Raw genomic sequence first — 70,103 nt, 5'->3', positions numbered from 1 at the left:
TTTGTTTTCTCTCTCCCTGTTATTCCAGATTATTTCTTTGTGGAATCCAAGATTATCTCTAGCATGTGACATTTTAAGAAACTGCTATGAAGCCTTTGCCTTGTATTCTTTTGGCAGATACCTGATTGCTGCTCTTGGTAAGTTACTGGCACCAACCTCAACGTCTTGAGAATATGGCAGTGGATGTTTTAGCATCAGGCATATCTAGTCTTCTTCTCATCTAAACTTGGCTATTTTAGAAATGCAGGAAGTAAAGTAAAATAGAAGTTACATATGTTATATCTGCAACTGAAAGCTGTTCATGAAGGATGTAGTCTTAGGGAACTGGAATAAAAAAGAGAAAAGGGTTTCGGAAACACTTCAGCTCCCCAAGATTTGATGTTATACTCACTTCTTTGAATTCCTGTTTTAGAGAAGACCGCATATCATGATGCTAAATGTCATAACTGAAAATATTTCGCTTAACTCTATTCTTCAAATGCAATGTGCTAGGTGGTGAAGGAAAGGTTGTGGAATTACTTGAAGATGAATATGCAGAGCACCTTGGTAAATCCTTGTTAGATGGCCTAGATGAGAATCATGACATGGATGATAGATCATTTTGCAACTTCTTTTGGCATCCAGGCAAGCTAGGAAAAGATCTTCTCACAATAGAAAAATTTGGTCTTGTTCAATATGTAAGTCGCTGAAGTTTTCCTTAATATTTCAGTTCCAAAACGACTCTAATATCACTAAGATATAGTGCAGATGATCCTGAAGACTGTTTGTGCATTGTTAGCATTTATATTAGAACAGTTTGGTGTTTATGGTGATGGGGAATTCAAGTGGTACTACGGGTGAGTATTCTCTACCAAGATGGAATTCAATATCTGATTTATCATGGTCTCTGACATCATAAACTGATATATCTCGCATGTTTTGTCCATTTTTTTTTCTCTATTAATTGTGTGCACTGGTTAATACTAGGCAAAGTCATCTTCAATTTTTTTCAATAATAATGGTTTTCCACATTTTGCAGGTATCCATACATAGCAGTAGTAATGAACTTCAGCCAGATGTGGGCATTATACTGCCTTGTTCAGTTCTATAATGTTACTCATGAGAGACTTCAACCAATACAGCCACTTGCAAAGTTCATCAGCTTCAAGGCTATTGTGTTTGCTACTTGGTGGCAAGGTGTAGGTATTGCGGTACTGTGTACATTTGAGGTGCTACCCAATGAGGGAAAATTCCAAACTGGTTTACAAGATTTCTTAATTTGCGTAGAGGTAATTAATTCCTCTGTATCTCTTTAGTCTTGTGGTATTTCTCATAACCACCATCAAGATATAAAATAAACATTTTTTAAGAAGCTAGGTTAGACAGATATTTTTGTTTTATTAGCAGAAGGGATAGTGATCCATTTTGTCATCCTATTTGAACTTTGCAAGGTTTATCTTCATCTTCTGCTAGCAACCCTTGGGAAATGGGTCAAGAAACAATAAAAAATATAGGTTGATTCTTTTCAATATAATTATTTTTGGGTAGATGAGCGAATCACACTATTTTTGTTGAGAAAGATCAATTTTTAGTCTCAAAATTTAGGTGCTAATTGTGTACATATCATCATTATGTGCTTCACTGTTTCTAAACAAAAGGCTTTTTGATAGATGATCTTATTTTCTCCTACCTGGAGGCAAATGAATTGAAAGAATTTTATATGCATAGACTTCACTTGGGCGTCTAAGAAATGCTGGTAGAACACTCTTCACACAGCTTTAATGCATTCTCTACGATGAAGCATTCACGAGGAGCCCACTGAACGATATGAGTTCTCTGTTCAATGAATCTCATTTACTAGTGAGCCCTCCTTTTTTCTGGATGTAATAGGTCAACAAATAATGATAATTTCAGAGGCCTCGAAACACAAAGTTATTGTTCCTTGCATGTCAAGGTTTTAAGCCTACGTACACAGAAGTGATAATTGGGTTTCTGAATTCTGAAAACCACCATAGCCAAAATTCTATTATTTTTTAGAAATTAATCCTAAATGAAGACAGTAAAAATGATTTTCAATTCCCTTACATCCCAAACTACTTTCATGTACATGGTAATGCAGATGGCCGTTGCAGCTGTTGCTCATGTGTTTGTATTTTCTGCAAAACCATATCAATTTCTTCCTTCTGCTGCATATGGAAAAGTCAGAAAAGAAACAAAGGAGGCAGCCCTGGAGATAGATGAGGAGAACAGGCAGAAAGCTGCTTTGCTAAAAGAGACATCGACTCGAGTTGGGTCTCCAAGAACAAGTGTGACGGAGAGCGTCCAGGATATTGTTGTTGAAGGTGGTCAGAGAGTAAGTTCATTGCATAAGAATCACATAATCTGCCTTAATTATCACTGTTAACCCATCTTATCTATCCATCAGGTTGTCGAGGATGTTGTACTGGCAATAAATCAAGCAATAGGGCCTGTGGAAAAGGGAGTGACGAGAATTCAGCAAACCTTCCATCACAGAACGGTGGTTTCATCAAATGAGGATGAGGAAAAAGAATCAGATATACAAGTAGAGAGAGATGTCACAGAATCTTAGAGGTAAAGGTAAAAAAATTGCAACTACGAAAATTATTAGGATGGAAAACAGACTACACAATACATGGGCAGTTCCTGCCTGCTTTACGTGTTAATGTGTATATACCTTGATGCAACTTTAGAAGACAGCTTACTAGTGCTAGCTAGGAGTTGCTAGAATAGACAGTATAACCATCACTTCTCTGGTACTTAGCCAGAGGATAAAATTACAATAGATTTCTGTTGTTTATTTTAAAAAGTAAAAATCCTTTGAGATATGTGTCTAATAAGCTAAAAGGGAGTAAAGCTGTATTTGACAAAACTCTTTTCTTTTTTAACAGTATAAGCATTGAAAATTGACTTTCTATAGCAAATTAAACATGCCGGACAAGATACCCTTGGAAAATTTAAATTACCCAATGTTGGCAAGAAAAATGAACTATAAAACGAAACCGATGACATAAGCATATACATTCCCAAAGCAACAACCCCAATAAACAGTAATTTCTATGTAGTGTATAGCAACCATACAACATATTTTGAGGTTTCAGCTTTCATTTCCAGAACAGCATATATCTGCACAACAGTCAAGGCAGCTGAGGCATCCCAAACCAACGCAGAGTTGAGTAATTGCATTTGCGCATTGGGTGTTTATCCGGGTACACGCATGAATGCAGGACATGCAACAGCAGGAATTGCAGAAGGAGCTACAACAATTCGTGGCCCGCTTAACAAAGATTTCAGCCGCATCAGGCCCTTTTGGTTCATGACGTCCCGGCTGAATGTTTTCAGCAGTTGCAGCCAAGTTGCCAAATCCTATACCTAAGTGAGGGAGCAAAAACATTCGGTTCCCTTGTTCTTTTGCACCAGTCTTCTTATGATGGCTCTTTTTTGACACCTTTTTGCCATAATTTAGAAGAACGGTCAGAAAGGGAAGTAATATTTTATTTATTGAAAAAGAAAAACTAACAACGACTATATAAAATTGAAATATAAGAGTTCTATTAAAACAGGAAAACCAACAGACAAAACTCTAGTTTTCTATTGCATGTTACCATAAATCTAATACAAAAAGGAATATATTTGAAAGTGTGAAATGACAAAAAATTTGTTTACATAAGATTATATCCATTTTATTAGGAAAAAGAACCTCAACTTTTGATACATACTTCTTTCTTTCTATCTGATTCCTTGACATTCTTTCGAAGATCATTCTCAAGATTTGCCATAAGCGTGTACTCCGATATAAAGCCCGTTTGTAAGCTTAGTTTTGCAACCTGGCAATTTAAATGAGGTAGCTCAAGAAAAAAAAAATTAGAGAAAAATAAAATGGCCGAATATCAAATTGAAGAACCGTTACAGCCTAGATGAAATTTTAACCCAAGCACGTGAATACGTGGAGTGATAGAACAGAAACTAATAACAAACCCGCTGTTCTAATTTTTCATCGTTTGAGAGCCAAGCTTGAGCAGTAAGATACTCTATTTGGTCCCTTGCACAAATCTGTTAAAGAAAAAGCAGTGCAGGAGAATAATAATTAACAGAAAAGGAAATGAAATGAAATAACAAACTTGTGCATCTTTATTACAAGGAAGGTAAACTACAATATGCACGAGTATAGATGAAGCAAACCACTATTTTTTGTATATGCACACATTAGAAGGATAAAGAAAGCCATGGTTCTTTATGTACCCCCAGAAAATCATAAGGATGGAATGTAAAAAAAAGAGGAATTAGGACTAAATGTGACTGGTATACCACTCTATGCTTCATGAGATGACGGATCCTTCAAAGTTCAAAGAGGATGACAGAGTACCAAATAGATTTCTAGCACCCATAAACAAATTTGAGCATCCTCTCCAGAAATTTTAGATATAGTTTAAGGAAAAAGATAGACAAATAAACTTGAATTGCGAATAAGCAAGGTAGTGCGAAGTGCATTACCCTTTGTACAGGTATCTCCTTAGCCTCTTCAATCTTCATATCTATTACAAAATTACTGAAATCAGCCAAGACCCCTTTAATTTCAAGATCTTTGGGAAAACTGCCATTGTATCTTCCAGAAAAAATCAATGGACCATCTGAGGAAAGATCTGGAATATGGAAGGGGAACACCTATGACAAGATATATTGCAAATAATGCTATTAGAGTGAACCACAAGTTCAGGGGAAATTAGATAAAAGAATGAAACTTATAATAACATATGCTACAGAAAAGTAATATGAATCCCATCATGGCATCATTTTAGTCTTAAATCGCTAATATTTTTCTAAAGAAGATATAAACGGGAAAAAAGAAACATAAAGATAAATAAGTATCCCCCAAAGGCATGAGGGAACTGCAGAATTCAGTAGGAAGAGCATAGAAACTAAAAAAGAAGCCACTGGGATTTTTTTGCAAGCAGGACCTCTCCTAACTCAAATTACTCCATCAAAAACAGTGGAGACTAGGAAACTGATTCCCAGTTTAGAAAATCAATACCGAGAGAAATAAGAATGGGTCAACGCCAAAGGAATCACGTGGACCAGACCCTGTTAGTTAAAGGCAAGTTTTGTCAGTAAAGCCATTAGAGTTAGTTAATTAGTTAGCCTGATATATATAGTGGTGGCAGAGAATGTAATGGAGTATAAAAGTTGGTCCAGTTAGTTTAGGGTGGGAGAGTCTAGGCTCTTGAAATACTGGGGAAGCCTCCTTTGTATCTTCTTAACTCTAGGCATCCATTGATCCAGAGTTAGATATTACTCAATAAACTTCTAAGTATCATTTTCTTTGATCACCCTGATTGTAATCCAGTTCTATCAGACAAATATCAATATTTTGAGCTGGGTTAAGGTAGAAAAACTAAAGCAAATGTATAAAAGTCAAGGACGGAAATTAGTGAGAAGAAAAAAAAAAGCAAACATGCTGACACATTTATTTCCCTTTATCTAACCAGGTGTCAATAAGATGTTTACCTCAACATCATTCAGACCATTGAATATGTCTGCTGTGATATTTGCAAGAACAATAGATGAAGCTTTGTGGAAGAATTGCAGCATTTGAGACTCGATCAAATCTGCAATAAATTCAAATAGGTCATAACTTAAATTGTTGAACACCCGAATATTTTTTATAAGGTTGAACACTCGATCAAATCAGAAATTTTACTCTACTTCTGTTTTTAATGTTTATGCACCCCTTGCAATTAAACAAGAGAAAGAGGACCTTTCTATAAACAATTGTGAAACCAGTGTCCAAAACCATTATAGGACCACTTGTTTGAATGTTTAAGGCTAGTCAACACAATCAGGTAATCCAACTATAATACATAAAGTTACAACCTACCTTAGATAATATAATTGTTTGTCAGGTATGTGTTCATTGACATGGTTTGAAGATCAAAATGTCTCTAAAATCCAAAATTGCCACTAAGCTCACAATAACAAGAAACAACAACGATGACATTTACTTTTTGAAGTTAAAAGTTTAGAACTTGCCTGCATCCAATGCTGCAAGATGTTGGCCCCGACTTATCGTAGCAAGCATCCGCAAGAAATAATTATTGCAGAATGGACCTGGGATTGAATGTGATTCTAGTAACATTAGAAAGTAAACTCAAAAGATTTCACAATACAAAAAAAAAATACTAGAATCGATGAATTTTAATTGGGTAAGAACGTAACAATGAATCCAGACTCCAAATACTGGAAAGAAGAAATCATACCTATGCCAAAAGTATAAATTCGTGGGGTCATTGACTCTCCATTGGTCACATGATTCTTTATCACATCACAAATTTGTCTCTCATCTTCAACAGTTCCATCTGTAACTAGGAAAATAATTGGAACTGAACTTTGAGCATCAGATAGCATCTCTATTGCCTGAAAGAAAAGACAAAGTAAAAATATACAAATATACAATGCAACGCTACCCAATGACAGTGAACAGAAAGAACTGTGGTGACCATTAACAATCACAAAAGCTAATTTGAGGGTCACAAAGACAGTAAAACTATTTGCATCAAGTTGAGCACATATTGATTCATTCATTTGTTCAGTCGACAGTACATTGCACTTTAATTCAGAAGTTTTCTTGTTAAACAATGAATGATCATAACCAAAACATGACAAACTAACTAGAGTGTTGATACACGGAAGAAACTCAAACAGTATAAAATACCGAGAAAACACCTAATCACGTGACTTTTAATATTATTTTATTTTTTAATATTGAAAAAAAAAATCAGCAAAGAAAAATATTTCTTAAAGGATGTTGGATGAATGTTCATGTGTGTTTATGTATATAATTAACAACAAATATGTCAAATAGAAACATAAAATTCACAGTCCACCCCTCCTCCCCCCGGAAAAAAGAAAATTTGTATGAATATTTAAGTTACCGTGTTTAAAGGATGCAAAATATTCGTATCACCCCCTGCAACAAAGTTTATGTTAATCCACTCTATGGCCCTTTCAACAGCATCCTTTGAAGCTAATTCCATTGATTTTGAAAATTGGTATATATCTCCATTAAATGCTATAATACTAAATGAATCGTCAGGATCGAGCTTAGAGAGAGCAACCGATAGTGCATTTTTCGTTTCATCAATTAGCTTTCCGCGCATGCTTCCACTGACGTCAATTAAAAATACGATGTCCTTTCTGAATATCTAGACATTGAGCAGGACCAGCAATGTAAACAAAATGACAATCAGAAAACTATATGTAAAATGCACACCTACAAAGTTTATAGATACTCTACAAACCTTCTTACTCTGAAGATTTCCTGGATGAAGGTACATGCAGAACATATCTCTTTGATCAAAATCATCCACAGGTGCAGATTCCAAGAGAACCCCACCACTTATATGACTTGAAGAATCCTGAATTTATACAACATGCCAAAGTGCAGCTTTCAACAGCTGAAGCTACAAATAAAAATGACAACAAAAGTGGCATTGAGTCTTACAGGCACCACATATGAAAAGCTAAAATCAGTTTTTGACCACGAGAGAACATCTGCCTCATACAAGAAACCCGTACTCCCAGCATTGTTCCTCACTGTCTGTAAAGTCAGGGAATACAACCACATCACATGGCTAATTGGTTCTACATAAAATACGAACTATAATACCACCAATAATTGAACCAAATATGAACCTTCATGGGATGACTCGCTTTATGGTACAGAAGCTCACTTCCAGCTATACCATTCACAGTTATTTCTATCTTCTCTTTTTTTGACATTTTCCCAACAGGGTTGACAAAATCAGGAAAGGTAAACGGCACATTCAAGAAGAACTCATCATTGCTGTATAGTATCTTCTCGTACCAACTAAATTTAACAGATAATTTGGAACCTCCGTCTATCTGTTACAAACATAAGAAGCATATGAACAAGATAACCAAACCATTTCGACCTAGAAATCAATAACCTTCAGAATACACAACATAATATCTACCTGAGGTATATGCAATGTAAACAAATTAGGCCCGATAAAGCCTCCATCTTGACATTGGATCATATTCTCCTTACCATTTTTGTCTTTCATATCAACCAGCAGAGTAGAATAAGACTTCCTATGAACACTGACTTCCACACCTAGAATTGAACCCTGTTAGCCAAATGGTATCAGAACACAAAATCTGCAACTTCTTTGAAGCATTATTCAAACGCATCATGATTGGGAGCGATTATGGAAACCTTACATATAGGCAAGTTTACAAAACATATATTCGGGACTCATTCCACATTAAATAGTAGAAAACAAATTATTAAGTTTTGACAAAGAAAACAACATATAATGGATTTGGAACGCCAGAAATCTAGCCTAGACTTCTTATTCAAGTCCTGCAACTATAAAGCATGGGTGTGAGGGTTTGTTTGTAAACTTGATCTTGGGTAATATCGATTAAGTTTGAAAAGTAGTGATTTATGCTTGAAGTCTTTTTTATTTTAAAAGCAAGCTCATAAAAAGGAGTAGAAATTATCAATTAATGCAAATTTTCTGATTCCTTTAACTCAAAAGAAGTTTTAGGTACATGATCACGCTTGGTTGAAAAAGCAAACACAATTTATTTTTGGTTCAACACATATTTAGGATTGTTAATTAGGTCCCAAAATTAACAAAAATCATAATTAGAACATTAATATTATATCATTTTCATAAATTTATTCCTATACTTATCTGCGCTTTACCCCTTCATAAAAAGAAAGTTTTAAATTAGTCCTTCAAAGAGTAAAATTAATTCGTAAATTAGTGTGTTTAAAAAATATAAATTTTTAATAAGTCAAATTTCATCTCACTTTTTTTTTCTTATTTTTATTTATCTAGTGTGAATTTTTCAAAACAAGCATTAGTTTTTTTTTTTGTTATAGTCCTTATCATATTTTATTTAGCACCTCCCTTAACATATGATCCTTCAGCTAGTTCTTTGAAAGAAAATAGTAACGACTAGGAAAGGGAAAAAAGAAGTAAGTTACAAATATCAGCGTGAAATAAAAAATAGGTAATTCCAAATAAAAATAAACTTGCAGAGGAAGGAACCGAAAGATGGAATTTGTTTCTCGCACCTGATGTGGGACGGGGACGGCAACGATGCAATCGCAGAAGCGGCTGCCGGATACGCAGTGGAGTCGGAACGTGGCGGAGAGGGTGAGGAAGGCGGCGGCGTCGAGATAGCATTGCGCTTGAAGGTGAACGGCGGTCATGTGAAGAGGAATGAGCGCGGGCGGGTCGCACTTTCCATGGACATAAGGCTGATAGCTTGGAACGTCGGGGTTGTCGACGATAGCAGGATTGTGAATGACGGCGTAGAGCATGGGAGCGGTGGGGAGGTAGGAGGTGTTGGACTTGGACATGGTTGGAGGAGGCTTGGGCGGCGAGACGGCGCGGTCTTTGCCGAAGTATATTCTCTTGGAGAGGCGGAGCCCCTCCTCCACCGATTTGGAGAATTCCTCTACCATGGCTTCTTCAATAGAGAAGGTAAGGAGACATCGACATGGAGTTCCTTCCTTCTCAAACCAACCTCCTTTCGTTTTCCGTTTCCTACGACTTTCAATATTTGTGACGCCCGCATAAAAATAGACGCTCCCTCTCATACAATAACGGACACCACCCACGTTCTCCTTTTCTGACGTGGCTTCTCTTTCCAACTAATTCTTTTTTTCCCCTAATAAAATAAAGACCTTCTAAATAATTATATGTTCAAATACTTCCAAATTTTATTTTATTCAGTATTTAAATATTTCTTAATTTTTTTTTAAGTATTTGTTTATTGTTTTTGTGGTTTATAAGAATGAGACCACACTTTCAAAATAACTTGCACTCCCCATATGGGTTTTCTGAATAACGATTTAAGTTGTTCATTTTTTTTTCTCACGTCCACCACAAAACCTATTTTTTCTTTTAGTTTTGATATGGTCTTAGAGCAATAATAGGTAAAATAATATTGCAAGAATACTTTGTGGTACATATCGATTTCAAAATTCAGGTTCTTAAAAAAATTCAGTTATTGATTGCTCACCTTGCTTTATTGAAGAAGAGTTACAATTCTAAAATAAGAACAAAATCTTTGTGAATATATCTGTTTTGAGATCTTTCTAGTTCAGTAGCTTTGTCCATCTAAAAATTTTGGTTGAATGAATTATTGCACCGTACAGAATACATTCTATCAAATTCCGAAGGTTGCGAAGTAGTTTGGTCAAGAAATACTACCTTGTTCTTTGAACTAAAAGGAGTAATCATAGATGTACTTCAAAAATTATATTTGGTGGAATCAATAAAAAGAAAAACAAGAAACATAACCAAATTCTTACTTGGATGAAGATGCAAAATAATGAACACTAGATTTTTGTTACCATGTTCTATTGAAAAACTCTGTTATGAAAAAACATAAAAGAAAGCATGTTTTGTTGTAGACACAGGAAAAAGATCAACTGCTTGAATTATGAATTATTATTCAGAAAAGATGGAGTATGCTGAGAAAGACAACAAAATTAACTGAAAACAAACATTAAGGAAAATAACGTTTCAAGTAATGTATTACAAAAGTATCTGGTTAGTTAAGAGTGGGCATAAATAAAATCTATTAAAACAAAAATACAATAGCAAAAAATTTCATTAAAAGTCACATGTTATTAAATTAAATTTAATCTTTCTTTTCGTTGTTCTCATTTTATATTACATAAGGAAATCATGATATGACATAAGCTACATCACTTGGTTATTAATTTTCGTTAATAATTTGACAGTAAAACGACAAAGAGACTTAATTCATTTTATCAGAGGATTAAAAATACAGTTAAACTTAAGAGAATATTTCACAGTTGTGACTAAATTTCTCCCTCGTAATGAAGAGGATATATGTTATATTGAACTTGTAATGTTTATTCTTTGAGAAGATCCAGTAAGTATACTAAATCTAAAAGTACATTGGAACTCTTTATCTCAAGCTCCCAAGAAGACGAAAAATGGTATCTCCATTTCCCAATGTCTGGAATTGCAGTTGAAGAGCCGAGCATAACTCAGTTCCAGTTACTATCGTTAAATGTTCCAATACTTTAGCTATGTACCAACCTTCTCTGTGAGGAAGCAACTGGCCACTTAAGAAGTAAAATTATATGCTTAACCAATATTGTACAAAAGAAAATCCCGTACTTCAAAGTATCAGGAAAGTCATACTCATGTATCAAAGATCAGGTCGTAGTTCCAACCCTGCTAAGGGCATCTTGTATTGCATTGCATGCCCACAACTGCATCTTCTGAAGAGTAAGGTACAAGATAGGAAGTATGACGACATGATTGGGCAAATAAAAGTATGTAAAATCATGTGCAGACTAGATTTGTGTAAAGAGTATTTCATTCCACGTATCAGGAATGCCAGGCAAACACCAGTGTAAGCAATCCTGCACACCTGGCTTGGCCGAAATGCTAAAATGTGATATATGACCTTCATCCCTAAGCTGAGAAAGAGCTGTTATGTCCAAGATCTTGACCCTTGTTCCCTTCACTGCATTGGCTACAACTTTATCTGTAGACTCTTCACCCAATATTTCCTTTCCCACTGACATTGGTGTAGTGCTGTTACAGCTGCCTCCAGTGTTCCAGTCCCCACCAACAAAATGCCTTGGGGAAATGGTCCGAAAGAATACCTTTAAACTAGGATACTCTAAAAGCTGCGAGCTCACCCACCTAACCACATTGTGAACAGTGAGATTCTTGGCACCCGCAACCACTGCTATCTTCTTGTCAGTATTTGGCACACCTCCAACATGCATTATCCACCGATTAGCATTGATCTTTCCTCGATTCCAATGGTGACCTGTATTGAGAACCAGAACGTTAAACTTGTGAAGGAATTGGCGCAAGAACAGCGGAGGCCGGTCAAGATGTATTGCATATTCTGTCGCTGGATCATCGACATTGATAGGTTCAATATCACAGAGAATTGCAGACCAGTAGTAGAGAATTGTAGTATTGGTGCTCAAAAACCGGTAAGCCCATCCATCAGGGCGAGCGGCACCCTCAGATAGAATCAGCCCATACTCCTTCCCCACATCTTCCACATCAAGCGTTTCCTTCCCAGCAGTGATCATGCACATTAGAGACTGAAACTGCTGCCGACCCAATGAGTCTCCAACAAAGGCTAGAGTTTTGTGTTGCATCCTGAACACAGCCAATGGTTATCAATTTGTAAAAATTGATCCCAAAAATTTATACTAATTTAAACTATGAAGAGCGCAAGTGTATTGCAATCCGTTGTGTAGTGAAATACAAGGTAACTTCCAAACCAGAGGAAATTGATCAAGTACAAAACCATCTTACAAAGCAACCAGAAATAGTAATCACTAAAATTACATGATTAGCCTGTTAGCACAAGCCTCTACCAAACTGATTATTCAAAGTATATCAAGCAGCAGCCAATGATTCAATTTGCGATCTCAAGTATCAAATCATTGAACTGAAAGCTAAATCAATTAGACAAGAGTGCGATCTATAAACATTACTTTAGAACACAGAATACCTTCTCAAAAATTTAGACCCTTCAAATTCCTCCATTTGACAATCTTTTGGCTGCCATCGAAGCCTTTCATATGCAAAATCTGTGCGTTGTGTCAAGCGGCAAGCCCACATCTCTGACAGCCATTGCTTGCATTCAAAACCTGAATATAGTTGGCGGTTGTCTGGAACCCATTTTCCTTTTGCAAGGTTACATACTGGAAAAGGATCCACAAGAAAGCAGTCCTTACTTAATAGTACTAGCAATATATGGTTCATCAATCTAACAAATTTGCATGAAATTTTCCCTGCATCAGAAGAAGGACTTTGATCCTCTAAAGCATGAATGCATGAAGAGACCAAACAAGAGAAAATATATTGAACACTCAAAAGTTTAATCCAGTTTGTCTAACATGAGAGCTTCTTCATCCCTGAATCAGTCCACAGAAATATGTTTTTGTTTGTTGACTACTACTGCTCAAAATAGTGCTAAATTGCAACTTGCTTAGATATGTCACCTCTCGATAAGAGAAGGGAACAAACAATGAGATTATTTTCTCAACTTCGACATTATAACAGCTATAACGTTTTGAGTTTTCTTTAGCAATAAAACTGGTTTCTTAAAAAAATTTAGAGGTAACCTTTAAAAACAAGCTTGTTATCAGATAATAAGCTGAAGAGCATGCATCAATTTTCCTCTAACCATAAGGGTTAAAGGTTTTTGCAAAATTAAATGAAAAGTTGGTTTGTCATAAAAAAAGAGAAACACTTTAAAAAAAACCCAAGGTCAACAAAACAAGTTACATGTATCAATTTCCCTTCAAATCAGCAGAAGGAGTTAGCTTCAAATAATATTCTACGGATACTTGGATCAGCTTGAACATTCCATGAAATTGGGAATTAGAGCGACATATTACATATTCATTTGCCAAAAATTTCCAATACCTTCGTTTTCTGTGGCATTATTCAAACTGATGCCAACTTCTCCGCTGCTATCATACTCATCTAACACACTGGAAAGCATTTCTACAACATCAAACGAAAGACCAAGTTTAAGTCCCAAGTTAACACGAGCTTAACAAAGATAGAAGGGGAAGGGAACAGCAAGAACACATGACAAGGGTTGTAATGGTTAAAGGATGATAATAGTATAATCTAATCTCTTTTTATGAGAGAATAGAACATAAAACAGCGGACACGATTCATCATAACAGTATAATTAACCCAATCAACTTGATGAAGAACAACATAAGCACGTAGATAAATGAGAAATGCAACCATATAATTTGAAAGAAATATATTACGTTTTGTATATGGAGAAGTTCCAGCATTCCTTTAATCCCTTGCAAAGCATTGGGCAGAAACTGCCTGAGACACAACATTAATATTTAGTTTCTTTATCCTATTGGTTGTTTTATTATTTACACGTATACATGGCTTTGGCACGAGTATGTGGACCACAGAGCTATTGGCCAAATTATCTTCAAATAAGCTAAACAACCAAAAATAAACTACTGATAGTAAATACAAGTCGACTGTTCCGCATGAAGTTTCAAAGCTTCGTTACAAAATAATAAGACGGTATTTGGCGCCAATGGATACTAAATAAATGGAATCCTCAATCCTCATCTCAAAAGGATGAGATTATCCTTATCAAGAAACTAGGGATCTACATCTAGCTTCATCACTCATCAAGACAACATGTTCTTTAATTCAGACTTTAAACACTACCTCCAAAGTCCAAATTACTAAGTAACCTTTGCAACATAAATGAGGCCTTCATAAATGAAAAATAAAATAATATTCCCATATTAGGGAATAACACACAAGTTTTATTCAAAGAAAAAACTAATGCAAACCTGAAGAAAAATGCATCAATGTTTGAGAGGAAACAAATGAAGCACGACCGGGTGCTCTCTCCCATGACCATATAATGAACGTTGTGGACACCAGGATAATGGAAATAAGGGAAATTTCTTTACCCTTCAAGCCATAGAAGCCCACCTTCATCCTAAACAGACAAAAGAAAGTTAAAAACATAGGAAAGTAAAGAAAAGGGAAGGGAAGGGAAGACACCTTCTTTCCTTTACAAATGTGTTGAATCCTAAGCTCCAGTTGAGTTATAGTAGAAACCAATCAATAATCTTCCAACAAGAAAGGAAACAAACAAAAATAAATAAAAGGTTTCAGTTTGAGCCAACAATGATTTCGAGCTATAGAGGACAACCAAACGTCGCTTTCTCAAAAAAGCAAGTGATCAATCAAACTCTAAGCAGCATTGAAACAGCAAGACCTTCTTCCACAAAAAATTCCAATAAAAGTTATCAATTTCAATTAAAATGCCTTCATTGCTAAAACATTTCCACCAAGTCCGTTTTGGAAGCAACCGCGACAAATGCACAAGAAACCAAAAAAATGGAAGGTGGATGGCATGAGCTAGCAAGCTAGTATGACAAACGGAGAGAAATCGAGTGATTGCGATCATGGTATGAAAATTAACAACGGATGATTGATTTCACACCAGAACTCACCTCAATAGGAAAAGGGGACTTGGAACCCTAAGAAAGTGTAAAAATGTGTATCGAAAATGAAGTGACTAGAAACAGAAAAAGGGTAGCGTAGATCGGAAGTGATTCATAGATCAGAAGGTGGTGAGTTTGTAGAAGAACCGTTCTGGGAAGTTACTTTCTTTCTTTTCCTGTTTTAACCTTCTTTTCTTTCTCTTTGTTCACGGCTTCTATTGGGAATGGTTAAAAAATACGAATAATGCACGTAAGAAATTTAATATTTTCTTTTATTTTCATTCTTCTCGAAGATTCAAAGACTTAAAATATAAAGTATTAAACACTTATCATTATTACTTTCAATTTTTTTACTAATTTGAGAATAAAAAGTTCTTTTCAAGTGGAACTTTATTTGAATCAATGTTACCACTAGAGTTTCAACTTCAATAATAACATAATTTATTTTCTAAATTTGTTAAAACTATTTTTATAATTTGGTTGGGTTCTCATATATGTTGTTGACTCCAACATCTAAATGTCCACTAAGCAATATAAGTGTGACTGTCATCTGATCTCCGACAACGATTTTTCAAAGTTCGCGTCAAATTGATAACCATTAAATTCTTTAGAAGTCCTCCACTTGTGCGTGTTATTGGGTTAGAATTGATAAATTCGCATCCATGTGACGAAGGAGGCTTATAAGATAATTATCAATGTAACACGTTTCTACATTTATTTCCCATACAATACAAAAATAAATATTATAAAAAATTAAATTTTTATATTTTTTAAGAAAAAATAATATTAAATAAATATAAAAATTATACGTCTCAAAATATATTTTTTTATCAATTCTATTGTCTTTTATAATTGTTTAAATTCTTACATATCTTTCTAATACTTAAATAAAAATATAAAATGAAATTTTGTTTTTTGACTCAAGTTTTAAAATATTTTAAAAGTTATTCATCTTGAATTTTAAAAATGTGAATGAATATAATTTTCGTTTTCAAACAATGTTATGAATATGTTGTCGTGATTTATGACATTGACACGTGTATGTTTAAATATGTGTTGATATCTCATAAGAGCCTCATTTATCATGTAAATAAATTCTTAATTTTTAAAGTTTGGAGAAAATACATCATTGGAATTTAGGATTGAGATATAGGTTAGGCAAGTAAGTTGTCTCAATAAAAATGAATGTTTTTTCTTCTTAAAAGTTGTTTCTAACAATTTTTAAAATTTCCTTATCTTCAATCATAACATAGTGGGCATTTTTAAAACGTTGGTTTAAGAATCAGGATTGTTTGGGTGGTGGTGGAGGATGCCAAGGAATCTTTGTTGCTGAAGTAAAAGAGTGAAAAAGCACGATCGCGGAATCTTTGTTCGCAGTGAAAGATATAGAGAAAAGAAACAACATCGTATTCCTTTGTTTATGCAGTAGAAGAGAGAAAAACGCAGGATTGCGAATTTCTGAAACTCGGTAAAGTAGCAAACACACACTAACCTTCTTCGGGAACCGAACCCTAAAACCCTGAATCTGTTTGGGAAACTGAAGCCATGGCACGTGAGTTCAACGATGTTGCAGCAACGCTCCAATCCATACGCTACAACCGCGGTTCCCTCCACCTTCTCGACCAGGTCCTCTCTTCTCTTTATATTCCTCTTCCCTTCGCCGATTTCGTATGCAAAGATTTTCGCACGTACACACGTTTCACGTTTCCGACAATGTTCTAATATTATATTTTAAATTTGAAAGTCCGGCTTAATAATTTGGATGTGTAGTGGCAACCACTAATCTTGGTTTTGTTTTAATCTTTACATTTCGCCACTGATTCTGCTTTTCAGAGAAAGCTCCCTCTGGAGACCACTTACTTGGAAATTCGGGATTCAACAGATGGCTGGTAAGATGTTTTAGTTGAATTTGAATGAGTTTCGCTACATCAGTAGATAACTTTTTAAGTGGACAATTTTCATCTAGAATTTGGATTATAATCTTAATATTTTCAGTCGGTGGGTTCAAACTATTTGAATGTTCATAACTTTCTCAGGAATGCCATTCAGGATATGGTGGTCCGAGGAGCACCTGCTATTGCGATTGCAGCGGCACTCTCTTTGGCTGTGGAGGTGTTCAATTTAGACGGTTTCAATGGATCAGCTGGTGAAGCTGTTTCCTTCCTGCAGAATAAATTAGAATATCTTGTCTCAAGGTGTGTACAAATTTTCTGCATTTCTTAGGCAGCAATCTGGGTATTTTGGTTGATTTAAGCATGCTTTTGCCAGCGATTAGCATTCGGCATATTGAAGTTCCTTGTGAAGAAGTTAATGTGATTGTCATTAAGTTCCTTTCAAACATGAGTTTTAGCTTATTTCTTTCTTCATGATGCAGTCGGCCAACTGCAGTGAATCTATCGGATGCTGCGGGAAAACTCAAAGAAGTCGTATCAAATGCTGCTGCTACCACTTCAGAGGGCAGGAGTGTTTTCCAGGTATTACTAGAATTTACACTAAAGGAATTCTTGCTTATGAAGAAATTTACATTTTTTTTACCCCTTTTACTCATTTGAACCTGAATATACTGGATTAATCCGTAGGCATTTATAGAAGCTGCTGAAGTTATGCTTGGGGATGATGTTGCCTCAAATCGAGCTATTGGCTCTTACGGAGCTAGCTGTATTCAGCAACAAACTGGGAAACAAAAGCTTTCTGTTTTGACGCATTGCAATACTGGAAGGTGCCTTTTACAGTACCATTCCTTATTTAGTGTAGTACTTCATATAATATAGTTATCTGTTGTTTTCCATTTGTTTGATACATTAATGATTCAGTGTTTGGACGCACTAATAACTTGGTCTTTCATTAATACTCAGTCTAGCCACAGCTGGATATGGTACTGCTTTGGGTGTGATCCGTGCACTTCACAGTGCAGGAGTTCTAGAAAGGGCTTATTGCACTGAAACACGCCCGTTTAATCAAGTGAGTGCACTTTCCGTATTATATTCAAAATGAAGTGAGTGATCTTTCCGTTTTGAGAGAAGATACATCCCGTGTTACATTTAAATTGGATGATCAGTAAAAGTTATTTTATGTTTTTTTTTAACAACTTGATTAATAGCATTAATTGAGAACAGTTTTTAACTACAATGATGTATATTCGTTTCTGGTTTATACCCATGTCCAATATAAAGTTTTAATATGTAGCATCAATTTCTGAACAAGAACACTCAAATAACAGATATTTTTCGATCTGTATCTTGGTGATAATTGTAGTTAATCTAATTAGTTATATTCAGCTTAAGTTTTCTGCGTAGTCATTCATTTGAATAAGGAAAAGAAGAGAGTAAAAATTCTGGGGCCCATTAAACTTAAAATACTATAATTTCATTCAGAGTCAGGATATTAGAGGTGATGATCACGCCGACTACAGAGATCCAGAACATATGGGTGTATATTATTTGAACTGTAGATTGATGACATATAAGAACAAGTTAGCTTAAGTTTGTAGTAGCTTTGAGAACCCATACTATGAAATCAAACTTAAAACGATTTGGAGGTTGTGAGTACCAATCAATCGCAATGTTTAATTGCAGGGATCTAGACTTACTGCCTATGAGTTGGTGCATGAAAAAATACCAGCAACTCTTATTGCTGATTCTGCTACAGCTGCACTAATGAAAGCAGGAAGTGTGGATGCTGTTGTTGTTGGGGCTGATCGTGTTGCATCAAATGGTACTTTGAGTTACAATGAAAATAAGCTATAGTTTGCGTGAGCATGAAAGGTATCATCAGATTCATCTTCCTCTAAATGACATTTCAGGTGACACAGCCAACAAAATTGGAACCTACAGTGTTGCCTTGTCCGCAAAGTTTCATAATATACCTTTTTATGTGGCTGCCCCCCTCACCTCCGTTGATCTATCACTTTCTTCCGGACAAGAAATTGTAATTGAGGAGAGGTCTCCCAAGGAATTGTTGAACGCACGTGGAGGACTTGGAGAGCAGGTTGCTGCATCGGGAATTTCTGTGTGGAACCCAGCTTTTGATGTTACTCCTGCTAGTCTAATATCTGGGATCATCACGGAGAAGGTCTTTCTTTACTCCTTATCTCTCTTTACTTGCATAATTTGTATGGGTTTCAGTTGCATTTTCTCTTCTAAACCATTTCATGTTCTCCGAGCAGGGTGTCATTACGAAGACTTCTGCTGATGATGCATTCGACATTAAAGCTTTCGTACAGAAAACTGGTTAAGGTAGAGTGGATTTTCGCACACAACATATGTAGATTTGAAAAGTATTCAGGTTTGGAGAGAGTGTTGTGACAGGAGGATCAACTATGTCTTAAAAAAAACTGATCTGGACATAGTTATGATTAGTAAACAAGTCAATAAAAAATTCATGGAAACGGTGCCTTGTGTGATTAAAATGGAGTTGTAGGGTTTTTAAGAGCCTTTTGGTACGTTAGTTTGATAAGACTTGATAGCAAAACCTAATTGTATAACATGGTTATATTTTAACATTATGCAATGTTTGGTATAACATTTTAGCATTTTAATATTGCACGAGATAATAGTCAAATGTTTCTTTGTGTAACATTAGACCAGATATAATAAAAATTTTCACTACTAAAATACCTTTTTAAATGGGCATTAACTATTTCTTTACCAGTTAAATGGTTTAATATAAAATATTAAAATAATTCAATTTTAAGAAACAAGTATAAGTTGAGCATAAATGACACTTGTTGTCTTGAAATTTGCAGTGTTAACCACCTAAAATAGCAAAAGTCATTGTTCAACTTGAAACAAATTAGTTAATTGACTTGGTTCATATCAAAATTATTAATTCTTTAATGAAGTTACTCGCTTTTTTAAATTATTCATTTTTTAAATGTATTTATAAAAAAATCTAACCATTTAGGAAAATGGAGTCAATGAATTTAAAAGTAAATTATGTCTTATTTTTTTAAAATAATTGGAAGACGAGTGGGAATAAATTTGAAAATGAAGTTTTTAAAAGTTTATACTTAAGATTGAAACTATAAAATAATTCTTGAGGGCTTAATTGATCCCTCTCACAATCTTCTATTTATAAAATAGGATAAATATCCTAACACTCTCCCTCAAGCTGGAGCATACAAATTGTATGTACCAAGCTTGGAACAAATAAACTCAATCTGAGGACCCCTTAATGACTTGGTCAATACATCTGCGAGTTGATCGTTTGACCCAATAAACTCAGTACATATTTCTTTGGTCAACAACTTTTCACGAACAAAATGACAATCAATTTCTATATGTTTAGTCCTCTCGTGAAACATTGGATTTGATGCAATGTGGAGAGCAGCTTGATTGTCGCAATACCTCTTTATAGTATGGATGTCACAAAATTTAACCTCTTGAAGAAATTGTTTCACCCATATAAGTTCACATGTTAGTGATGTCATTGCCCTATACTCGGCTTCCGCGGTTGATCGAGCTACTACATTCTGTTTCTTACTTTTCCATGAAATAATGTTTCCTCCCAGAAAAACACAATATCCTGTAGTAGACCGTCTATCAATAGGTGAACCTGCCCAATCTACATCACAATACCCAGAGACCTGAATGCTTCCTTTATCTTCATATAACAATCCTTGCCCGGGAGCCTTCTTTACATACCTTAGAATGCGAATGAGAGCATTCCAATGGTCAAACACATGGAGCCTGCATGAACTGACTAACTACTCCAACTGCAAAGGATAGATTTGGCCTTGTAATAGTGAGATAAATCAGTTTTCCAACCAGCCTCCTATACCTCTCTGGATCGGAGAATAATTCACCTTCTTCTATCCTTAATTTCTGGTTTGGGTCCATGGGACTGTCTACCGGTCTACAATCAATCATGACTGTTTCTTGTAATATATCAAGAGCATACTTCCTTTGGGAGATTACAACTCCATCTTTTGATTGCGCTACTTCAATGCCTAAGAAGTATTTGAGACTTCCAAGATCCTTGGTTTGAAAATGTCTACACAAGTACTCTTTTAGTTGAGATATTCCAACAGCATCATTTCCTATAATGACAATATCATCAACATATATTATTAAGTAAACACATTTCCCGAGAGAAGAATGACAATAAAAAACTGAATGGTCTGCTTCACTGCGTTTTAGCCCAAATTTTTGAACAATGGAACTAAACTTTCCAAACCAAGCATGTGGGGATTGCTTGAGGCCATATAGAGATCGATGCAATTTGCATACCATACTAGACTCCCACTGAGCAACAAACCCAGGAGGTTGCTCCATATAAACGTCTTCCTCAAGATCACCATGTAGGAAGGCATTCTTGATATCCAATTGATGAAGTGGCCAGTGACGAATGGCTGCCATGGCAAAGAAGAGACGAATAGTAGTCATCTTGGCTACATGAGAGAAAGTGTCACAATAATCAAGACCATAAACCTGAGTGTAACCTTTTGCAACAAGCCGAGCTTTGAGCCGATCAATTTCACCATCAAGGCCAACTTTAACTGCATACACCCATCGACAACCAACCGCCTTTTTTCCGGGGGGAAGGGGCACCAACTCCCAAGTATTATTGTGGTCAAGAGCCTGCATTTCTACAATCATAGCTTGTCGCCATCCAGGATGATCAAGTGCTTCTTTCACATTCTTGGGTATAACAACAGAGGACACTGAGGATAAAAGAGAAAAATAGGAGGGCGACAATCGATGATAGCTTAGAAAATTATAAATGGGATGATGGTTTCGAGTGGAACGAGTACCTTTTCTGAGGGTAATAGGCCATGCTGAATCATTTGCTCCAGGAGGCGTGGGAGGAAGTGACGAGGGAGAAGAATCTGAAGTAGGAGATTCACCATTGTCTTGGGGAGGTGGACTATCCATTGGGGCCCTGTTATCTCAATATGTGAAGAAACAGGTGTAGAAGGATTGTGATCAAGACTTGGAATGATAGAGACAGTGGAGCTATTTGACTCAACCATTGGAATAGGAAGGACCTGTTGGAGGATAGAAACATCCTGAAGAGATGGAGAGAAGTAAGGAGTCTGTTCAAAGAATGTGACATTGACATACATGTAATACTTCTTAGTTTCAGGAGAGTAACACCGATATCCTTTTTGAAGTCGAGAATAGCCTAAGAAGACACATTTGAGAGCGCGAGCGGAGAGTTTGTCTAGACCTGGAGACATGTCATGAACAAAACATACACAGCCAAACACTCGGGGAGATGTATGAAAGAGAGGATCATTAGGAAACAAAATGGAGAAAGGGACTTTATTATCAAGAGAGGAGGAGTGCATCCTATTAATAAGATAACATGCAGTTAAGATGGCATCTCCAATGATGGACAAGAATATGGGCACCAAGCAAAAGGGTACGAGTAGTTTCAACCAAGTGTCTATTTTTTTGTTTTGCTATACCATTTTGCTGTGGTGTATGAGGACAAGTAGACTGATGTAAGATACCATGGGAACTCAAGATGGCAGAAAAGGAAGATGAGAAATACTCTTTTGCATTATCACTTCTTAATATTTTGATTACTTGACCAAATTGATTCTTGATTTCATTCAAAAAGGATGTAAAGATAGCTACCAATTCAGAACGATTTTTCATAACATAAACCCAAGTACATCTTGAATATTCATCAATAAAGGTAACAAAATATCTAAAACCAAAGGAGGAGATACGACTAGGTCCCCATATATCAGAATGGATGATGGAAAAACTAGAATTACATATTGATTGAGACCTTTTAGGAAAGGAAGATCTAACATGTTTTCCTAATTGACATGACTCACATTCTATGGTTTGGAGACCACTAAGTTCAGGACACATCTTTTTTAATTTGGACAAATGAGGATGGCCAAGTCGATCATGTAGCACTTTAGGATTAGGAGCAGCAACACAGGACACCCTTGGACGAGATCCAAAATGGTATAATCAGCCAGCTTCATATCCTTCTCCAATCTGTTTCTCCGAACCACGCTCCTGTATAACAAAAGATTTATGATCAAAGGTTATTGAACAATTTAACATTTTAGTCAACTGGCTTAAGGAAATTAAATTAAAAGGACAATTAGGGACAAAAAGGACCGAGTTGAGATTGAGGGAGGGAGACAAAGAAACATGACCGACTCCTTTGGAAGAAGTTTTAGATCCATTTGCAAGGGTTATGAAATAAGGTTTTTCTCGAAAGGAAATAGATGAGAACAAAGAGGTATTACCAGAAATGTGATCAGAAGCACCTGAGTCAATTACCCATGAATTTTGACCTTCCATAGATTGAGAAGCGCAGGCTGTTGATGTATTGGGAGATTGAGATGGTTGTGCCAAGCTGTTAGACTTTAACCTTAAATACTCTTGATATTCATCCTCAGAAAACATAGAAGTGGAGGTTTCAGTCTTCGAAGTGGAAGTTTTAGTCTTCGAAATATTGACTATTTTGGAAGGGAAACCATGTAAGGAGTAGCAATTCTCTTGAGTATGACCCATCCTTTTACAGTATGTGCATTGAGGACGTCCCCAACCTCCTCGTCCTCCTCCTCTATTGCCACGTCCTCCTCTTCCTCGTGTGGCAACCATGACAGATGGTTCTACTAGTTCATGCGCTTCTTGAGTTTGAGATATCGTGGCATGCAAAAGGCGAGTGGTCAATGTTTCCATAGAAGGAACCTCATGACTAGTTAGAAGTTGATCTCTAAGATGATCAAAATCAGGATGTAGGGCACGAAGGATCAACACCATGTAAAATTTGTCTAGTTTCTTTTTTATATCCTCTAATGGATCTACTTCCAAAAACATCCTAAGTTCTTCGACAGCAGATTGGACTTCATCCATGAAGGACACCATATCATGGTCTGCCATTTTAAGAAATGCAAGCTTGTTCGTAGTGTCATAGAGATGTTGAATATCGTTGGCATAAATGCTTTGGGCTTTCTTCCAAAAGGAGTGACAAGTTTTGAAAGCCCTGAAAGATACAAGAAGTTTGGGTTCCACTGATTGCCATAACAGGACACACAACTGGAAATCTGCTTGTTTCCACTGATCAGCTTTTTCAGTAGGCACATGGCTTCCATCTCGCTCAAGGTGGTCATAATTCCCTTGGCCAAGGAACCACATTTCAACAGCAGCAGACCATGATAGATAATTTTTTCCATTTAGCTTCTCGGAGGTAATTGATGGACTTCCAGAGAAGGAAAGAGTACTGCCAGACGCCATTTCTGAAGAAGACGAATAGTACTAGCGAGGAACAAGAAAACCCTAAGGGTTTAGACAAAGGAAACTGTGACAGTGATGGACGACGGTGGCCAGCGGCGACGGTGGACGGTGGCCGGCGGCGAGCAGCGGCGGACGGTGGCGGGCGACGAAGAATTGTGGCGCCGGACAAATATATATTACGAGACAGAAACAAGAGCGGGATCGACCCGCTTTGATACCAACTTAAGATTGAAACTGTAAAATAATTCTAGAGGGCTTAATTGATCCCTCTCACAATCTTCTATTTATAAGAATAAATTGATACACAATCTTTTATTTATAAGAATAAATTGATACACAATCTTCTATTTATAAGAATAAATTGATACACAAGTAAATGATAAATAGGGTAACCCTAGACACAATATAATCATGATAAATAGGGTAATCCTAGACACAATATAATCATGATAAATAGGGTAACCCTTAACACACTATAATGATGATAAAATAGGATAAATATCCTAACATTTATATTGAATTTGACTAATGTAATAGATAAAAGAATTTATTTTAATAGATTGAAAATAAAAATTATTAAATTGTTTCTAATAGTAATAGTAATATAAAATTATATTTATGAATAATATATTTTTTGTAAAAATTATTTTGAATAATATAATAAAAAATTTAATAAAATGATTAAAATATTTTTTTTACGAAATTCCATTTTTATATGAATATTACTTTTTTAATAATATAATTTAATTATAAGTGGTATAATTTATTTTTTATGGTAAAATTGAAAAATTCCTCTACCTTCATGAATTATGAGTTATTAGTATTCAATTCATTTAAACTATTTAATAATAATTTTTTCCCTAAATATTAAATAAAAAATGTAAGGGGTGCATTAAACCTTCCAAAAGTTTTGTCGTTTTACATTGAAATATAAAACTGAAAAATTAATTAAAAGTTGGAATGAAAGGTGAATATTTGTTTATAAATTGTAAAATATGTACGGTAACAAATATGTGAAAAAATTAGTGACTTCAAATCGGATACAATCTAGTTAGAATTGATTCATCCTACAACAAGCTCTTTTCACCTACAATTTCGATTTTCAACGTCTCCACTTCTAATATCTTCATTTTTTTAATCTTGTTCACAACTGAATCAAGTAGTGAAATGATTTATAAGTGGAATAGGTTACATGTTTATGTATTATGTTTGGTTCCTTTTCTATCTCGAACCTCGTTTTGATGTCCACTTTCTATTGTAAAATGTTAATTGTATTTAGATAAAACTGATATTTCATCCAAAAATTACTTTAAATCTGACTAAACCATGGAGGATTGAAAATCTCATCACTTCTTTAAATTATCATTTTAAATATTTCAAAACGAACATAATTTAACTCCTAAATTTGTCTCCAAATATATTATTTATCAGTTAATTCTATTCAAACAAACACAGTGTGAAATATGTGAATGTTGTAACGAAATTATTTAAGTTTAGAATATTATAAAGTAAAGTTATACTTTCTTAATTATAGTTACATTTAGGTTTTTAAAATTTCTTTTTCGATAAGTGAGTTCATATAACATGTTATTATTAACATTGTATAATGAATTATTGTTTACTAGACATAATCGTGCTTTGTAATTATTAAATTGTTTTTATTATTTATCCCTTAGCAAAATTAGTGGCAAAAAGTTATCAAAGGAGGAACATGAAATTACACAATGTTCTTAACTTAAGTAATAAGATATGTCAACTATTAACGAAAAATTTTGTTATCAGAATACTTAATGAAAAGCTAGACATAACTTACAAATTATTTAAAACAAAATTAATTTGTAAACGAAAAGAAAACTTTGTAGAAACTTAAATTTCACTATTTTTTCTAAAATCGATTAAACAATGTTTATATTTAACAGGATGCTGAAAATAATTCACAATCTTTTTTCACTAGTGCAAAAAAGGTTTTTTATACCTCTTAAAAAAGGCTTTTTATACCTATTTTTGAGTAGGTATAGAAGTAAGGGGTATAGAAAGTTTTCCATTTTTTATACCTGCTATAGAATTGGTGTAGAAAGTTTTACTTTTATGCCTGTTCTATTTATAATAGGTATAAAAATATGATATTTACACTAGAGAAAAAAACTTTTTTTATACCTGGTGCTAGAATAGGTATAAAAATCTCACTTTTATACCTGCTGGTACTATAACCGGTGTAAAAAATGATGCTTTTTTTTAAAATATTTGATTTGTATGTACTACTATCGATATTCATACCTACATAAAATTCAATCCCAGAATACAATTTAAATAATCAATAACAAGTAAAATAATCAATATTATTTCAATTAATAACACATCAAAATATAATATTTACCTAACAAAGTTCCTAAATATATTTACCTAACATAGTTACTTAATATAGTTACACATAAAATAGTTCCTAAATTCAAAATGTAATATTGAAATATCTAATCATTTACAAATGATTAAAAAAAAATGCAGTCAACTGCTCCGAACATCCTTTATGACATGTTGCTCCATTGGAAATGTGTCATCAAATATCTACACAACAAATACGTTGAGTCAAGTTATAAAATTAATGGCTTAATATCTTAATTATAATATTAATGGCTTAATAATAAGTTACCAATTTGTTTTTTTTAAACCTGTAGGTGCATTCAAATAATCATGTTAGGAACCTATTTACTACTCTTTGGATGGTACAAAAATCAAGTCGGTCAAATTCAGGGACATAAATTTATAATAATGTGATTTTAATAGAAAATAATTGTCAAAATATGATATCACATTCAACAGGACATAATATGGCCTTCACTAGGATAGGTAATATTAATTCACATAAAAAAAAATTAAACTGTCCTTCACTAGGATAGGTAATATTAGTTCACATAAACAGATTGGAAGTACCAAAACAACAAGCCTACAAAGGAAGAGATTGGCGCAACCAGATATTACAAATCTGCACTTCCAAAACCAAAACAACAAGCCTACAAAGGAAGAGATTGGCGCAACCAGATATTACAAATCTGCACTTCCAAAACAGGCCCTGCACAACTAAACACATCATCCAAGCAAAAGGAAACATGCCACAAAGTAAAACAAACCATACATGATAGCTTGGGCAAAGAATGCTTCTTTGTGTCAAGAATCCTTACAGTTTAAAAATGTCTTAAAAAAGAAGAAAAAAAATTAGAAAATACAAATTAACCCTTTTGTGGTTCTTATTCTAATAATTGGCATGAAAAATTATACCTACTTGAGTGACAGAATAAAAATACATGAAAAATTATACATATCTTAGCAGGGGATGCAATTAATAAAGTTCATGGACCATTTTTTCCAGTTTCTTTGATTTATTATTTGATGAGATACAAGAGGTGTGTTGTGTCATCAACTTAATTATGTGAAAATTTCTTCTATACTCATCTTTATCTTTTTTTAGGTAGTTTTCGGTGTTTAGCTAGACTTTGATGATTCAACTGGGACAGACAATATCTCAAAAAGTATTTCAAGTTGGGATCAATAAAAGTTTAAGAGTACATGGTACATGTACATGATTGTTTCTTTATAATTTCATGTTCTTCCTCTTCTGTAGTTATATTCCCTTACTAACGCGTGACACATGTAACTAAATAACAATTTTATACCAAATTAATCAAAGGAAAAACTATGGAAAGCAAAGGAAAAAGGCCCCTGCTTCAGCTGTTGTTTTACATAATTTTTTCCACTATCACTAAACATCAAAGAATTTTAATAGCCACAATTTTCAAATTAAAAGGAAAATAATAACATCTAGGCAGCAAAAATCAGTAATGTTACTATCACCATAGCATCACAATGAATTTCATTCACCTTAACATTCCAACCAACATTTCACGGCAAAAACCAGCGGCTTTAATTCCTTCTGCTAGCAACATATTACCTGCTCTTCAAGCTTTACGAAACCATATTTCACAAAAAATGTTATTAAGATCATTGCTTCATATACCAACTGAATCCCTCACAACACAATCACTGACCTAAAACCATTCACTCAGGGATTACAGTAAAAAAACATTCTAGTCATTTCGTAGCTTATAGCTAAGTAGATATCAAAATAAAGTCTACATCTTCCACAACCATTGGCTACTTGATATTGCACAGAGAGTCACAGAATTACACAAATTCATTATAAAATCTCCAATTTCTACCGAAAGTCTTCATAAGCACATGAAAATAGCACACACAAAAAACTAAGTCATGTAATTACATCAAATATATGCTGAAAAGAAATTGAGGAGAAAAAAAATCAATCATTCAAATTCAAGGGACAATAAACAAATATATCCATCCAACACATACCTTTTGGAAATAAGTTCCCAATAACTCTGGATAAATTACAACGTCCCAAACTCAATGTCCTAAAACCCCTTTGGCACACTCCTTCATATACCTGAGATTTATCCAAAATAAATCAACCAAACATAACAAAATTGCATCAAAGTAGGCAGAGAAAACGTATGAAAATTCGAAGTTGGATAATGAATGGCAAATCAAGGGGCGAGAGAGATGAAGGGTTGATCAATACAGGTTCGGCGTCAGCATGACAGATGAATTTAGCGGGCAGCGATCGGAGGAGACTAACATCATCCTGAAGCTGCTTCATACTCACGAGGATCCCATCGATAGCGTCGCGGCACCAGAGGCGAAAGTCAGACAAAAACTGATTGTTCCTACTTCGAGCTGTGTGAAGCTTCTTCGCAGGCTCACCGATGTTCATGTGCATGTCCTTTTTGTCAACTCTCCAATTGAACTCTCCATTCTCAATGCGCCTCTCTATTTCCTCTAAACCTTCGAGAATGGAGTTTTTGTCGCTCGCACTTTATCAAACCCTAAACAAAGAACAGTGAGTGTTTAGCTGAGCCTTGAATTGGAAGAGTGAAAGATTGTGACTGACCTAGTGAGCAATCGACGCATGCGCTCTTCTTCCATTTTATGCCTTGCTTGTAGAGTCGTTTGTCGAAGGAGATCGACTCCGTAAACCTCTCCACGACGTCAGTTACGCCTTCTTAGAACTACTTCCATCTCCACTACAAGAGCAACCACAACCCACCGAAGCAACAAATGCCAACATAACCTGATGCATCCATGAGCATAGCCACAATTGCTATAGAAGAGAGAGAAAGGAATCGTAGAGAGAAAGATGGAGAAGAGAAAAGTGAATCGAGAAAAAGGTTTTAGAATAGAATCTCAAAATTTTTATACCGATTATATTATCTGACCGGTGTAGAAATTAACAACGTTTATACCTAATATAAGTTTAATAGGTATGGAAAAAATAATTTTTTACACCTATCTCGAGGATAACCGGTACAAAATACTTATTTATTATTTTTTATTCCTGTTCTTAGTATAATAGGTATAAAAAAATTTATTTTATTTACGATACTGCCATCGTATTAATTTTTATACCTAATAAATTTTTAACAGGTTTAAAAAATGGGTATAAAAAATATATTTTGCACTAGTGTTTTTTTCTACAAACGTAGAACGATATACATAAAAGACCAACATATTCCGTCACTGTCCATAATAAAAATTTTCTCAAACAAGAATACTTAACAAATTACATTGGTTTAAGTTTGTGATGCAAAACATGTGTCACATTATTCGAATATTAAATAATGATATAAATTAAATTTTTTTGTAATTTTTTTACATGATATAAAAATTGAATAAATTAGTATAAGTTTCAATGTGTAAAAATTGTTTTTATTGTGAGCTGATATAGCCGAGTGATGTTATACAAACATTGAGAGATAGTTTTGTTTGAGGTCATTTTAGTAGAGCTCAATTTTGTGAATGCTTTAGTGTTAAGCGACATCCTTGAGTGTCATCTTGCACTGCAAATCTAAAACAATTTATTTTCAAGATGTTAGGCTACAAAAGGATGTCGTTGAGCGGGGAATTTTGTGAGAAGAATGGCGCTGAGCACCATGGATAGCATTGAACACCATCTTTTGTGAGAATTTTTGTGCTAGACACCACCTGAGCGCTAGTGTGTATGTTAGAAATTTTCTTCTTCTTTGACTATTTAAAGTAGATTTATAATGTTGCATGTATGTTTACGAGTGTTATAGTGTTTTATGAATGTGATGATATTATGGTGAATATGTTTGGTAATTATGTTGAAGGGATTTCAACGAAAAAAATTCTTAATGGTGATAATTTTAATGTATGCATTGACATATATTATTCAATACAGGGGTGTTATGATTAGAGCTGTCAAATGAGCCCCTTTAATAAGATTTGGCCCTAGCCCATGTGGGTTGGGGCCAAAAAAGCCCACAGGGCCAAAAAAACTTTTTATTAAAAAAGCCCACAGGGCTAAAAACCCCTAAAGCCCTATAGGCCAGGGCCAGCCCATGGGCTTTCCTTTTTACAAAATTTAACGTCTAAAAACATAATATCATCATACAAGTAATCACAAATCATATGTATTTTTTATCCAGCTTTCATTTTATCTTTGTTAGTAATAACTTATAACCATAATTGATTCATGTATAATTATATTTTTTACCAATAAAATTAATTTTCTACTTCATAACTGTTTCTATATTAATTAGTTTAATAATAATGCTTTTATACAATTATTCCTTAATTTCCAAATTTTGTTTTGATAATTTTTTCATCTTAATTTTGGTTTGTAAATTTGACGGTTCAGAGATATCTACATAAAATAGGTTTAAAAGTTAAAAAATTTAATTTAATATGTAAAATTTTGATGGACTAACGAATTTATTTATAGATGGTAATCTATTTTATCACTAGTTTAAATCAATATCATTCGATTAAGATTTGTGATCAAAATTACATTATTTTTAATTGGTGTAAAACATGTTAAAATTTTGACTTAATAACTTTTTAACTTTTTAAATTTTCCAAATTTAATAAAATTAATATTTATTATTTACAAAGTTATATAATTCTTTTAAAAAAAATTTTATGAAACGTATTATTTAGTCATTTACATCAATTTATATATTTTTATGTCTTTTTCATATATTTTATATTATATTCATTTGTCTTTTTTATTAGTTTCTTATTAAGAGACATTGATGTAATTTATTTATTATTATAATTTTTATAATTTTTATTTATTTTATATGTTAATAATTAAATACAATAATAATTTTAATTTTAGTATTATAAATTATAACATTATATTTATTTAAAAATATTGTATCTATTATTTAATTATTTTTTATTACAATCGGCTCAATTATGATAAATAATTCAATAAAAACGATCTTTGTTGGATAAAGATAAGTATGATTTTAAAATATTAATTTAATCTAAAAGGTTAGAAAAAAATTATTATTTTATAACCACTAGGATTACATCTAGATCTTGTATACTAACATATATGATATTTATAAGAATTTTGCCTAACAAGGATTTTCACTAAAAAGTTAGTTCTTTTATTACGTGAAATTAATTTTAAACTTTACAAAGTTTGTGGTTTAATTTTTTAATGTATATATATCTATACAAAACATTCAACAAAAGAATTTTATATGACAAACTATAAAAAATAAAAATTGTACACCGATATTAAAAATTTATCCAATCAGTAGATTTGAATTTAAAATCTATCCATAATTAATATTTCAAATATTTATATAGATATTAGAATTCGATTATTGAAAAATCGAATTTTCAACTGTTACTTTTATAATTTATTTTTTGAAATATTTTTCATTTTCTTTTAAATAAAAATAATAATAAAAATTTTCTTTTTTAACTTTCCAAAATAATAAAATTATATATTTAAAATATACTTATAATTAAAAAATCATTTTAAATAAGTTTTAATAAAATCAATATTTATACATTTATATTTAATTAAAAAGATATTAAATATCATGTAAATTTTGAAAATTATTGAACTTGTAAAGTAAATAAAAGAAATAACTAAAAAAACATTAAAAGTGAATTAATTTAGTTTGGGGGCTAGCCCCATCCTAACCCTACCCCAGCCCACTTTATGTGGGGCTTTAGGGGTTGGGGCTTTTAAAAAGCCCCCTATTAAGGGGGTTAGAAAATTGGGGCTTGATTTTAGAAGGGGTTAGGGTCAACCCATGGGCTAGGGGCTCAAATGACACCTCTAGTTATGATACTTTAATAACCATTCATACTCAAGTAGAGTTGAATGTGTTATGTCGTGAAGAGTAGTAAAAAATCTTAGTTTATGAATTTTGTCTGGTTCAAGACGTGAAGGGAGTTAACCTTGTTTTTGGTTGGATGATAACTCCTTTAGGTTACAGCTACAAAGCCTAGAAACCATCACAGATGCATATCTCTCGTGAATTTCGATATCAAGGACGTGTATCCTAATAATTTAATTTAGTGTCAAATCTTGTGAGAAAACATATAATTTATGGTATCTTATCTATGCTTGCTTAGCTTGTATTTAGTTTAAATATTTTATGATAAATTTTGTGTTTTGTTATTCTTTTACTGTTATCATTTTACCATGTGAGTATACGATGATGTATGTAATTATACTCTTTTAACAGAAAGCGAAAATGTTACTAAATAATTCTATAGTTTTCTTGTTGTTTTTTATACAAAATTCTTTCTTTTTAAAACTAACTCAAATAATATGTAATTAATGTATATTACTATAGTTATTATAATAAATAATTATATTAATATCACCTATAATTTTTTATTGTCGCATTATCAATTTTATAATATTTTATTTAATAATTTTATGACATACTATAACTTACTATAGCAAAAGAATTATTAGCTTGGAGTTGTAATAAGCAACTCTTTAAGAAAATAGGTCTCTTCTATCTTTTTTTCTCTCAGCCGGCCATCAAATAAGCTGCAAGTTCCCACATGTCAATGCATATCTAGACATTGTGTCGATTTTCACATTTTTATTTTTAATTAAAAATTAAATTACAAATAAATTAAATATAATTTAAAATACATGTGTAAGAATATTTGTACAAGGGAATGTAGTACTATTATTGAGTCATAGTTCAAGATAAATTTTTGAGTTGATATTTCGGGTAGCTATTGAGAAAGAGTAGAGACATAACACAGACTACTTTTTATTTATTTATTTATATTTATAATGTTCAAAATTATATAATTGATCTTTTATTATTTTTATATTTATTTTTATAATGTTCAAAATTATATTATTCGAAAATATTATTTATATTTGTAATGTTATAATTTTATCCATCTTCTATTTTTTTAATTAATTTACAAATATATTTATCATAAATAAAAATAAAAATAAAAATAAATAAATAAATAAAATTTATGTAATTATCTTATTATAATTTTTATTCTTAATAGATAAACATGAATGTAAGGCAGGTAATAAACTTGATGTTTGTTATTATCCACTGCAGAAAATTTATGTCTGTTTCTAAGATAAAGATGCATTTGTGTAGAACAAAAGGAAGCCAAAATTTGATATATTTTGAAAGATTTAAGGTATAAAGTTTTTGTTTAATGAAATCAATTCTTCATACTGAAATCAAGGTACAAATTAATGCGGTAATATACCACGGTCTTCAAATTTCAACAATTTCTAGAAGCAAAATTTAAGTATGTTTTAGTCTACATGAAAACATGTCATATCAAAATAGAAAATATTGGCTTGATGTTATTATATTTAAGATAAAACATGACACATTTATAAAAAAAAATTGTTTGAGCCAACAACAATTCATTCATATATCAATATAAGTTTTTTTAACACATTACCATTCTTCTTTAATTTAAAATCATAGTTATATATATATATATATATATATATATATATATATATATATATATATATATATATATATATATATATATTAGATTAAGTAGAGTACTCTGAGTATCCTAATCTCCTTGGACAGCTACGCACATATATGTAATAAAATAAAATTAAACTAAATATTATATAGCACCAATATTATATATGAGAAAACTTTTCTAATTTATAAATAGATTTAAAAACTTACCGCTATTCCACAATTTTATATATATATATATATATATATATATATATATATATATATATATATATATATATATATATATATATATATATATATTATTGTATGAAAAATAAAAACAAGATATCAAAGTTACTTGTTCAGTTTTTTTTTATCTTGGGTGTAATATCTCGTTTTTATTTCTCATGATATAATGTTATCTATCTTTGTGCCGAAAAATGATTCAATATATTGAAAGATTTTATGTATAAGAAAAAAGTAATAGTTTTTAAACATATACTTTATTCCCATAAAAAAAATGTTTTAATTTTCATTCTTATAACTTTTTTGTACTTCTATAGTCTTTTAAGTTTTGAAATCATAGCTTTAACAATAACAAAAATTTGTTAATTTCCAAACTTATTAATTTGAAATCATTTTTGTCCCATTAACTAACTTTAAAACAAGAGTCATTATAATCCATCCTTTTTTTTCTAAACAAAAATCAATATTTATGTTTTCTAAAAGATATAATAATTAATTAATAGAAATAATAGGATTTTAATTTTAATTAGTAATATTATAAGTTTAAATTTTGTTTTAGAATTCATAGAATTATGTAGTTGAAGTGGTTGTTTATTTTACATAAGTCAAAGGAAAAGTTTTCTCCCCGATTGACTTGTATAAGAATAAAAAAAAGTGACTTGTTTCCTGTAATAAATAAAAAAAGAATGTACCACTGGTTATTTTTCTTAAGAAAAACTATGGTTATTTTTGTTATTGTAAAAAAAACTATTGAAATTGAATTATTTGTAATTAAATAAGTTAAACCGAGCCTTTGGTGTTTAAAGTAAATCGATAATTACAATATTGAAGTTTTATTCTCTAGTCCTATGATATAGAAACAAAAATTTGGTATCTAAAATGAGTTTCAACCAATACTTAGTTTCTAGATTAAAAGGCTCATCTTTTAGATTACTTAATATAATTAATTAATTTGTTATATGTTGTTAATCTAGTTAATATTTCCTCAAAATGTTAGGATATTATTTTAATTCAATGATCTATGGTACATCTTTATCTATATAAACAGAATTATTTTTCATAATTTTCTATAATATTAAGTGTATACAATTTACTATTAATTTTATTTTAATTAATATAATTATTTTTAAAATTTTATATTATTTTTTTGTTACTATTTTTTAAAAATATATTTTTTTATAAATTTAATAGTAATAAAAATAATTAACTTTTTTTTATATTTTTATAATCAAAATAAAAGTGGACAAGCTCACAGAAGCACTCTTCACATGTATTTCAACCACTATATGATAATAATAATAATAATGTGATTCTTTTCATATTAAAAAAAATATAGGATACCGTACTGTAATTCTTTTTATTTGAAAATTATATAATGTTAGAATAGTTTGTTTTAAGTCCTATCACAACTATATTTTCTTTTATTTTAAAACTATCATTTATTTTGAAATTATATACATTAAATTTTAAATCGTTAGGCATATTTTGAACTTTTGTACATTGTTAAAGATTTTAGATTTTAAATAATGTTTTGTTAGTGTCCCTATAAATGTTTAATTTTATAGGTTTTAAGAGTTTTTTAAACTGTTACAATATTTTGTATCGTTTCATATATATAAAAGAATGAATAATAATTTTTTAAACATATTATTTATTCTCATAAAACAAATATTTTAAATTTCTGTACTTGTTAATCTTTTTAAGTTTTAAAATCATTATTTTAATAATAATAACAGAAATTTGTTAACATCCAAGCTCACTAATTTGAAATCATTATTATTTCATTAACTAACTTTAAAAGAAAGTAAAGATAACAACTAAAAACATATCATCGGCCTTCCTGTTTTTTCCAAGACAAAATCCATATAGAGATTATAGTTAAGAGTATGTAACCACTAATAAGATAAAGATATAAGATTAACTAAAGAGTTAAGTAAACGTTTAGATCTCACCACAAAAATTGTTCTATATAAAGAGAGGTCATCTCTTCAAAATTCAGAAGAAAATTCAAATTCTACATACCTTGCCATGGCTTCGATGAAAGCTTTTGTGTTGAGTTTTTTTCTAAGTTTGTTGTTTTACAGTATCAATGGTGTTGAAGTGAGTCATGACGGAAGAGCCATCAAAATAGATGGAAAAAGGAGGGTTTTGATATCTGGATCAATTCACTATCCTAGAAGTACACCAGGGGTTGTTTAACACTTCAACATCATTCTTTATTTTCATCATGTCTAAGCATTATTCATATGATAATTATTTACTGACAATTTCTTTTTCATGAATGTTAGATGTGGCCTGATCTGATAAAGAAAGCAAAAGAAGGAGGGTTGGATGCTATTGAAACATACGTGTTTTGGAATGCACATGAACCTGTTCGTCGTCAATATGATTTTAGTGGCAGAAACGATCTCATTAGGTTTCTAAAGACCATTCAGGACGAAGGTCTTTATGCCGTTCTTCGTATTGGTCCCTATGTCTGTGCCGAATGGAATTATGGGTAATTAAATTCATCATCACTTTATTATATAATAACCTTTTTAACTAATTATGATATTTCATTTAATTAGAGGAATTCCTGTGTGGGTTTACAATCTACCTGGTGTCCACATTCGTACCTCAAATCAAGTATACATGGTACCATTTTATTTTTTTAAATATTTGTGGCTTTCTTTTTTACAGTTTATCATGTATATATCATAATTTTTTTAATTGATTTTGAATTGATAGAATGAAATGCAAAATTTCACTACTCTCATTGTGGACATGGTCAGAAAGGAGAAATTATTTGCCTCTCAAGGAGGTCCTATAATTATTTCTCAGGTAGCGTATTCGTTCGTTTATGTTTTTTAATATACATATATTCTCTATTTTTGTCATATTATATTATATAAATCTTGTTAAAAGTGATTATATCAAGGTTTATTATCTTTAAACTACGTATTTACTAATTAGTTTTGAATGATATATATAAACAAAGATTGAGAATGAATATGGGAATGTGATGTCGAGTTATGGAGATGCTGGAAAAGCTTATATAGATTGGTGTGCAAATATGGCTCAGTCCTTCAATATCGATGTTCCATGGATCATGTGCCAACAATCTGATGCCCCTCAACCAATGGTATTTTTTATTTATTTTATTTTTTTATTTTATTTTTAAAGGTTGATGCTAATATTTTTTTTTCTTATAATTGAATACTAGATAAATACTTGCAATGGTTGGTATTGTCACGACTTCACGCCCAATAATCCTAACAGTCCTAAGATGTGGACTGAAAATTGGGTTGGCTGGTAGGTTTAAACATATATATATATAATATGTAAACATTTTCCTCTTCAAAAATATTAGTAAATTGTTATTAAATTGGTTTTTCGATTTTCAGGTTCAAGAATTGGGGTGGCAAAGATCCACATAGAACTGCAGAAGATGTTGCCTATTCTGTGGCTAGGTTTTTTCAAACAGGTGGCACGTTCCAAAACTACTACATGGTAAATATATCAAACTCTAATTTGTAATTTTTCATCTCTTAGAATTGATAAGAGTTTTTTTTATGATAATTAAAGTAGTTGTTCTCGTGAAATATAACTTTTTTGGCAATTTAAATGACAAAGTAAAAAGATTCTTAAATTAACTATATATTAAAAATTTTGGCGTGTATTTTAAACAATAAAATAAAAAGAATAAAAATATTGCATATAATTTATTTTATGTTCAAATATTGTTATACGTAACAATATACAAAATAATATTTTTTATATGTATATAACTTTTTTTTAATTTTCAGTATCATGGTGGAACTAATTTTGGTAGAACCGCGGGAGGTCCATATATTACTACTACATATGATTACGATGCTCCTCTAGATGAATTCGGTATTCACATTTACTTTTATCTTCAATTACCATTTTTGTCTTTCTTTTCCCACCAAACATCAAGTTTCATGTTTTTTTTTGTAATTTGAAGGAAACATAGCCCAACCAAAATGGGGTCACCTCAAAGAACTTCATAAGATTCTGAAATCAATGGAGAATAGTCTTACTAATTATGGAAATGTATCTGAAGTTGATTTGGGTCACTCTGTTAAGGTAAATTAATACAAAAACACTTTAGAAATATCCCCACCATATTTTTGTTAAGTACTTATTATGGGACAAAATTTCACCTTGTAGGCTACTATGTATATGGCAAATGATTCATCAAGTTGCTTCTTGACTAACACCAACACCACCACTGATGCCATAGTAACATTCAGAGGAAACAAATATAATGTTCCTGCTTGGTCGGTCAGTCTTCTTCCTGATTGTCAAACCGAAGAATATAACACAGCCAAGGTATCATAACCTTTTATTTTCTTTTCTTAATATTAACAAAATGCTGCTTTATTTGTTCTTTATGATAAATTGTTATTTTTTTCATGAGTAGGTGAATGTCCAAACCTCTGTCATGATAAAGGGTAAAAACAAAGCAGAAGATGAACCAATAGCTTTGAATTGGGTGTGGAGAGCTGAGAATATTGATGATGCTCTCCTTGGCAAAGGAAATTTCTCTACAAATGGACTTGTTGATCAAAAAATAATTGCTTCTGATGCTAGTGATTATGTTTGGTACATGACAAGGTAAATACATTCTTAATTTAATTTCATATCTTTCGTTTCTCTCTATTCAAAAGTTTCTAACAAGTTTTTCTTTCCATGTTATATAGACTTGATCTTGATCAAAGTGATCCAGTTTTGTCAGATAATATGTCTCTTAGAATCAATGGCACTGGTCACGTAATTCATGCATTCGTTAATGGAGAACATATTGGTAATATTATCTATCTCTAATATGTTAATCATCACTTTCAATATTGTTCTTTGTTAACCAAAGTTGATTTAATTGAATAACATGGTTTATATTTTGGTGATGGTTTTAGGTTCCCATTGGGCTACATATGGTATCCGCAGTTATGAATTTGAGACTAAAATTAAGTTGATGCAAGGAAAGAATATTATCAGTCTCCTCAGTGTCACAGTTGGACTACAGGTATAGTGTTGTTAATAATAATACATTATATGATTCAGATTCAGTCATGGATAAAATTTTAACAATTGTCAATGATTTAATGTATGACAATATGTTCAATAGAACTATGGACCAAACTATGATAAATGGAGCGCTGGTCTCATTGGGCCCATTAGTGTAATAAGCAAAAAAGATGATGAAACTGTTGTCAAAGATCTATCCTCGAACAAATGGTCTTACAAGGTTGGGTTGCATGGTTGGGACAACAAATTCTTTCGTGAAGACTCTCCCTATGCTTCTGCTTCCAAATGGGAATCTAACTACTTGCCAACAAAGAGAATGTTGACTTGGTACAAGGTAAGTTGTTTTTCAATGGTATACAATTGGCACCCTCTTTAATTAAACTAATAATTAAAGTGATAACATTTTATGTTTTTTTTACAATTTTTTAGACCACTTTTAAAGCTCCTCTTGGGTCAGAGCCCCTTGTTGTGGATATGCAAGGAATGGGAAAAGGGTTTGCTTGGGTGAATGGCCATAATATTGGTCGTACATGGCCTAGTTATGATGCAGGTGAGGATGGTTGCAGTGATGATCCTTGTGACTACCGTGGTGAATATAGCGATAGAAAATGCGTTACCAATTGTGGCCAACCCACACAAAGATGGTTAGTTATATACATATATACATATATACATATATCCTATACACACATGATGTTTTTCTCTAATGTTAATTATTTGTTATAACATTTGATTCATTGTTTGAACTAATCTAGGTACCATGTTCCTCGCTCCTTTATTCAAGATGATGTAAACACATTGGTTTTGTTTGAGGAAATTGGTGGCAATCCATCTCTGGTGAATTTCCAAACCGTAGTTGTTGGGTCTGCTTGTGGAAACACTCACGAGAACAAGAGTTTGGAATTGTCTTGCCATGGACGTCCCATTTCGGATATAAAGTTTGCAAATTTTGGCAATCCAGAAGGTGAATGTGGCACATTTAAACAAGGAAGTTGTGAAAGCAAAAATGATGTTTTGTCCATTGTACATAATGTAAGTTTTTCATTCATTTTCATTTGGTTCTTTCTGATTATGGTTTGCATGAAATGATGAATTTATTCGTTATGGGATTTTGTAGGCATGTGTGGGCAAGGAATCGTGCATCATTGATGTTTCAGAAAACACTTTTGGAGTAACAAGTTGTGGAAATATTGTGAAGAGGCTCGCGGTGGAAGCAATTTGTTAGGATCTTTGATTTGAACATTAGTGAGTAAATAGACTAAGATGACTTAGTTTAGGTATTGTTTAGTTTTTTTTTTTAAGTTTTTGTTTTAAATTTGAAATTTCTAGAATTCATTTCATATTAATAAAATCTACCTTTGTTAAAATTTAACTTTTTTTAGTGTGGTAATTGTTGATTCCTAATTACTGTTTACGTATCATGAAAAAATGATGATGGTTAAAGAAAAATAGACACTTTCTAAGAAAGTATTGTTTAAGAAAAGGTGATTAATTTTATTAGTTGAATTAATTAATTTTCCATTTTGTAAAGTGTTTTGTTCGACTTTACTGTTTTGAAATTGAGCCATGTACGATCTTACTCTCACACAGGTAGAGCTAGGGATTGTCACCCAACTTTATGGTTTTTTTTTTATGAAAGATGTTAGGTTAGATTTTGTAAGTTTTAAATAATCCAAAAGCTTTTTTGTCTTTTCAACAAAATAATCAAGTACTCATATCAATAAAATAATTGAATTACTTCCTTTTAATTCCTCTATAATATTAATAGTTAACTTTAATTAATAATATCATAATCCAAATTTTGTTTTAGAAATATTCAGAATTAATTAGTTGAAATGGTGGTTTATTTTCAAATTACAAGTCAAAGGACAAATTTCATCTCCAATGAGTACTTATTTATAGGTCTATGAATAGATATCATATATTATTATATAAAGGATTCTTTATGTTCATGTTTTTTCAAATTTATTTGTTAAGTAATCGTTTTTTTTATCTACACTATTACGTGAAGAAGATTTTCTGTAAACATTTTTTTTTTAAATTTATCTTTTAATTAACCAATTTTTAACTTAAAATAATTATTTATCAGTTTTATCTTGTAAATAATCGTTTTCCCTAAATTTAATAATTTAATAATTTTTTATTTGACTATTTTTTAATATTTTTTTAATTAAAAAACTATCATAATAAAAACTCACCTATAAAATAAAATAAAACTATGCAATAAAATTGTAAAACTTAATAATATTTATCTTTTGATTATAATAATAATATTTTTTTTTATAAAAAAAAAGTACATATACACATCATATATGTATTTCCACTATTATAAATAAAATAAAAAGTGTTATTTGGGATAATAGAGTTCAAAATAACTTAAGAATCCACTACCTATTTTTGTAAACAAGTTTAAACTTCAATTGTTTTAAGAAAAACTATGGTTACTTTTGTTATTTTTTTTTACCCCATAATTACATTGTATTTTTGATGATAGATTTCAATATATTTAAATAACTTTATATTAAATTGAAATTATTTTTATTCTTTAAATAGTTTACTTAAAATTTTGGACAAAGAAATTAAATTTTTTTAAATGAAATTTTATTTCAAAACCATGTATTTCAAAATAAAAATTTATGAAATAATAATTAAATTTAATTATTGAAATATGTTTGTTTATGCATAATTTGTATTAAGAGGAAGTGCATAGTTGTAGAATTTTAATTTCCTTTTCTTTAATAAATTTTCAATTCTATTGTTTTTATTATTGAAAATCTTAATTATTTTTTTTTTATTTTTTCATCCAAACAACTATTTTCTTCTGAAAAAAATAAATTTACCAAATAAATTAATTATTCTTTTAAATTATTTTATTCAAACATGCTATTAAGAACATGAGTGTTGACTGAAGGTAAGGAAAGATAATCCTTTAAAGAAGTATTTGTTTGGCAGTGTCTCAATTTTTTTCTATTAGCAAACTTATATTATATATCTATAAACAGAGTATTTGGAGTATTTATATTATAAATATTATTTATAACAGAAAAGTTATAGATTTGTCGCTTAAATTATTGTTCCTCCCAATTCCCACCAAACTAACCACATTATATGCCTATGTTTATTTTTAAGTTACAATGCATATTTTGAATTTTTTAAATATTTTAGATTTTAATTAATGTTTTGTTTTTTGTGTATATAAATGCTTCATGTTGTAACATCCTAATTAAATAATCTAAAATACTATTAAGGAATTATCAAAGGTATAATACAATAGAACAATTAACAAAACATATAAAGTTTAGATTCAATTTTTTACACATAATCAAAAAAATCTAATTTTATATACAAAATCCTAATACAAAACTATGTACAAAAGGATCTCAAATACAACCAAGAGAAAAATAAAATAAATACTACAACTACACATCAGCATTATCTTCACCTAATGTTTGTTCCAGAGACATGTCACACCCTCTGTTCACACCCACCAAATGATCATCGTCAAAACACACAAATTCATAAGAATACACAAGCACAAGAACAAACAAACACGATAAGTTAGTGATACAAAAATAATCATATCATATATCTTAACATGTCATACATACATTACAATTAACATAAAGTAGATCAAACATTTTAATCATGTCAAAGACCTAGACTAGACTATCCGAATTTAGTATGAATGTCGAGCTATGACAATTTATGTACTTATGGTGACCTCTATTGCTTTGCAGAACCATTGCCAATAGGTTTCACCCTACCACACTCACAAGATTAGTCCATACCATGTCTTAGGACATACTAGAAGCACATAGACTAAGACCTCCTACTACTCTCACCACATATATCACTCATTTCTAATTGAGAATGAATGATCATTAAAGTGTCAAGATAACCCCCAAAACTAAGTTCCTTGCATTCATACCAACAACACTTTATACCACACTTAGAATTCCTCCTTAGAAACTCTAAATCCATCACTTTGAAACATACATCAATCCTCATTCAAACCATTGGTAGCACACATAAAACATACCAAAAACATGTCACAAGATACACCTCAAAGCTCAGAATAAACCACAAAAGCCATAGGACTAGAAAACAAAGGAAGAAAACCTTGTAGAGTGGCGTTGAGCGGCACCCTCCTGCCGATGAGCATCATTCCTCTTGCACCTAAGCACTACTCCCTTGCAACTGGGCGCCACACCAGAACACTTCCTACCCCTATTTTTTTTTTATCTTGGATGCTCTCTATACCTCTTCAAATGGTTTATACATTTTCCTAACTTAAGAACTTATTTCTAACTTAAAAAGGATACCATACACTCATTTTACATACTCTAACCCACCCAAATTTTACCATTCTCATGCAAAGTTTAACATTCTAATGATCTAAACAAGTTAGAAATGGTTTAACAACAAACCCTAAATTATCTAATTCAGTCCAAACCTTCAACATCATAATCTTACTACCCAAAACCCCTAAAATAGGACTTGAAACCTTCCAAAAATCACCTTATTTCATCCTATCTCTTTTTACCAACTCAAGGTACCAACAAGTTTTAAATGACCTCTCAACACATCCTAAATCAATGATCCTCCTCTTAGACCCTTACTTTTAAAACTCACCCATCAAACCTCCATTTTTGACTTAGAAAGACCTATAACTTTGATAACTCATTTCTCTGCAACATTTCAACCAATTTCAACATCAATAAACTTCATAACACACCATTCATTGTAGTAATCACATCTGAAATACACCATATCAGAAATCAATCATCAAATAATTAATTACACCTGTTTAAATGAACTTAACACTAACATAGATATTGTAATTATAATTAGATCAACCTAAACCAAACTTCCACAACAAACATAATTTAAAGAAAGATAACTAGCTCTCCTTACCTTAAAAGAGAAATACAACCAAGTTCTACACGGTGCACTACCCTTGCTTAGAGCTCACGAAACTCTAGAAACATCTACATGACATAGAATTGTGATCAAAGAGAGTTCTTAACACCTCTAATCAACAGGAAACAAGAAAAGAAAGTCAAACGACACATGCGAAGGAAAAACCCTTATGCATGGCCTCAACTAAGTGTGAAAGGAAAACTAAACTAAAACCTACTTGCTCTAGAATAGAAACTGATCGATAGATATTGGGGAACGCACTGCGATGATCTCCTAGGCACATCTTTATCGTCAAACAGATATCAGAGAGTTATAATTTGTAAAAAGAAGGAAGAGAAAACTCGGAGAAATAGTCTTAAAAAATGGTAATATTTTAGATAATAAGACGAGTTTAAAAAATTATATTTATATTATTAAAGTATTTTATAATTAAAATATCCTTTCTTACTATTTCAAAACATCTAGTAACTTTAATATTTTATCTAAATTCTTACATTTTTAATTAATTAATTTACTGTTATTAATTTTAAAATTGAGTTTATACCTTATTTAAAATTATTTTTATTTACTATAATTTAATTGTTTGGCTTAGAACCATTTAAAATACAAGAAAAGAAGCTTTAATAAATAAAAGAAATCAAAAATCGATTCTATTGTGTGATTGATAATCTTAGGAAGCACGTGTAATAAAGTCTTCTGCTCGATCAACATTTTACCCAAAAAATAAAGCAATTCATGAAATAAAATATTAGTTGTACACCAATAAGTAATTAGGCTACATTTTTTTCTCCCTATAATAAAAGTGGGGTAAAAGTGTATATAAATTAGACAGAAAATTATTTTACTTAAATAAGTATTTTTGTTTTAAAAAGAAAATCAAAGTCCAAATCAGCACTATTATTTATCACATATATATTTTTGTTAACTTCCACCTAATTTCTTTTTTAAAAATTTTAAATTTGCAATGTGGTACAAATTTCTTTCAAGGAAACGTGGTGGGATAGATGGAGAACACATGACTAAACGATAAAGTTGTCGAAAAGTTGGGAGAAAGGTATATATTATCTTGGATGGGGGACAAGGTGCATGCCCTGATTTCATCATAATTAATAAAAGAAATAATATAGAAAATAAATAATTTTTATAATTTTATTTTAGGTACTTAATTAAATTTTAAAAAATAATTATACAATTTAAAGAATGAAATAATAAATTAACCAATATTGATAAAAATAAGTATAATTTTATTAGAAATAATCAATTACAATTTTAAAAAATAATTATAAAATTTTAAAAATAAATTCATAAAATAATTTATAGTAATAAAGATAAAATAAATAAAATGTGGATATGGAAAAACAATTATGAGACAGTTAGAAAATCAATCCTCGTGTTGGAAAAGGAAGAATATATCATTTTGGGAGGACTTGATTGAAAATTATGTAAAAATAAGAAAATAACAAAGTTATGGTTGAACTAGGGAATTAATGGATGTGACTATCAAAGTGGAGAAGATAATTATTTGAATGAGAAAGACTTAAGTTCTATAATTAGTGAACTCAGATTAGTAAATTAAAATAAATAAAAAAATTCATAATGATGATAAATAAATTGGTATCTTTGGGTAGTATTTGAATGTGTTACTATGTCAATAGAAAATATTCATATGGTTATAAATGTTAGTAATATCTAATTTTGTAAATTGTATACTGAAATAGATATAAATATGTACATGTCTGTTTAGTTTTCATACTTCTCTATTTGTTAAATTATCATAACATCTTACTTTATTTTTTATTTTGAAATTTATTCAATTACAATTTTTCATTGTTATTTATTGAAAAAAAAGGAAGTTGTTATTTTAATTTTAATTTCTTAACAATAGCATGATTCTTTTTCTTTAGTTTATGTTTTATACAAAATTGTTTAATAAATATTTGAATGAGTGATTATAATTATGATAATATATCTTGTTTGCTTAATTGATGTTTTATATTTTCAATAGACATAATTGATGTTTTATGTTTTCAATAGACATAATATCATTTCTTTTTTACCTTTCACAAAAATAGCTTATAGGCCTTTGAATACTCATTTAAGCGATAATACTCAAAGAGTAAGAGAATCTTAACTTTATTGTGTTTCATTGTTGAAATACCAATAATCACGTGCTTAAGTGTTGATGTTCATCAAACAACACTTAAATAAGGATAATCTTTTAACCACTTATGAATACTCGTTTAAGTGATTCCTTAACATTGTTTAAACAAAAGTTTACCCTCGTTTAGAATAACTTAACTTTTTTTGTTAAAGATGTTTTCTCTTATAATATTTTCAGATTTGTTCTTATAAATTTTTGGTTTATAATGTCAATGTATTTGTCATAAGTGAAGAACTCTTTATTTGCCACTTAAGAAAAAAAATTACATTTTATAAAGACGTTTGTGATATATAATTTTAGTAAACAACATTTGACATTACAACATTTTATTATCAAGTGTTGCTCGTCACAAATATTTACAAAATAAATATTGTCACGAGAAAATATTCATTCGTTGTGATATTTTATTTATTTTAAACTATTTCTTCACAAATAAATACTTTTTTGTACATTGACTAAAAGTTGTTAAAATTCACACAATGAAATATAGTTTAACAGAATTAAACGATTCATACAATATTATAGAATTGTGATAAAATTAAATAAAACTAAACATTCAACTTATTATTCATTATTTTTTCTAATTATTACAATATTATACAATATTATTTTTAATGGGACAAATAATTTTTGATACAGTATCCACTTAGCGAAATCATTTTCAACTACAAGTATCCATTTTGTATTGTTATTCTCTTTTATTGAGACACATGGTCTTTTTATGGTTCACATTTGTACTCCTATGAGCAAATCTTATATTAACAATCAGGTTTTTAAAAGCCCCCGCGGAGTGTACCTCAATACAAAACGTTTTATCCCTTTTCTTTTACAGCGCGTCACACGTATTTTTTTTTTTTGATCCATTGGAAGAAAGAAAAACCCGCGAAAGGCTTTGCACCGATCAATTTGCGAAACCCTTCTATCAAAGGTGCGAGCTTTCGGTGCACTTTCAAAGGATTTTATTCCTAATTCTTCCGCTGAAGAATTTGTCGATAATTTTTTTTTTCTTATTTGGCAGGTTGGAACTGAAATGCAGAAGAAGTCGACATTGCCACTGAGCGACGCGAATGCGAACAGAAAGAGGAAGGAAGTGCGCAGCAAGGAAACATTGGTGAAGCTTCTAAGATGGCATTTTGGGTACCCTGATTTTAGGGGCATGCAATTGGACGCTATTCAGTCGGTGCTTTCAGGTGCATTCACCTTTTCCTTTCTACAAGCATAGAAGTGAACTATGATATTTTCCTTCGTGTTTTGTAGTAATTGGTGCCTCAGAGACTGTTGATTAGTGTAAAGTAACGGTTTCAATTCAAGTCCTGTTCTTTTTATACTAAAAGTGACTCTTTGCTTAAGAATGGTAATTTGAGTTGGAATTTTCCATTGATTTTGGACTCTTTTTATGCAGGAAAGGATTGTTTTTGTCTTATGCCGACTGGGGGAGGCAAGTCAATGTGTTATCAGATCCCTGCATTGGCAAAACCAGGAATTGTGCTCGTTGTATCTCCTTTAATAGGTGGATGGCTTTCTTCTTGTGTACATGTTGTGTCTTTAGCTGTGCTTGTTGCTGCTTGGTAATTCTCATAATTTTTTATGCTAGGATACTACTGTGATGTCTGACTTTTGTTCTGCTGACAGCCTTAATGGTAGGCATCTTTTGGTAATTCACTTGATTTTCAGAAATGTTGATTTTCTGAGTTTAGAGTTTGTTTTGGCTGATTTTTTTCCCTTTCTACAAGTTAGGAAAACCAAGTAATGGCACTGAAAGAGAAAGGGATTGCAGCAGATTTTCTCTCCTCAACAAAAACAGCGGATGCTAAAGTAAAGGTGAGTAAGTTGTTAAAATGCTGACTTTTTATGATAGGCAATCTGATGCACGATAATCAAACATAGTGGGGTCTGGTTTAGATGTAAGCTGTCTCGCCTTGGAAGCAGTGCAGTGTGACTGATACTAGGATTTCAATCATGACTGATTCTATCACCTTAAAAGGAAGTAACTTTATTATTGCATCAAGGCTCATCGCTATCTTTACTGTGATAATATATCTACACATATCGAAGTGAAACAGAAGTGTAAGTTATGTAACAATTACAATAATCTCAATGATATTTTCCAGATCGTGGAGTTGTTTACATTGCAATTAGTTTGGTACATCTATTTAACATGAATAGTGTCTTTGTCTGTATATAAATGTATTTTTTGTTCGGGGAAAGGGAAAGAATCCATGCCAAATTAATATATATGCATGTGTAATAACTTTAGCCCCTTTAACGTAAAGAGATATTGATAAGTATCCAAACACTTGGGAAACCCACCCTCAAAAGTCCTCTCCATGTTGGGAGTTAGGCACCCCATGATACCAAAGTTCTTATAGTGTGTAAAGCGAGAAATTATCTATCAATTTATATTCATGAAAATGTTATAATTGAAATCCGTGTTGCATAAAACCTACTTTTTTACTAATCTCTTCACGTTAGAGTTTAGAGGAGCTAAGTCCATATGTGCCCAATTCCTCAGTGTTCCCTAGTGTTATTGATTCAGGAAAGTGATTTATACCTTTTATGATTTAAGATTCTCGAGGACCTTGATTCTGGAAAACCTTCTACAAGGCTGCTATATGTGACTCCAGAGTTAATAGCAACACCAGGGTTTATGTCAAAGCTCACAAAGATTTATACTAGGGGGCTGCTAAATCTCATTGCCATAGATGAGGTGTGTGCTGGGAAGACCATTTCAAATTTTTTATCTACGGGAATTTACTTGGTTTCTTAGTAGTTTCGCTCGTGCAAAATTTTCAGGCGCATTGCATCTCAAGTTGGGGTCATGATTTCAGGTTTGTCATACATTCTGCTTTCTGCAACAAGCCAATTGGAGTTTGTTGTCATGGTAGAATTCTTTCATGATTATCTTATAGGACTCATATGTTTCTTTCTGCTAGGACAATAAATTGTATATAGTTAATATTTTTGTAGTGCCTTGCCTAATTAGATCCATCCTCTCTTCTCTGTTCACATGTGTAAATGCTTGATTTTTATATTTACTTTTATCCTAGTGCTAAACTTATAACATTAATTTGGTAAGTGCCTGATTGTGCTTCAATAGGTTCCAGCTGAACTCCATTAATGTTTCAATTATCTTTGCCTTTTGGATTTTCTTTATCCAATATCTGAAGATTTGATTAATTTTGGGGTGTTTGTGTTTAATTTCCCATATATACATATAGATTAGAATTTATTATCATGATACACAATTCTCTTTTCCTTCCCTATTTTGGAGCAGACCTAGCTACCGTAAGCTTTCATCTTTGAGAAGCCACCTACCAGATGTACCAATATTAGCTTTGACTGCTACTGCTGCGCCAAAGTGAGTTTTCTTAATTTAATTTCTTTGATATAATTTGCTTTTTATTTTGTCATGTTTTAATTTGTTCATATTTGCATTTTATATTCAAGCTTATGCTTTTTCAAGCTTGTATATTCTTTTGAACATTAATTTGTCAATTTTCACATGGTTTTGCAATTGCTATTCTCCTATAAGTGAGATAGATGAAAGAGAGTTACTATCTGTTTACACCAAGTATAAAACTTAGTCAAAATCAAACCTTCAATAACTTTTCATAGAATACAAATGTAGTTGATCCAACCGATGAAGTTTTCTATCTTAATGATCATGTTTATCATATTTCATATGATTTAAAATTTGTATAGATATGTTATCTAATAATAAAAATTTACATATTTTTAAATAGAATATTATCCATTAAGTGACGTTATAAGGAATAGAAGAATGGTAGAGATATTTACGAGCATGATCACTACAGAGTGTATGAATAGAACAATTAAATTTGCATTCTATAAAAGGTTATTGAAGGCATAATTTAACTAAATCTTACACCTTGTGTAAACTTATCCTAGCTTGTGTAAATATATAAATGTAGTAACCTCCAGTATATTTTGTATTGTGGAAGAATTTTTTGCTATTATTTAATGACCAAATAATTTTTGGCTTGTTCTGTCAAGTGCCCTGCTTACCACAACGATCATTGCACATTCTGGGTTATATTTTTGGTGCACGCATTCTCTTTTGTTCTGATGTAAAATTTTTATGTGTTGAGGGGAGACAAATGAGAATGACATGCGGCATTGATTCCCTGGATGTTCTTTTTCTGTAGGGTTCAGAAGGATGTAGTTGAATCCTTGCGGATGCAAAATCCATTAATACTCAAGTCTTCATTTAATCGTCCAAATATATATTATGAAGGTCAGTTCTGCTTTGCTGAATGATTCATATCTGAAATCAATTAAACTTGTGACATAATTTCTATGCTAGTAACGGTGAAATATGGTTGTCCCATGTGACATGTAATGTGACTGGTGCAATAAGTAATAAATAAATCCACACAGTACATAAGTGTTTGTCTATGATAGGTTTCCGAAAGAGAAACCTAATCAAGAACGCTCCAAACACCACACGTAACAGTTACACAATAGAGAAAAAAGGATTAAACTGAGTATTATTCACAAAAGAATGGTCTGTGCAACTACAGATACAAAGGGCTTAACCCCCTCCACAGGACAAAGCCTGTCAACAATCTAACTGCCAAAAGTCCCCCCTCCACTAAACAAACAACTATTTATACAACTCCTCTGCCTCCTATCCTAATCCCCTTTCCCATTATATACAAATACCCTATGTCCTAACAGTCTATGCTCCCCTTAATAATGAAGATACAATGACAGAGGATAGAAGAAAGCAAAAGAATATGCTATTCCATTTCGGCTATTGTAAACATTCAAGTTACTGCATGAGTTCTATTTCTCTAGGTGTTGATTTTGCATGAGATGAAGCTTATAATTTACTCAAACAAATGTGACTTCAATTCTTGATGATACAGTTAGATACAAAGATCTATTGGATGATGCTTTTGCTGATTTATCTAATACACTCAAATCTCTGGGAGATGTCTGTGCAATAGTGTATTGCCTTGAACGTTCAATGTGTGATGACTTATCAAGTAATCTATCCCAAAGTGGTATTTCATGTGCTGGTACTCCCTCTTTTACATATTTTTCTGCCTTTACTAATTGATTTTCTACACCTATAAGTTCACATAGTATATTTTATTTTGGGTCTTTTCAGCTTATCATGCAGGATTGAATAATAAAATGCGAACTTCGGTGTTAGATGATTGGATTTCTTCTAAGATAAAAGTTATTGTTGCTACTGTGGCTTTTGGGTATGTTTTTCCCTTTTTATGTTTGTATCTCATGCAATTATTTCTTTGAAGCATGCCATTACATGTTGGTGTGTGCTGTGGGGGGTTGATGAATTTTGTGGCCCTGTTCATAGTAGTGGCCATAAGATCTACGGATTACAATGATTTCTGGCATGATACTTGGTGCGACATCTACCAAGCTAAAATGCTCTGTGATGGGACTTTTGTAGAGACCAAGGGCCATGGAGCCATGATGGTGCGCAAGCATGCTGTTAACTATTCTTTCACATTCCTTAGTCCAATGTTGATTTGGCTTGTATAGAGATTGAAAATAATATTGATAGATTAAAATACAATAAATTACTAAAATTAATTTTATTTTCTTACAATGTGTAGCAGAATGGGTCAAAGTGTGAGGAACAAAAATGTAATTAGAAATCTGAGTATGAATATTTTCACTTGTGTTAAAATATATCTACATCCTTTTCTGATTTTAGTATGATGCAAATAGATTTTGATTTATTTGAGGTTGTGATATATTTCTTTCCATTCTTCCTAATCTTTGCCTGGAGCTGTGCTGTTGCATGTAGTTACTGAGCCTTTGGTCTTCATTTAGAATGGTAAGTGGTGATTTACTATTGGTGTGATTAAAATTTTTTGATGTTTTAATATTGTAATCTTTATTTATTATACTTGTGCTTTGCTGGTTATAACTTGAGATCAAATTTACAGGGCATTGATAGAAAGGATGTCAGAATTGTTTGCCATTTCAATATTCCCAAGTCAATGGAAGCATTCTATCAAGAGTCCGGCCGAGCTGGTCGTGATCAATTGCCATCTAGAAGTCTGTTGTACTATGGGATAGACGATCGCAAAAGAATGGTTGGCTTACTAGAGACTTTACTCTTTCTGTACTATACCTGTTTTCTTAAATTATAATCTGTATCAGGAATTTATATTAAGTAAATCGGGGAGCAAGAAGTCATCTAGTTCACAGGAAGAGTCATCCAAAATATCCCTGATTGCTTTCAATCAGGTAACATCTAGTCTCTGGGTGATTTTTTTTAACACAGTATCTCTGCACCTTGCCGTTATATACTTACGTAATGGAATGTATTTGTAATTGACTGTAGATAGTTGAATACTGTGAAGGATCTGGATGCCGCAGGAAAAGAATTCTTGAGAGTTTTGGGGAACAGGTAATGAAATATCTGTGGCATGCTTCGTGTTAACCTAAGTGGATTATTAACTTTAATTGTTATAAGCAGGTAACTGCATCACTATGTGGAAAAACATGTGATGCCTGCAGACATGCAAACTTAGTTGCTCGATGTTTGGAGGATCTCAAAACTGTTTGTGCTCTGCGTCATAAAAATGGTTCATCTCGAGTTTTTATAACCAGGTGCTATTCATCAGTAAAGAACCCTCTTATGCATTAGGAATTGAACTTGAAGTTGATACACTGAAAACAGATTCTGTGAATATGTAGAGCAGTTATTTTTTGCTAGGAAAATTTATGAATGGTAGATGTGTCATGCAGGCTATGCTTAGTTTTCTTACTTCATTTGACATAAAGATATCAGATATGACCATATGGGTATAAAGATGGAACTTTAATACAGCTTGACATAAATTTGTGTCATTTTAGTGTGAATACCGTGGGACTTTCCTCTCTTGAATATGCCCATAAACATGAAAAGAAAAAGAAAGCAATGGAATTAAAACAATTGATTATTGAGTAGTTTGGTCCAACATAAGGATTGTATGCTCTGACTTCTTGTTAGTTACACTTTACGGTTATTCTTGTGTATTTCATTATTGGTCTGATGATGATTGCCTTCTACTATATTCATTAATCCAGTTAAATGATATCTAGTTTCTTATTTATGGACAAATTTAATTTTTCAGTTCCACTGCCGCAACTACTGGAGAACAGTTATCTGAATTCTGGAATCGGGGAGAGGAAGCAAGTGGATCAGAGGAAGATATATCTGATTCAGAAGGTAGAACTTATTTGGTTGCCTGTGTTTTTACTTTTGGGGAGATCAAGTGTTTATTAGACCATAATTTACGTGGGTGAATTTTGGCTTGCAGATGGTAATGAGGTTATCAACAACCTAACCAGGTCAAAGCTTCAATCCAGATTGGGAGTAAATGAGAAGCTTGCTATGTTACAACGGGCAGAAGAAAACTTCTATAGAAATAATAACACTTATAAACAGGTTTATCTTTATTGGATTATATTCACGTTGTTGGTTAAAAAACGTAGATTCTCCATAGTTAGCACCTTTGGGTGGTAACATTGCTGAAACTGTTCTTATAAGCAATCTGTATTGGGAAAGACAATACAGTTCTTTTGTAGTATCTGCCTCTTTTTTTTTTTCGAAGTTCATTATTACTGCTAAGATCAATAAAAATACATTATTATACCGACTCATCTAATTTGATAACAGAACAACAAAGGTGACAAGAATGCTATTTCGGATCCAATGCGAGGATCAAGCAGGCAAAGGTTACAAAATGCTCTTAAACAGGTCCACCAACGGCTTGACGACTTCAAGTATGCTTAGCTTCATCTTTTTGAGTTGTTGTTCTGTTGTCCCACTCCCTCTTTCCAAACAGAAAAACACACCACTCAGTTGCTCAATGTGTTTTTGCCATAGCATGTGTCCCACCTATTTGACATGTAGCAGCACCTTGTTCATAGATGACATTATTGTTGTGCCATAGTTGTATTATTTAAACAGCAAAACTAAATCTTTAAGCATAATATAATGACAATGACAACCACAAACATGATGATAAATTCACCTTAAATTATGTCAGCTAAATTAAAGCAACGACAGCTGATTCTTTTATCACATTTGTTCAGGATTGAAGTGGATACGTCAGCATCTTTCCTTGAAGATGAATGCTACAAGAAGTATGGCAAGGCTGGCAAATCATTCTATTATTCGCAAGTGGCAAGTACTGTAAGATGGCTGACGACTGCCACCTCCAGCGAATTGATGAACCGACTTTGTGCAATTAATGCTTCTGCTGAAGCTGAACAGTCCCTTACGCCAGCTGAACAGCCCTTCAAACCGCCACCTACTTTAGATCCTTGTGCAGAAGATACCAGCAATGAATACTCTGGCAATGCTAGATCAGAAACTTCTCCATGTATTGTGCCAATGGAAAGCTGTTCGTTTAATAATACCAACTTGCCACAAATACCATCCTTCTCTGAATTCCTAAATAGTAGGAAAACAAAAGGGGACCAGTTAAATGACACAAAGAAGCATTCAAGAATCGAAAAGAGGATGAGGATGCAGTAAATTTACATTTGTAGATACTAACTATTAAAGTTCAGATTTTAGTGGCATAATATCAAGTGCCAATTTCGGCTTCTATAAATCAATTAGTATTGTTTGAATAGTTTGTCTCATAAGCATAAAATTCCATTTGGACATTGATGCAGTGTTTTTGTTGGAGCATATCCTTGTCAAGGAAAATAGTCTTGTAGTTACAAGTGTCAAGTGGGTTCCACATGTGAGGTAACCCAGCTTATCATTGGTTTAGAAAATAATTAGCTTTTTTAAATGTGGATCAAATTAAATTAAATTTATGAACTAAATGGATTTAAACTAAGTTTAAGATATACTCGTAATCTATTAATAATACTATATTTTATTAGTTTTAGTATTTTTATTATTATTATGTTTTATTAATTATGTAAATTGATAATTTGATTTTTTTAAATATGTTAAATAATGTTTAAACGTGTAATTTATTTATTTGCCAAGTATATTAATACTTTAATTTTCAACAATTATTTGTTATAACATTATTATCAATAAATGAATTGAGTACTTATATTTTAATTATATTATAATAAATGTATAAAATAAATTAAAAAAATACCAATGATCAATCAAATCAAATTATAAAATATATATTTTTGCTTAAAGTGTCAACAAGATTGAGTTTTTATTTTACAATAGCAACTTTGAATAAATAATTGAATAGGTCAATGTTCATGTAATATTTTTATGATTTTTATTTATTTATTCTTTTTATTTTTAGTGTGTTGAATAAAGAACATGTCGGTCTCTTAAAGCTATCTACGCTAGTTATGAGGGCGAAAAAAAAACTGACATAAGTAGTTAATAATTTGAAATTGATAGAAAACTCCATTCTAATGGCCGAAAAGAAAACACAGTTATAGTTTTTTCCCTGAAGGCATCATTTTCCAATAGTTTTGACTGTTAATCCTTTTTAAAAGAAAGATAATGTTTATGCTTAATTAATTACAGTGCATTAAAGTTTGACCATATAATTTACTTAAAACAGTGATATAATTTGAAATATCATGAAAATAATTTGAAGTAATGTAGATCCTTGAAGTAATGAATGTTTAAAGTTTGAAAAGATTTAAGAATTTGAAAAAGGTAAAGTGAAACTTAAAGAAAAGACATGGAGACCTTATCATGAACATCTATCTACCCTATATGCTTAGTCTCTGCATCATACATATAAGGAGATGATTCTTTTGCATGATCCAATCTGAGAGGTTGCCCCTTATTCAAGAATTGAACTTCACCATTCTATGCACCATGCAGTGGTAATTTTCCAACAAAGTTTGAACTAAGACTACCTAAGTAAAGATGCTCCTCAAACTCCAAAGCTGAAGTCACAAAATTAATCACCTTCCCATCACCATCTTCAAACTTCCTAATTATCTTCCCATCAGTTCCCACATTCACCACCCTTGCTCTTCTCTTCAGATCAGCCACAAAGTTAAACAGTCTTGGAGATGCAGCTAGCAGGTGCTTCGTTATCTTGTAGTTGTACATAAACTCCAGCCTTTCAGAACTCAACTGTTACATCACTTTCAATCTTTTTAGTTATTAACACCAATTTTAACACCAAGAAAGCAAGTTAATAGCAATAATAATACCTGAATCAAACCGATCCAGAAGGTTCCATCAGGAGCAAGATTGATATTATCAGGTGCACCAGGAAGGTTTTCTACGAAAATATCTGTCTTGCCTTTCTTTTCTCCTTTTAACCAATACCTCAGACACCTATATCTGATTCACACAACACTTAACATCAGACAAAAGAAAATTACAGATAACAGAAGAAAGTGAAAGAAGTATAGAGTGGTACCTCCAAGTTTCACAGATCAAAAGAAAATCTTGGTCCTTGGAGAGTGCAACTCCATTAGCAAAGGCAAGATTATCGAGAAGAAGAACAGATTCATTGGATTTTGCAGTGTACTTGAAAAGTTGTCCATGAGGTCTTGCCTCTAAGAAATCTAGATGCCAATGATGCATATCAAATTTCGTACTCACAATGCTGAAATACACATTCCCATCCCAGTCTTCTATTGCATCATCTGCAAACCTGGTTCCATCCGATATTCATTTCAACCTTAATTATAATTCTTACTCTTACAAAAGCTTCAAACTTTTACTTTTCCCAGAATATGAAAACTGTCTAAATAAATGTTTAAACGATCAGACTATCAGATTGTGGCTACTCAATTAAATTACTAATGATACTCATAATATTTTATAATTTAGTTAAGCATTCGTAAAAACATATACTTTAACTTTTAATTATTTAGTACATTCAATAAACTAAATATGTCTGAGCATAAGACAACCTCAAATGAAACCGTCCATGTTAATTCATTTAGCCTTGTAGTGACTTGGTCAAAAGTTCAAGTACAGTAATCACCATTATTATTAACATGATAATGATAATAATAATAATAATTTATAATTATATATAAAAAAACTACTTTTAGTGATTCCTTTTTTATATATACATTTTACTATCAATTTTACTTTTATTAATATAAATTATTTTATTCTTTAAATTTTTATTTTTTATAATTATTTTTCAAAAATATATTTTTTATAAATATAATAATACTTTTATTTTAATAGTAATTAATTTTTTTTTTATATTTTTACAACCATAAAATACGAGTAAACATGCATGATTTTCAATAATAATAATAAAATAAATAAATAATTAATTAAAATAATAATAATAATAATAATTATTATTATTATGGCAATGAGTAGTTTTAACTTTTTTATTCCTTTCACATATGACTAAAGATTTATTCATCAAAAACAGGTTTTAAATTCACTAATTCTCTAACCTTTACTTTATTATAAAAGTAATACTCTTTCTATTAATTTAAAATAATGTATTTATTGAAAGAAGAGCTTCTTTTAATAAAATTATTTTTAAAAGGTGATATATATATATATATATATATATATATATATATATATATATATATATATGAACTTTGATACGTAATTATTGAAGATTTTGACGTTTTGTCCGGATAATACGTGTTTGTGGTATTAAACATTCTGTTTCTTCAACTACGACTTCTACATTAATAACGTTACCATTTCGTTTTCCACCGTTTATTATTTCTTCAAGATATTGATGTCATTTTGATGGTTGATTTTATTTATTACATCTCTACATCATCATAAAAATTATTTCCACCGGACAATGATATTTTCACATTGAATTTTTTTCATTTCTACTTGTTATTATTTTTTAGAAATTTTTTCTTTTTTTTTTTTCTGAAAGTATAATTTTTTTTTATTAACATCATTTTACCTTTATAAAGAGTTGGCAAATGATAATTAATGTATGAAATAAAAATTTATTTTTTCTTTATACTTAGGTTTTTGTTCACTCATTCCTATTAAACATGAAGATGTCATTGGGTGGTCCTGAGGTGGATAGGCAGATTTCGCTTTCATATGTTGGTCCCACACTTCTGCATTCTAACGTGAACCTTGCCCAGTTACACTGCTATTTGTCTGTTTTAGGTCATTTTTTCACTAACATTTACGAATTTATTTATCAAAATAGACTTAAATTCAAATTCTAACCCTCATTCATAACTTCACAAACTGAAGACAAATAGATCCGAATACTGACTTTAAAAAGTAAACTACTTTAGTATTTAATTATATATAATTGTAACAGATAAAATTTATTACAGATGCTAAATCAATATCTCTAATGGATTTTATATATAATGGATACTGATATTTAATTATTTACTTAATTATTGATAGAGTAATGATATCTAACATGCATATACTTATATATATAATGGCACTATTTAAACTTAAGTAATTAAAATAAAATTAATGAAAAATATTATTCATGTAATAATTATTTAAAATTTGACTTAATATATTTTTAATTTTTTTATATCAATAAAATTGAAACTATTACAAATAAGATTATTATTTTTTTAAAATTTATATTTTGGTATACCCATTTAAATTTATTATTTTAAAAGATTAGATTTATTTACATATTGATATTTTATTAAATAATTTGATTTAAATTGTATTTAAAATTATTATTTTTATATAAACTTATATTTTAAATAATTTGATTTAAAATTAAAAAAAAAACACGACAACATGTAAATGATTGATAGTTTACTGAATTTAGGTAACTGAACATGCAAACACAATAACCACGTGGTGTTTTTTTTTGTACTTTGTCGTTTTGAAAATCACCTCTGAGTAATGAGTTAGCGTATAGAAAGGACAAAAAGGAAAACATCGAAGAACATAGAAATAGTAACCATGCAATAAATTCTGGGATAGTAACAGAACAAACCAATCTGAAAATGAAACATGAATTTGTGGAACTAACCTTATTTTAGAACCATCATTAGCTTGTGAAGTGAGAACACTGATACCATCTTCTCTAACCCTCAGCAAACCCTGAAAAACATAATTTTTCGCAACATAAACTCTTCAAATGTGAAAACATAACTTCACAGAACATGTTTTTTAGAACAGTTTTTCAGTTTTTGCTTACCCTGGCAGAGTCACAAACAATGATACCACCTTCTTTAGATTCTGTGACTCCTATCAAGGTATCACCACCGATATGCTTCCAATTCTCCCAATTTCCATTTCTGACCATTCTTTTGATCCAACCATCTCGAGTAGCAGTATACATAGTCCCTTCTTTATCCACACAAAGATCTTCTGGTTCCTTCACATGCCCATCTCCAAGTTTAATGATGTTCTGTCCAAAAAAGAGAAACACAGCAAGTCAAAATACTGATTCTTCAACTATAACAAAACCATGTTACAAGTATCAACTTTTCACCTGTAATTTGTTGTCTCTGGTTGTTGTGGAAGGTTTTAGATCAAGCAAAACTGGATCAATGGGTGAGAAGAAAAGGATTTGAACTGCGATAGACACTAAAACTGCTAGAATGAAGCTTGAACAGACTCTTACTAAGGAAGCCATGTTATGGGAGTCAGGTGCTCTAATTTTCTTGTAACTGATGCAAAAGTATGAGTAATAGGTCACTCTATTTATCTAACAATTTTTCACCAGCAACAGCTTCTGTGGTCATAATTCAAGCATGGATTTTTTTTTTTAAATATCTTATCTTTTCCTCTGACAAGTATCAATAATCAAATTCGAACTGTGCTGCTCTGTAACTTGTTTTATTTTAATTCATGGGTACAAAAGAAAGTAGGTAATAAACGGACAATGTCCAAAGTTCACCCATTTCAAAATAAATGCAAAATGATGAGTTTTTATTTGTATCACCTTAAATTTTAAGGCCAATTATATAATTTTTTAATTTAATAATATTAATTTCTTTTACGTATTTAATACGTTTAAAGTTAGTATTTGATTTGAAACGATTAAAAATATATGAACAACTTAAATGTAATTTTAAAATATAGTTTAATATAAAAAATTAATAATTTAACTTTATTGAGTTTTAAAATTCAGATACCAAACATTTTTAAAATTTATTTAAGAGATAAACAAATTTTAATTCATCAAAGTTTAGAAAAGTTAAATATTAATGAACCCAACAAACCAAATCTTACTTTAAAGACTAATGTAAAAGGTAGATTTCACTTTTGAGTTTATAATTTCAACGTTGAACAAGGGACATGTTTTTGAAGTGGAAAACCTATATTTATCTTTTCGGAAAGATGAATAAGAAAAAAAAGAATAAATCCATTAATAAATGATGATAGCTCTGACCCATAATGTTACTAGCACAGACATTAACACAAGAGGACAAAACTGACTCAATTTTTTCATACCAAAAAAGTTTTCAAAACGAAATGGAAACTAAAACCATTGCTACGTCACACATCTCAACTTGATACCAAAAACATCAAATCTTTGGCTATTCTTCTTCACTTATCCCTTCATCCCATTCCTTCCTTCTTCTTTTGTACTATAAAAATTTCTAATAAAGTATAATCTTAAGTCTGCAAATTGTAGCATCATCGCACCATAAAAATACCAGTATAACAATACACAACATAACCCCGACTTCATTTTTCATATAATAATATCTATAAATGTTGTAAAATCATTAATATATATATTTTATTTCGAACTAATTACATTTTTAAAGATATTATTATTGAAAACTCTTAAAAACCTTACTTTCTTCATTTCAAAAGATCTTTCGTTCATCCCTTGTAAGAAAAATATAAAAGCCACGTCCAACTATTTAACTAAAATAAAACTTGAAAAGAAAAATCATAAACACAGAAAAAAATAAAATAAATCTCAAGAATGAAAATGAGCAGACAAAAAATGAAATAAATAATAGTGACAAATAAAGTAATGGAAGTAAAGAAAAAATGAAATTGGAAATAACTATTTTGAGAGAAAATAGTTTAATATTTCTTCACAAGAGAACACCGAACAAACCCTAAAATGCAAAACTAGAAAAAAAAACACATTACAAATAATTTTTCATAAAACTCACTATACAGAATACTCGAGATAAATTTTGGTCAAATAGGTAAGTTATTGTTGAGTTTAAGAAACTGTTGAACAAAATCAAAGTACATCAGTGCACAAAAAGGAAGTGGATAATTGGTTTTAACTTCATAATTGTTTTCCGTCTTCATTTTAATTATAACATCTCTATGATATTCATATGCGCGTTAAATAACCCAATTAAAATCTTTAAATTATTCAATTAGTTTCTAAATTTTCTAAAAACCTTTAATAGGTTCTTAATTAAAATTTAATAGAATATTTACTCATTAGTTACAGGTAGAATAAAGCTAACTTGCAGTTATCATAAAATAATCATAAATTAAAAAATAGATCGATCGGTCATACAAGAGGTGTATCAACCGAACGGTCCTACAAACAGTGTATTACACCGAATTGTCCTATACTAACTGCAAAAACAATTACAAGACCGAACGATCTTACTCTTAGCGGAAACCATCCTCTCCAGCCAGTGCCTGCTCCAGAGAACCCTCAATATCTTCTGCTCACACCCATAGGGTGATCATTGCAATGACAAAAAAGACCGAACGGACAACATGACAAGACAGAAAAATAAGGGTAAGTTAGTGTAATTTAGTTAACTATGTAAACATATAATTCTGACAAACATAAAAGTAAACAAAACCAACATGTCAATCATATAACATCCAAACATACATTTTCAGCAATGGTCGAACGTATAATATATATGTAATGACCGACCACTTTTACTCTGATGTATAAATTATGTAGTTACGACATTCTTGCACTCGTGGAAAGGTAAACTGGAAACCCCATGAATACCATAGTTGGAAACCCAAGCCGCCACACGAGGTTAGCCCTTCATCCCTCACTGTAGCTGGAAACCGCAAACTACACATGAGTTTAGTTCGATAGCTGGAACCCCAAGCTATACGCAACCAGGCCTCCTACTATTCTCACCACATGTGCCACCATTCACTACTTGAGACTCGGTGACCATTAGAATGTCAGGATGAATGCCAGCTTAGTCTGACCATATTCATACTTTTACCACATTGAAACCACCACTGAGACATTCCTCTTTGTAATTCTCTTTCATATCACATTTAAATAACGTCAAACTTAACAGTAAAACAAACATCACCCTTGAGCACAACTGAACGGGAAAGATAACCTTAGCCTATGAACAAGACCGAATGGCCGAACACTCTCAATATGAGAATATGACCGAACGGTCATGTAAAGAGTAAAACTCAATCATGAGCCGAATGTCTTTGAAGTGGAATATCAGAACAACCGAATTCTAAAGCTAAAACCGAACACTTGAATTTTAGACCAAACCCTTATGATTTAGAACGAATATTAATGCCTTAGACCGATCACTATTGGCTTAAGCCGAACACTATTAATTTAGACCGAACACTTAGAGCTTAGACCGAACAACAATACAACTGAGTAATCAGTACATGACCAAGCACTATCGAGACCGAGCGCTAACACTAGCTTAACTGCTAGTACTAGACCGAGCGTTTCTAAAATCGAGTGCTGGTAAATGACCGAGCACTACCAAGACAGTATGTGACCGAGTGGTCATAAACAGTTAAAGCCTATGATAGATCAAACGCTTATTTTCACTTGAATATCAATACAAGACCGAGCGGTCATTAACTGAGAATCCATAATAGCAGAACTCAGTTAAGATCGAGCACTAGAGAGAAGCCGAACGGTCAATTAAAGACCTTCAGCGAACTACATAATTCTGTAGAATAACTGCAGAATTATGTTCAACACCAAACCTTACCAATTTCACTACATTCGACCAACTTCTAATCCTCCAACATATATCAAACACTTCTTTACACTAGACTAAGATTGTTTAAACATTTCTAATATCGTTAAGAGAGTTTCATCACAGATTTAAGAGTCAATTCTGCAGAATCATGAACTGAATGACTCAGAATCAGATTTCCTATACAAACCAAACACAATTCCCCCATTTCACTACTACCCTTCCTTCCAATTTCACTCAGCCACTGAACCATAATCATGCAGATACAAAATCATCATAAACACAACATCAATATTCCACACCAACAGCATCGAACACCAATTCATTCAATTTCACATACATTCAATATCATCAAACAACATTTTCATACATCAAAACAAAGTAATTAAATTAGCTAGCTTCCCTTACCTTATAACTGGACCGAACAATAAGCTAAATCAAACGGCAGAATTGGGAGCACCACACACCAAAATCCTAGAACACCTAAAGCTTACCGATTGAGAAGGAAGGATCACCCTAAGAGACCAAGAAAGTGATTAGAAACGAGAATAAGAAAATGATGAGCACATGCAGCCAAGAACTTGGCTTGCATGTACCAGGAAACATAATTTCTAGGAAGAGAGTGATCTTACTTATTCTAAACTTGATTTTGATCGGTGGATAAGAAGATCTTGACTCCCAAAATTGCTCAGACTGTGGCGGGTTGAAGAAAAGATGAAATGAGATGAAGAGTTTCTAGAGAAAAGGAGGAGAAAAGAATAGGCTTGAGTTTTAGAGAGATACAGATTCTGAGAAAATGGGATGAGCTGTGCTTTGGGAAATTCTATAAAATGCTCAAACTCTTTTATTTGACACATCTGTCCCTCCCTTCCAAGTGTCATTTTCAGGGATTTGACAATCACACACAAATATATATATATATATATATATATATATATATATATATATATATATATATATATATAACATTTTTCTGTTTTATTGAGTTTAAAAATCAATATCTAAAATAATTTAAATATTCACTAATAAAAAACTATTTTTATCTCAATTAAGAAAATTTTATATAAAAGTCACTAATCAAACTATTTTTATATGGATTCTAAAACTAGTATAAAAGTCTTTATCTTTTATTACGGTTATATCTAAAAAGAGTATAAAAGTTTTACGTTCTATACATGTTATGACCAAACTTGATATGATACAAGTGGATCATCTGTTCGAAAAATCAATAATACATTTGCATTTTCAGTAGCTTCATGGAAGTCTCATGAATCCCACTAAATCCCTACGCAATTGTTGGTCCAACTTCGTACTATGCTGAATGGTCTTGTTGGCAGGTTTCACGTGTTTTACTTTTTCAATTTCTTTTTCAAAATAAAATTTCATATCATCAATGTCATCATTAATAATAAAAAGCTTTGACCATTCATGGTTCTCACATTTTTTTCCCTTTTTCACCTCTCCTTTTTCACCTCCCGAACCTAATGAATCCATCCTTCTTTCTTTCACTAAAACGAAAGATAACTAAACTTTCTCAAAATAAAACTTGGAGGACCCAAAAGAGTAATCCCTGGGTGAACTTTTCTATTAAAGAGAAAGGTCATTTTCTAGAACTTGCAGTGACGAAGAGAAAGACACTCACACATATGTAAAACTAAACTTTTCTAGAAGGTTTATAATGAAAAAATCCTTGAAAAATGCAAAGCTTGTGTTGGCGGCGTATAACATATTATTGAATCTCTCTTGATATGATACAAGTGAATCACAGGCTCGAAAACTCAATAATACATTTGCATCTCCAATAGTTGCATGGAAGTCAAATGCACCCCCGTAAATCCCCATGCAATAGGTGGCCCAACTTCCTACTATGCTGGATGGCCTTGCTGGCAGGTTTTTTACTTTTTCAATTTCTTTTTCAAAATAAATTTTCATATCATCAGTGTCATCTTTAATAATGAAAAGCTTTGACCATTTATGGTTCTCACTTTCCTTCACTCTTTCTTTCCCATTTTCACCTCCCACACCTCGGTGAACTTTTCTATTAAAGAGAAAGATCCTTTTCTAGAACTTGTACTAATTGATGAAGAGAAATACAATCACACATCTATTAAAGTAAACCTTTCTAGAAGGTTTAGAATGAGAAACTCCTTGAAAAATACAAGCTTGTGTGTGCAGCGCAGACCGTTGAATCTCTCTTGATATGATACAAGTGGATCACATGCTCGAAAACTCAGCAATACATTTTGCACTTCCAGTAGTTGCATGAAAGTCCCATGAAGCCCTGTGAATCCTCACGCAACCGTTGGCCCAACTTCCTACTATGCTGGATGGCCTTGTTGGTAAGGGTTCACATTTTTTACTTTTTCAATTTGTTTTTCAAAATAAAATTTCATATCATCAGTGTTATCTTTAATAATGAAAAGCTTTGACCATTCATGGGTCTCACTTTCCTTCACATTTTCTTTCCCTTTTCACCATCCCCTTTTTCACCTCCCGAACATGATGTATCCATCCTTCTTTCTTTCACTAAAAGGAAGGAAACTAAACTTTCTTAAAGTAAAACTTCGAGGACTCACAAGAGTAAGGTCATTTTCTAGAACTTACAGTGTCTGATGAAGTGAAAGTCGCTTGTAGACTAGATAGGTTCCAGGTCATCAACTGCTCGGCTTTTAGCGTCTTTCCAAAGTCGTCCAAAGTTTGCTTCAGTGACACCTATAGAAGGTACTCCGATATAAAATTCAGTAGATGACCGTTCGGTTAGTAATCAGTGCATATTATGTGTTTGTGATGTTAAAGTCATACCTCATTGTCGCAACCGGAATCGCGACGGGACGACGATCCAAAAAAAGAAACGGGTTTCGAAAAGAGATTTTGGAGTCGCCACCATAGTTTATTATGGAAAACTACGGAAAAACCATAAAATGATAAAGCACGGTCCACGAAAACCATATTCTGGGTTCGGGAGTCGGTTACGTGTAGGGAAGGTGTTAGCACCCTACAACGCCTGCCCTAAGGCAGTACCTTTAACTAAATGCACGAATATGATGTGGTTTTTCAAAGTGTTTAATTATCCCCTAAAATAAAATTCTAAATAAACAAAACATATTTTTTAGTTTTTTTGGGCCCGACAAGGATTGACCTTGCTCCTACGTATTCTCATTCAAAATGAGAAATCAGGGTTACGTAGTTCTAGCTTGAAAGACTGTTTGTTTGTTTGAAAAACAGATGTTTTTAATTTTTGGAGATTTTTATGTTTTTAATATTTTCGAGAAAAAGAAGGTAATGAGTACTAGGCCGACGCGAACGGTCGCACGAGTACTCATACCTTTAAAATGATATTTAAATATTTTTAATTATTTTTGAAAAGAGAGATAACGATATTAAGCACTAGGACGATGCGAACGATCACACGAGCACTCATACTGTTATCTGCTTATTTAGGAAGACTTGAGAGCAATGAGTGCTAGGCTGATGCGGACGATCGCACGAGCACTCATACCCTCGTTTAATATTACGTAAATAAGAGAGAAAAATATTGAACACTAGGACGATGCGAACGATCACACGAGTGTTCAACCTTTAAACGTATTTTTGAAATTTTATTTAAGAAAAGAAGAAAAAGGTTTTTAGCACAAGGACGACGCGAGCGGTCACACGTGTGCTTAAACCTTTAAAATGTATTTTTGAAATTTTATTTAAGAAAAGAAGAAAAAGGTTTTTAGCACAAGGACGACGCGAGCGGTCACACGTGTGCTTAAACCTTTAAAATGTATTTTTGAAATTTTATTTAAGAAAAGAAGAAAAGGTTTTTAGCACAAGGACGACGCGAGCGGTCACACGTGTGCTTAAACCTTTAAAACATATTTTTGTAAATTTATTTAAGGAAGAAGAAGAGGTTTTTAGCACAAGGCCTACGCGAGCGGTCGCACGTGTGCTTAAAACCTTTTTCAAAATATTTTTGTTTGATTTTTAACTTTTGTAAAAGAAAGGAAAAAGATTTTCAGCACAAGGCCTACGCGAGCGGTCGCACGTGTGCTTAAACCTTTTCAAAATATTTTTATTTGATTTTTAACTTTTGTAAAAGAAAGGGAAAAGATTTTCAGCACAAGGCCTACGCGAGCGGTCGCACGTGTGCTTAAACCTTTTCAAAATATTTTTATTTCATTTTTAATTAATTAAAAGTAGATAATGATAGAAAAATAGAAAGTAGGGGAGTTACTAAATATAAATAAAGGGTAAAAATAAAGATAATATGGAAAGCTTAATGATGAAATAAAATAAATAAAAAAATGGTGTTTAAATAAAAGATGGGAGTGTCTAAATGAGAAAATGGGGTGCCCAAACCATTTTTCTTTTATAAAAAGATTGGGCCTAAACCCAAGCTAAAAGGGGTGTGGAAGTGAGAACAGGAGCTGCGCGAAGTAGAAAGGAATTTTTTTGTTTACTTGGGCCAAGCCCAGCACTGGCCCGAGGATGGTATGGGGTGCGCGGGTGAGAAAACAGGGTCTGCAGAACGGAATTGAGGCTCCTTTGGTTTGCAGAAACGGAATGGGCTTCAACCCAAACAGGAGGGGGTGTGAATGAGAAATGCGCGTCGACATGAAGAAGAATCAGTCCTGCTGGGCCCAAAGCCTCTCTATCCAGAAACCCTAATCCCATTAGGGGTTTGGTTGAATTCCCCCATTTCGCCACACCCCATCAGCATCCGAGAGGTCCCCTTTCCTCCTCCTCTCAACAAACAGAAACCGTGGACCTTCACTTCCGCCACACGACGATCACCACTCAACCTTCACACCACCGGTAGCCGCCAGCCACGGTCCATGGTGTCGCCCGTGACGGCGTTCGTCACCGGAACCGTCCCTGGTCGAGGTGAAAGCCCTCCCTCTTCTACCGCTTGTCGCGCGCGAGTTTGGACTCGCCCTCGCCGCCGCAAATGATACCCGTCGCCGCCAACCACAACTTCAGGTTCTCGCCTCTCTTCTTCTTCTTCGCGCGAGAGGGAAGAAACGTTGCTGCTCTACGACGAAACCTCACCACTACGAGCAGAGCCAACCGCCACCGATGCCTCCGCGATTTGCCCCTACTCGCGCCGGTGCCGCTGTGACTCCCCTACCACCGTTGCCGGCGTGCGCCACCCTCCGATATCTCCCTCTTTCTGTCATTTATTTCCTTGATTGTATGATGGGTTGTTATGTGCGGGAGTGTTGTTTGGTGAGGAAGAAGACGAAGGCGTGGAGATGGTAAAAAAAACAGTTAGAAGCTCGACTTTATGCGTGTGTTTGGAGAGGTGGTATTTGGTGCTTGAGGATTCAATTTTGCTGGGGATTGGAGATGAACATAAGCGTTGAAGGGTTCCATGAAAGGGGAAGAGAAGAATGGTTTTGTTTTTGTTACTGTTTCTGAATTTGGTTGACTGCAGGTGGGGGGTGACACACTGAGGAAGTTCTCGGTGGAGGGTGTCGGAAACGCAAATTGATGATGTGGTTGGGATAGCGGTTCCAGTGGAGAATGGAATGGTTCAATGAGGATGAAGACACTGTTCCATTGTTTCTGTTACATGATTTTTCTGTTGTGTGTTTTGTGTTTTTTATTTCAATTTCAGTATTGATGATTGGAGATGAACAGAGGCTTGGGGGCACATCTTATGGAACCTACCTCGTTTTGAGCTTGCTTGACATTGAAAAATAAGACCATAGAAGTGGACGTGGGGAGGGTGATGCAACCATGAACATGTACAGTGGAAGGTATTCAAACCATACGCAAATAGCAATTTCAAGAGAGATATATGTAAGGGCAAACAAACAACTCTCTAAGCAACATTACTTACCTTTCGAAAATCCACCCGCTATGGTCAATCTCCTGCTTCCAATGAATACTCTTCTTCCTTGAGCTTCCAATGAATACTCTTCTTCCTTGAGTGGCTGACCTGTGTCTCTCTTTCAGATGCCAAAAAAAATGGTGAAAAACTCCTCAGCAATGGATGATCCAAGATGATGGCCCGGAGCTGTGTCCAAAATCTCTTTTCTCTTCCTCCCGATCCCAACCAAAATCCTGCTCTAAAATCTTCGAAAAAAAAATTCTTTGTAACCACCTTGTCCCCCTCCTTCCAGACATGTTTCCCATTTTTTTTCAATTTTATTATTATTATTTTTTATTATTTTCAGTTTTAATTTTATTTTTCAATTTTTTTTTTAATTAATTTTTTTTTTAATTAATTAATTCTATTAAAACAAATTGAAAATAAGAAATAAAATAGAAATTGAATTAAAAGCAAAGATCTAAAAATATAATAAAATAGAATAAAACCAAAAGGTAAAATAAAAGAAAAATAATAAAAGAAACACTAAAAACACAATTTTTACAAATCCGGACAAAATTGAGTGTTGACAGCTGCCCCTCTTTACTTAGATATTACTAAATAATATGAAAATTTAATCTTTTCGTATTATTTAAGTAAAGCTAAGTAAAGATAAAGACACTAATTTTGTCCGGGTTTCAATCATGAAAGAAAACGAACAAAATAATTCAAGTCACGATGCCAAATGACCAATGTCAAGTAAAGTATCAGTAACAAAAAAACTAAAACCTGGATTTGACCATTGCCTCGCAGAGGGCCAAACTCACAGAACAAAAATTTAAATCCGACCATTGCCATGCAGAAGGCCGATAACAGAAAACTAACACCTGGATTTGACCATTGCCTCGCAGAGGGCCAAACTCACAGAACAGAAATCTAAATTCGACCATTGCCATGCAGAGGGTCGATAACAAAAAATTAAAACCTGGATTTGACCATTGCCTCGCAGAGGGCCAAACTCACAGAACAGAAATTTAAATCCGACCATTGCCATGCAGAGGGTCGATAACAAAAAAATTAA

General features: G+C 32.1%; 8 protein-coding genes across 20 annotated transcripts in view; 4 read left to right on the top strand and 4 right to left on the bottom strand.

Moving 5' to 3' along the window:
* Positions 1-3,092, top strand: part of LOC124829320 (organic solute transporter ostalpha protein (DUF300)) — a 4,583-nt gene extending 1,491 nt beyond the window's left edge. Inside the window, exons 3-8 of the mRNA XM_088105894.1 lie at positions 29-137; positions 493-677; positions 748-836; positions 1,019-1,268; positions 2,099-2,332; positions 2,405-3,092. Coding sequence (XP_087962020.1) covers positions 29-137; positions 493-677; positions 748-836; positions 1,019-1,268; positions 2,099-2,332; positions 2,405-2,569 — 1,032 coding nt within the window. The 3' untranslated portion in view covers positions 2,570-3,092. The remainder of the gene's footprint in view (positions 1-28; positions 138-492; positions 678-747; positions 837-1,018; positions 1,269-2,098; positions 2,333-2,404) is intronic.
* LOC124829313 (uncharacterized) lies at positions 1,565-9,663 on the bottom strand. Of its 2 annotated transcripts, none has more exons than XM_047302788.2 (14): positions 9,101-9,663; positions 7,989-8,141; positions 7,687-7,896; positions 7,496-7,591; positions 7,293-7,409; positions 6,927-7,196; positions 6,252-6,408; positions 6,025-6,102; positions 5,503-5,603; positions 4,492-4,662; positions 3,976-4,050; positions 3,717-3,824; positions 3,079-3,445; positions 1,565-2,447 (listed from the first exon to the last, which is right to left on the bottom strand). In XM_047302788.2, the coding sequence occupies exons 1-13, from the start codon at positions 9,626-9,628 to the stop codon at positions 3,095-3,097; spliced, it is 2,415 nt and encodes an 804-aa protein (XP_047158744.2). In that variant the 5' UTR covers positions 9,629-9,663; the 3' UTR covers positions 1,565-2,447; positions 3,079-3,094. The 2 variants fall into 2 exon arrangements, with proteins under 2 accessions (XP_047158744.2, XP_087962019.1); XM_088105893.1 differs by having other exon boundaries at positions 7,989-8,128; positions 9,101-9,357.
* A 1,117-nt stretch (positions 9,664-10,780) lies between these two features.
* LOC124829329 (protein trichome birefringence-like 16) lies at positions 10,781-15,254 on the bottom strand. 7 transcript variants are annotated; one of them, XM_088105888.1, is made up of 6 exons: positions 15,059-15,254; positions 14,604-14,671; positions 14,387-14,538; positions 13,473-13,553; positions 12,553-12,835; positions 10,781-12,194 (listed from the first exon to the last, which is right to left on the bottom strand). In XM_088105888.1, exons 3-6 carry the CDS (start codon positions 14,535-14,537, stop codon positions 11,366-11,368), a joined length of 1,344 nt encoding a protein of 447 aa, XP_087962014.1. In that variant the 5' UTR covers position 14,538; positions 14,604-14,671; positions 15,059-15,254; the 3' UTR covers positions 10,781-11,365. The 7 variants fall into 7 exon arrangements, with proteins under 7 accessions (XP_087962014.1, XP_087962015.1, XP_087962012.1 ...); XM_088105889.1 differs by having other exon boundaries at positions 14,604-15,254; XM_088105886.1 differs by having other exon boundaries at positions 14,387-14,671.
* Positions 15,255-16,290: 1,036 nt separating this feature from the next.
* LOC124829342 (NagB/RpiA/CoA transferase-like superfamily protein) lies at positions 16,291-19,553 on the top strand. The gene is made up of 9 exons (XM_047302833.2): positions 16,291-16,675; positions 16,883-16,938; positions 17,086-17,244; positions 17,424-17,523; positions 17,629-17,768; positions 17,905-18,010; positions 18,625-18,763; positions 18,852-19,120; positions 19,215-19,553. Exons 1-9 carry the CDS (start codon positions 16,595-16,597, stop codon positions 19,281-19,283), a joined length of 1,119 nt encoding a protein of 372 aa, XP_047158789.2. The 5' UTR covers positions 16,291-16,594; the 3' UTR covers positions 19,284-19,553.
* Positions 19,554-26,585: 7,032 nt separating this feature from the next.
* LOC148203270 (uncharacterized) lies at positions 26,586-29,531 on the bottom strand. 6 transcript variants are annotated; one of them, XR_015784231.1, is made up of 5 exons: positions 29,216-29,531; positions 28,847-29,150; positions 28,621-28,711; positions 28,132-28,213; positions 26,586-26,820 (listed from the first exon to the last, which is right to left on the bottom strand). XR_015784231.1 is itself a non-coding variant. In XM_088106498.1 (4 exons), the coding sequence occupies exons 2-4, from the start codon at positions 29,042-29,044 to the stop codon at positions 26,813-26,815; spliced, it is 297 nt and encodes a 98-aa protein (XP_087962624.1). In that variant the 5' UTR covers positions 29,045-29,150; positions 29,216-29,531; the 3' UTR covers positions 26,586-26,812. The 6 variants fall into 6 exon arrangements, 3 of the variants coding, with proteins under 3 accessions (XP_087962624.1, XP_087962625.1, XP_087962623.1); XR_015784229.1 differs by lacking the exon at positions 28,132-28,213 and adding an exon at positions 27,187-27,325; XR_015784230.1 differs by lacking the exon at positions 26,586-26,820 and adding an exon at positions 27,063-27,325.
* Positions 29,532-36,341: 6,810 nt separating this feature from the next.
* On the top strand, positions 36,342-40,648 carry LOC124831054 (beta-galactosidase 15). Its single transcript, XM_088107575.1, has 17 exons — positions 36,342-36,503; positions 36,602-36,810; positions 36,881-36,947; positions 37,041-37,133; positions 37,291-37,434; positions 37,516-37,604; positions 37,697-37,802; positions 38,099-38,186; positions 38,278-38,399; positions 38,484-38,645; positions 38,737-38,930; positions 39,017-39,120; positions 39,230-39,339; positions 39,442-39,675; positions 39,771-39,985; positions 40,097-40,373; positions 40,459-40,648. The coding sequence occupies exons 1-17, from the start codon at positions 36,342-36,344 to the stop codon at positions 40,564-40,566; spliced, it is 2,484 nt and encodes an 827-aa protein (XP_087963701.1). The 3' UTR covers positions 40,567-40,648.
* A 7,511-nt stretch (positions 40,649-48,159) lies between these two features.
* On the top strand, positions 48,160-55,087 carry RECQL3 (DEAD/DEAH box RNA helicase family protein). Its single transcript, XM_088105885.1, has 15 exons — positions 48,160-48,243; positions 48,989-49,129; positions 49,216-49,250; positions 49,697-49,780; positions 50,589-50,677; positions 51,312-51,464; positions 51,557-51,657; positions 52,365-52,514; positions 52,582-52,668; positions 52,766-52,831; positions 52,901-53,034; positions 53,541-53,635; positions 53,727-53,854; positions 54,086-54,192; positions 54,505-55,087. Exons 1-15 carry the CDS (start codon positions 48,172-48,174, stop codon positions 54,947-54,949), a joined length of 1,887 nt encoding a protein of 628 aa, XP_087962011.1. The 5' UTR covers positions 48,160-48,171; the 3' UTR covers positions 54,950-55,087.
* A 922-nt stretch (positions 55,088-56,009) lies between these two features.
* LOC124840275 (protein STRICTOSIDINE SYNTHASE-LIKE 5-like) lies at positions 56,010-59,988 on the bottom strand. The gene is made up of 6 exons (XM_047316304.2): positions 59,796-59,988; positions 59,499-59,711; positions 59,331-59,401; positions 56,784-57,020; positions 56,572-56,704; positions 56,010-56,491 (listed from the first exon to the last, which is right to left on the bottom strand). Exons 1-6 carry the CDS (start codon positions 59,937-59,939, stop codon positions 56,219-56,221), a joined length of 1,071 nt encoding a protein of 356 aa, XP_047172260.1. The 5' UTR covers positions 59,940-59,988; the 3' UTR covers positions 56,010-56,218.
* Positions 59,989-70,103: the final 10,115 nt, after the last annotated feature.

The sequence above is a fragment of the Vigna umbellata genome, chromosome 2, assembly GCF_029865625.1.
Source record: "Vigna umbellata cultivar VRB3 chromosome 2, Vumbellata_1.0, whole genome shotgun sequence".
Classification (NCBI taxonomy): Eukaryota; Viridiplantae; Streptophyta; class Magnoliopsida; order Fabales; family Fabaceae; genus Vigna; species Vigna umbellata.
Note: the sequence above shows the minus strand (reverse complement) of the source record. Positions and strands in the feature narration are given on the sequence as shown.

Excerpts from the sequence above, each read along its gene's own strand:
- LOC124829313 (XM_047302788.2), bottom strand. The coding sequence starts at position 9,628 with ATGAGAGGGAGCGTCTATTTTTATGCGGGCGTCACAAATATTGAAAGT. Across the intron at positions 7,897-7,988 it reads TTACATTGCATATACCTCAG|ATAGACGGAGGTTCCAAATT; the intron begins GTAGATATTATG and ends TGTTTGTAACAG. Across the intron at positions 4,051-4,491 it reads AGGAGATACCTGTACAAAGG|ATTTGTGCAAGGGACCAAAT; the intron begins GTAATGCACTTC and ends TTTCTTTAACAG.
- LOC124829329 (XM_088105886.1), bottom strand. The coding sequence starts at position 14,567 with ATGTTTTTAACTTTCTTTTGTCTGTTTAGGATGAAGGTGGGCTTCTAT. Across the intron at positions 12,836-13,472 it reads TAATGCCACAGAAAACGAAG|GGAAAATTTCATGCAAATTT; the intron begins GTATTGGAAATT and ends CTTCTGATGCAG. Across the intron at positions 12,195-12,552 it reads GGGTCTAAATTTTTGAGAAG|GATGCAACACAAAACTCTAG; the intron begins GTATTCTGTGTT and ends GGCTGTGTTCAG.
- LOC124829342 (XM_047302833.2), top strand. The coding sequence starts at position 16,595 with ATGGCACGTGAGTTCAACGATGTTGCAGCAACGCTCCAATCCATACGC. Across the intron at positions 17,524-17,628 it reads AGGGCAGGAGTGTTTTCCAG|GCATTTATAGAAGCTGCTGA; the intron begins GTATTACTAGAA and ends ATTAATCCGTAG. Across the intron at positions 18,011-18,624 it reads AAACACGCCCGTTTAATCAA|GGATCTAGACTTACTGCCTA; the intron begins GTGAGTGCACTT and ends GTTTAATTGCAG.
- LOC148203270 (XM_088106497.1), bottom strand. The coding sequence starts at position 29,044 with ATGCACATGAACATCGGTGAGCCTGCGAAGAAGCTTCACACAGCTCGA. Across the intron at positions 28,712-28,846 it reads GTCATGCTGACGCCGAACCT|GTATATGAAGGAGTGTGCCA; the intron begins GTATTGATCAAC and ends GATAAATCTCAG. Across the intron at positions 27,326-28,620 it reads TGGGAACTTATTTCCAAAAG|GGCCTGTTTTGGAAGTGCAG; the intron begins GTATGTGTTGGA and ends TTAGTTGTGCAG.
- LOC124831054 (XM_088107575.1), top strand. The coding sequence starts at position 36,342 with ATGGCTTCGATGAAAGCTTTTGTGTTGAGTTTTTTTCTAAGTTTGTTG. Across the intron at positions 37,605-37,696 it reads ACTGAAAATTGGGTTGGCTG|GTTCAAGAATTGGGGTGGCA; the intron begins GTAGGTTTAAAC and ends TTCGATTTTCAG. Across the intron at positions 39,676-39,770 it reads GAATGTTGACTTGGTACAAG|ACCACTTTTAAAGCTCCTCT; the intron begins GTAAGTTGTTTT and ends ACAATTTTTTAG.
- RECQL3 (XM_088105885.1), top strand. The coding sequence starts at position 48,172 with ATGGCACTGAAAGAGAAAGGGATTGCAGCAGATTTTCTCTCCTCAACA. Across the intron at positions 48,244-48,988 it reads CAGCGGATGCTAAAGTAAAG|ATTCTCGAGGACCTTGATTC; the intron begins GTGAGTAAGTTG and ends TTATGATTTAAG. Across the intron at positions 54,193-54,504 it reads CAACGGCTTGACGACTTCAA|GATTGAAGTGGATACGTCAG; the intron begins GTATGCTTAGCT and ends ACATTTGTTCAG.
- LOC124840275 (XM_047316304.2), bottom strand. The coding sequence starts at position 59,939 with ATGGCTTCCTTAGTAAGAGTCTGTTCAAGCTTCATTCTAGCAGTTTTA. Across the intron at positions 59,402-59,498 it reads TTGTTTGTGACTCTGCCAGG|GGTTTGCTGAGGGTTAGAGA; the intron begins GTAAGCAAAAAC and ends TATGTTTTTCAG. Across the intron at positions 57,021-59,330 it reads AATGATGGTTCTAAAATAAG|GTTTGCAGATGATGCAATAG; the intron begins GTTAGTTCCACA and ends GGATGGAACCAG.